At 54.7% G+C, this 69000-nt stretch overlaps 2 protein-coding genes, 2 non-coding genes and 2 pseudogenes across 4 annotated transcripts; 2 read left to right on the top strand and 4 right to left on the bottom strand.

The window, feature by feature from the left end:
• The window catches only part of LOC127025989 (scavenger receptor cysteine-rich type 1 protein M130-like), a 272619-nt pseudogene extending 264131 nt beyond the window's left edge, over positions 1–8488 (bottom strand).
• A 1073-nt stretch (positions 8489–9561) lies between these two features.
• On the bottom strand, positions 9562–11343 carry LOC127026018 (ribosomal protein S6 kinase alpha-3-like). Its single transcript, XM_050911136.1, has one exon. The coding sequence runs from the start codon at positions 11305–11307 to the stop codon at positions 9595–9597; it is 1713 nt and encodes a 570-aa protein (XP_050767093.1). The 5' UTR covers positions 11308–11343; the 3' UTR covers positions 9562–9594.
• Positions 11344–27658: 16315 nt separating this feature from the next.
• On the bottom strand, positions 27659–28732 carry LOC127026048 (olfactory receptor 14A16-like; annotated as a pseudogene).
• An 8007-nt stretch (positions 28733–36739) lies between these two features.
• Positions 36740–36812, top strand: TRNAF-GAA (transfer RNA phenylalanine (anticodon GAA)). The gene has a single exon. It is a non-coding gene; the product is annotated as a tRNA-Phe (tRNA).
• Positions 36813–39004: 2192 nt separating this feature from the next.
• On the top strand, positions 39005–39076 carry TRNAA-CGC (transfer RNA alanine (anticodon CGC)). The gene has a single exon. It is a non-coding gene; the product is annotated as a tRNA-Ala (tRNA).
• A 3138-nt stretch (positions 39077–42214) lies between these two features.
• LOC127025987 (antigen WC1.1-like) lies at positions 42215–47661 on the bottom strand. The gene is made up of 6 exons (XM_050911119.1): positions 47307–47661; positions 46906–47220; positions 46235–46549; positions 44427–44564; positions 43581–43676; positions 42215–42471 (listed from the first exon to the last, which is right to left on the bottom strand). Exons 1-6 carry the CDS (start codon positions 47659–47661, stop codon positions 42215–42217), a joined length of 1476 nt encoding a protein of 491 aa, XP_050767076.1.
• Positions 47662–69000: the final 21339 nt, after the last annotated feature.

Below are 69000 nucleotides of genomic sequence, written 5' to 3'. Positions count from 1 at the left end.
GGTGCTTGTGATGGGAGAGGTGGTTGCATAGGTGTTAGGGCAGGAGCATGCAGGTGGGTTGTGCAGGTGGTTGTGCTGTGACATGTGCCTGAGGAGGTGCAAGGGTAGGGGTAGGCCTGTGTTTTGTGCAGGTGCTTGTGATGTCGTAGGTGTTGGGTTGGGTTTGTGTGGCAGGGGTTTGTGTAGAGGGGTGGGGCTCGAGGGGTGGGTCCTGTGAGAAGCTGCTAGAAGCTTTCGCGGCTGCAGTTTGGAGCCGCCTGTGTGCAACGGGAGGCAATCATCCCGGTGGTAGGTGCTCTGGGATAGGATATTTCAGAAGGGGAAAGAGTGGTGGAAAAGGAAGGAAGGGGAGGTGCAGCGATGAGAGGAGTGGGATGTGAGAGAAAGAAGGCTGCAGAGGCCGAAGTGAGTGAAGAAGGAGAGGGAGGAGGTGCGGGGGAGCAGAGATTCCCCTGCAGGCCGTGGTGAGAGGGCAGGCTGTGTCCCTGCAGACCATGGAGGTTAATTGTTGATGATAGATTCCCCTGCAGGCCGTGGAGGACGCGAGGGTGGAGCCGGTGTGGGGACCCGAAGGCGACTGTGAGTGCGTGGGAAAGGCCACGCTGGAGCAGGTGTTGGAGGCCTGGAGTGCGTGGCAAGGTGTGGTGTTGGAGAAGGTCATGGAGGGCTGATCCCCGTGAGAGGGATCCCAGGGTGGAGCAGCGGAAGAGTGTGAGGAGCCCTCCCCCTGAGGAGAAAGGAGCGTCAGAGCCAACGTGGGATGAAGTGCCCGCAAGCCCCATTCACCGTTGCCCTGGGCCGCTGTGGGGAGAAGGTGGAGGTATGGTGAGCAAAGGTGAGGGTGGGAAGAAGGGAGGGGTGGGGGGAAGGTGTGTTTTTAAGATCTGGTTCTCTTTCTCCTTCTGCTAGTGTGATTTGATTGGTAGGAAATGAAATGGATGTCTTTTTTCCGCAAGTGGAGTGTGTTTTGCCTGTGAGCATAATTGGTGAGTGATCCGTCCGTGTCCTTGTGTGGACTCGCGAGCCTTTGGTTGTATTTTGTCGTCCGCATGCCGCCGTAGGGGAGGAGTGAGCAAGCAGGTGCATGGTGCTTTGTTGGTGGCTGGGCGTAAAGCACGCCGTTGCTGTTAGTGGGGGATATGGTGGAAGGAGGCAGTTGGCTTGTTGATGTGCTTGCGAGGTGAGATGGGCCTGAGTAGGTGGTAGGGCTGGAGCAGGAAGCTTTGATGTGCAGATGCTTTGGGTGTCGCAAGTGGTTGGGTAGTTGCTGTGTCAGGAGCAAGGTCGTGGCTTCTGGAGGTAGATGCGATGTCAGAGGTGGCTGAGGAGGTGCTAAGGCAGTGGCAGGCCCCGGCTTGTTGAGGTCCTTGTGATGTGTGTGGTGCCCAAGTAGGTGAATGGGAAGGAATGAAGAGCTTGTGCAGGTGCTTTTGAGGTCACTGTTTTGTGAGCATGTGAATGGGAATGAAAGGAGAGCTGACTTGTGCATGTGCTTATGGTGTCCGAGGTGGCTGAGGAGGTGTCAGGCCAGGGGCAGCCTCTGGCTTGTGCAGCTGTTTGTGAGGTTTTGCCAAAAAAGGCATTGGTTCACTCATCCCCATCTGTGTCTGCTGCTATGAGACCCCCCTCCACATTGCAGAGCAACTCCCATGTGCCTTGTCCAGCCTTTTACTGCAGACACAGTGAGTGAAGCTCTTCATTTTCTTCTTCATGTTGCCTGCAGCCCCCATCAGCTCCAGGTTGATGAGCTTTGGCTTTCCTAAAAACATGCCTGTATACTGAGGTCATATTTCTTAATTTCTCCTTCATAGCCTGTCCTTGCTTCCACATCCTGATCGTTGTGTTGTGCCTCCCATCTGTGACCCATCCCTGCACCAGTGCAGCCCCACTGCCCAACACATGCCCCCATGCTCCCCCTCGTCAGACACTGCACAGTGTCTGTCCCTTGGAGAAGTCAGTCTCCAATCCAACAGAGCTGTGTTTGTGCAAAGTGTTTTCATTGCAGTATCCAGCTCTTCTGTACTTAAGTGCTCTGTCAGGATGGCTGCTTAGTGTGCACTTCTAGTGACCTTCACTTTAATTGTCTTAACTGATTGCAGATCGTTTAGATGATTCCAGGGTGCCTGCTAGCTCTGATTAAAACAGGTTTCTTTCCACAAGTATTAAGTTTCTTCATCTCACTTCTTTGCATAAGTAAAATAAATATTTAGATGCATGCTGAGGTATCCTGAAGCATGGGATGGGATGGATTGAAGAGCTGAGGTAGCTCAGTTCTTACTGCCTTGGGGGACTTGGGGCCAGTTGTTGCTCTCTCCAGGTCCCTGACTTGTGATACTGGGCTCCAGCACTTGCCAGCATGGGTAACGTGCTGCGTAAAGAGAGTTAGCTGGGAAAAGGGCTCTGCTCATGTTGCACAGGGAACGCTCAGGACAGGAGCGGCTGAAGCAAAGGGAGCAGAAAGAAGGGATGGAACTTTAGCAAAGTGAGTGGTGCACATCCCCTGGGCTGGCCTCTCCGGGAGCCAGCACTCCAAGGCACAAGGGAAGACAGCAAGAGATGGGGCTTGCTGGGAACTTGTGACCCTCTGCTCCAAACCTGAAGAAGGGTGCTGGTTCCAGCTGGCAGCCGGCAGGGCACCAGCAGGAATCCTTGCCTCAAAGAGCAATTGCTCGCTGGGCCCACGAGTGCTTGCTGTCTGATGAGAGCTCAGGGATGTGTCCACTCCGCTACCCAGGTGGGGAAATGGAGGAACAGAGAAGGGCCAGGACCTACCTTGTGTCACGCAGAGGTGCAGTGGCAGGGCTTGAGTGCATCCCCCTCTTCCTGGGGTTTGGCTGCCTGGTTCAGGGTCGACTTAGGTATGGTGCAGGCATTGGGCTTTGAAGAGAGCTGTTGGAGGAGGTGCTGCTAAGCAGCTCGGTGGGGACTCCCCTGCCTTTGACTGGATTTGGCTTTTAAGCTGCAGGTCTCACCGGGTCTGTCCTACCAGCCTTACTAGGATATGTGGGACTGCATCCTTGTTGGTGAGGCCACCGCCTCTGCCTGTGTAGTTACCTCGCTCGGCTCCGGCTCCCCTTTCCTCATGGAGCAGCCACCCTTGCTGCTCCTGACACCGAGGAGGGTTTGGGAGAGAGCCAGCCTTCCTCACTCCTGCTTTAGCCACCAAGGCAAATCCTCTAGCAGCAAAGAGAGAACCCAGGAGTCCTGGATCCCAGTGCTTTTATCTGTGCACCTTACCTCATCCCATGAAACAGCCTGTGCCTTCACATCACAGGGTCAGCCACAGCGGAGCATACTGGGTGGGCAATCCTGGTGCTCCGAGGGACTGGGCTGAGCAGGCACTGCAGCATAGAGAAGTGCTAACCTGATGATGGTGGAGGTCCTTTCACAGTCAAAGTCTCCCTGGAGGAAGACAAGGGTTCCCAGACACTTAGCTCTAGCAGAGGGGGACAGGAGCAGGATGCTTGGATGGGTCTTGCTGGGAACTGCCTTGCACTGTGTCCTTGCATACGTGGTGGCACGGGGAGAGGCTGAATGTGGTCTGGAGAGTGTAGGCTGCTCTGCAGGTGTTTCTGGAAATCAGATGTCTGTGGCTTTTGCATCAGTTCAGAAAGCAGAGCAGAGCTTGTTGGCTTCTGAGAAGTCTCACAGAATTTCAGAACGGTTGAGGTTGGAAGGGACCTCCGGAGCCATCTGGTCCAACCCCCTTGCTCATGTAGGGACCCTAGAGTGCATAGGACCACGTCCAGGTGGCTTTTGAATATGCCCAAGGATGGAGACTCCACAACTTCTCAGGGCACCCTGTGCCAGGGCTCAGTCACCCCCACAGTGAGAAAGTGTTTCCTGATGTTCAAACGTAACCTTCGTGTTTCAGTTTGTGCCCGTTGCCTCTTGTCCTGTCATTGGGCACCGCTGAGAAGAGCCTGGCTCCATCTTCTTTACACCCTCTCTGTCCAGGTTGCTCTTTAGACAGAGCATACTTCTCCTTATAAGAAGTCTTTAACTTTGATTACTGCAAACACTCCAGTCCAAGGCACTCAGCAGGTGGCTATGGCAACCCCTGACATAAGTGGTCTAAAATAAACCAGGTAAAATAGTGAGGGGATAATAATACGGATTTAGTTCAAATAAACCATTAAGCGTGACTAATGGGTTTACATTTGAAAACTATTAATACACTGCATTTCTGGGCTATACATTAGTAATGGTTCGAGGCCCATTGTTCATCCCACTGCTGTAGGTGGTCTCCAAAGAATACTGTTAATAGATGACTCCTGCATTTGTTAACCCAGCACTCAGCAGGAGAAAAAAGTCTTGTAGCTCCACAAAATAGAACTGTTAAAGGGAGAAGAGAGAGGGGGGAGGGCTCAGGGAGGCAAGATTACCCCTGCAGAGAGAGCTACAGCCCCTTCTCAGAGGCTGACCTCACTAATTTAATAGGAGTCTCTCCTCAATATATTTTTTTTTCCCAGTCTGTCTCTATTGGACCCAAATCAAAACTAGCAATTAGCAGCTGGCTGATAAGTGCTGTGCATGCTCAGGATGGGACAGTCATTACCCAAGCAAAGCTTATGATTCAAATAAATAGTCTAACGTATTTCCTTAACGTGTGGTGAGGAGAAGCACAGCTGGGATTGTCTGTTCCTGAGGAGCTGGTCTCCTGCGATTACTCCTCCAGCACGACTGCTAGCCCGCTAGCGACGGGGAATTGCAAGAAAGCAGAACTGAAATTTGCTGGAGCTGCTCATGCTCTTTCTGGTGGGCAGTAAACCTTTAGACATCCTCATTTTCAGAATAGAGCCACAACAAAAATGGGAGACCGTGTTCCCTCTTACCCTCCTTTTCTCCATATAGGCTTCCTGTCTTCATCCTGCCCTTGAACAGAGCCTGTCCCTTCTCAGCTTTGCTTTGCCTTTGACTGCGGGTCACACAGAAGCAAATAGACCTGTCCTAACATCAGGGAAGAATTCATCCTTCAGACCTGGCAACTACCCCAAGGATTTTGGATCATAAATCCTGCAGCAATCCTTGCAGCTTATTTAGTTGGTTCACCCTGAAGCATCTAATACATAAAAGATTATGAGGTTAGTTTTTTTCCAAAGTACTGGCATTATGAAGCAGACATAGTAAACATAGAGTGGGGTAGGTCCCTTTTTTGGGCATCCTCCCTCGTTTCTAGGTCATTACAGAAAACCCAGAAGATCATAAGCAAAGGGGCTTTGTGGAGTTAGCTTTTCTTGTCAACAACAACAACTATATTTGAGTGTATTTACGCTGAGTAGCAAGATGGGTAGCTGTGCCTTGCACCAGCAGTAAAGCATTTACTCTACAGCCCCTGACCATGTCCCCTTTTCAATTCAAAAGTATTGTCTTTCTGACTAAGCTGCTCCGGTCTGAAAGAGAAGGAATGACTAGGAAGCAGTGACTGTGAATGTGCTGTTGTATTACCCGGCTAGACATTAGGTCTAGCCTACAACACCTTTCAGAGCGCGGACAAAAGTTGGCTATTAAGTCGAAAGTTGCCTAGACACTGGCTGTTCCTCAGGAAAAAAGTAGTTAAATAAAGAAATCTACAGTAAAAACACTAAAAGAAGAAAGTGGCTTTTGGTTGATAGAAAGATGGAAAAGAAACTCTGCGTGAGTGGAAGTGGATATGTATGGAAAGCAAAGCAATAGTCCAGATGACAAGAAGAATTGAAGCCAGTGAAATGGTCAAGGCAATAGGGGCTTCAAGAGGAATGGAGGGAAAGAACTTCATGAGAGGTTGTCGCAGGAAGACTAGACAGCAATATGTTTCAAAAGTCAATCTTCTTTAATGATATCAACATAGAACGGTCCAAGTGAACAGGAATGTTATGTTGTATTGAGATACAACAGCCAGATTGGACAGGAATATCAGGTCGTAAACACTGCGATAAACACAACTTAGTTACAGGTTCAGGGTGTCAGCTGGGAACTATCACTACACAAACTATAACCAAATGTAAGCTTAAAATGATGACTCAAAATGCGCACTCACTCACCGGTAAGGCGAGGCACTCAACCCGGGGAGTTTCCTTAGATGGCATCCCGATGGAAGGGGAGAGTCTCTGACTGCAGACCCGCTGCTCCGAGGAAGACTGGCTCAAAGGGCTCTTCCGGCGGGCTCCATTTATACCCGAAGTCGGATCGGGGCTCATGGTCATATATGGTCAGCGGTCTGGAAACTTCTCCTAGCTGAGGCATTTCATTGGTTGAGGTGTTCTGGCAGGCTGGGTGGTTGGGTACGTGACTTGGGGCACTCTGTCTACGTGACTCCAGTCATCACACGCAGCTGGCCAGCTCGACCCCAAACCGTGGCTTCTAGTTTTAAGTCTTTCCTTTCAGCAGTTGAGAAGTTTTGCTCTTTATCGGGGTGGTGCACCTGCCACACTCCACCCCGTGACCACAGTCACGATCCGACTGGTTTCTTTGGAGTGGTGGTACAGTCACCTCTTGCCTCCAAAGTTAAAAGGGAGCGCAGTTTCGGTGAGAATTGATGCTCATCATGAATCATCATTTCTTTGGCGATTTTACAATTCTAACGGAACATCTGCTATTTGGAGTAGTTCTAAAGGAGCATACGTAACAACGATACGAACTACGTTATCATATGTTTAACACAACTTAATACAATACAAATGGCAATAATTATGATTATAACCACTATCAAGGATTGTAAAAGACTGGTTAACCATCCCGACAGGGAAAACCCGAACACACTGGAAATCTTTCCCAACCAGTTGATGTTTAATGCGGCAGCAATTGCCTCTGAGTCCTTTGCTGCTTTCTTCATTTTGTCGATTTGGGTTCGGAGGGTATGGATACATTTGGGATATAAACGCAGCAGCCATCTACTCATCAATTTAGCACTCCATACTAAAGGTGTTCCTTTAGCAGCATCAGGTCTAATCCCGCTCGGTGGTGGGCGGTCATTTTGCTGGTGTGTTGTAATTGTTCATTCAAGAGTTCTAAGCTGTCAGATGTAGAATTGGCTCAAATAGATACTTGCATCAATAGGTCATAAATGGCTTGTGGGTTTTTGAGGGAGGCAGTCCCCATTCCGAACATGGCCTCCAGCCACTATCCCAGTCGCGTTTTTGCTCTTTGCCACGTTCCCTTCTTTAGCAGTTGTATCTCCCGGGGGCTGCGATCCCACCACTTAGGGGCTATAGGCCCTTCTCGGTAAATGGGACAAAGGGAAGGCAGGGCTACTGTGCAGGCCATCCCGGGAACAGTTGGGTGTAGCCGGGAATACAGACAGCCACTGGAGTATGCCGACTCTAGATCGGGAGGAGCGGGCACATCAGATGTTTGGCATATGCCTTGTGTGGGGGCATGAAGAGGACAGTCCCCATAAGCGTTACATTTTAGGGCAGTGGGCCACACATAGCTGGTATTACTACACAGACAGCCCTGTACCAAAGCTTCCTGAATGGGGCGGGGCATGTATCATCACAATAATGGCCTTTTATCTATGTTTTTACATTGCATTTCTGTTTGGCAGTCCCAAAGTGTTGTTTTTTTTTTTTTACTGGTGGTGCCCCATTCCTTTGCGCAATCCAGTCAGGTCCCCATGTGCAATTGAGGGGATGTTTTTCCCAGGCTCCCTTGAACCCTGGTTCTTGACAAGCGTTGGGGCAATTGCTACCATTACTCTCGGGGTGTTTAATACACCAGGTGGCGTTTAACAGTTCAGTATATTGCAGGGAATGATCATCTGTTTTCCATTGGTCATGATGTTCAGTAATTCCCCAGGGAACATTAAAGCATGGCATTGTACCATTAAAACTCCACCCCGTGGCGTTATTAGGGGGTAGGAAGAGGTAATTACACTTTGCCTTCCATATTGAATTGGCATTTAGTGCGCCAGGTGACCAGCTATAGATGGTATGAGTGTGACCTCCATCCTTTCCATCCGTTCCCCAGGCCCGGCTGGAATTATTGCACTGTTGCCATGGAGTTCAAGGGTTAGTGATATATTAGTGGTTTGCACAAAGATTGGTAGGGGCTCCTCTACTGACTTAGGGCTGGGCAGACAGGCTGTTATTGAAGTTAAGTTCACCATACATGCAAATCCCACTATCAGTTGAGCCACCACCTTGCTGTCCAGGTTCTTGTTGTCCATGCCCGCTGTTGTTACTGCCATCAGTGGGAGTGTCCGAATAGTTTGCTTTTCCATAGTCCTGCAAGAGGACACAAATTGCACCTCGGGCCTTGGACCGGGTCTCAGAAATTAGGAATTATCCATCGAGTACTTATGCGATGGCCTTTCCCTTTCCTATCTAAGGCCTCCCAGGCATGTAAGCCTCTGGGTTTCGCCAGGATGTGGGTACAGTGCCAACAGAGGGCAGTTTTACCATGACGGGTTGGCCTCTATGTTCTCAATGGGAACTGGCCCTTTTGCTTGTCCGGTTTGGGAGCGTCGCCCGTTAATGGTCCCGTAGGACAAAAATGAGGTAGGTACCATCGTTTGCCTGCCAGCATATCGAATCCAATATGTTTCCCTTATAAGGGCTCAGAGCCACCTCCACAAGTTTCGGTCTCTATCGGGGCGGGTGCACCTGCCACACAGGTTAACTAAACACTCTTCCACCCCTCCATCCAAAACAGAGGGCAAGTCTCTGAGACCGAGATAGAGATAGGGCAGGTACGTGCAGAGGCAAGAGAGGAAAAAAGCTTACTTAAGAATATAACTTTGGGTTCTTAAAACAGTTAGCAGCATACAGTGAAGAGAAAGTGCAATCAGAGAGCAGAACACCTTAGCCAAGCAGCACCTCCTGACCCTGCCCACCTTCCCCTTTAAGCAGGGTGTATGCTGCAGCCAGAGAAACAGTTGCAAAACTGCGGCTTCTGGCAACTTATTCCTGAAATGCACTAGTTTCTTTTGGAGAACTGCAATACTGGGATGGATTCCCCAGTGCTCAAAACTCAGTAGTGTCTATTTCAACCATGGGCTTAAAAGTATACATCATAGGCTGTAATTTGAAGAACTCAGTCCATAAAAACCATGATTAAACAACAAACAATAGACAAGCCAAAAAGGGGGGCAAAAAAGGAAGAAACCATACACACAGGGAGTCCAATGGCTAACCAATTTCTATCAAAATGTCCATCGCAAGTGAGTGGTGTATCGTGAGAGATCCACTGTTTACATTTCCAATACTATAAACAGTATCCTGTTTTTCATAACATGACATGCAGCATCCAAACCACAGAAATGTAGAAAAGGCACAGGCAAGGAGAAACACATCTTCATAGCATTACATTCAATAGCTGTTTAACGGTGAGCCTTCTTTTAGAGCTGTCCAACAATGCTGACTAATCCAGGTGACCTGTTTAATCAGACTTAATTGTCAAAAGGATTAACAATATCTAAGTAAAACAAGGCATGTATACATTAAAGAAAACAGCACGGAACTGTACTGCTTGTGAACTATTTACAAAAACATACAAGATGTTGGATGGCACAAAGTATATAGTGCTAATAGAAACTGTTTAAGCTAAGCGCTTAACATAAACTGTCCATCTCTACCTGTAACAAAGAATATTTTAGGGGATTAAAAAACCCATTCCTTATGAAAAATAATGCTCTGAGCAAGAGGAGAATGGCCGACTGGCTCCCAAAACTGGTGACTGATTACGAGTCAAAGCAGAGTAAGCTGCTGCTCTTGCACCCTTCACTACATGGGGAGCATCCTGCCTGTTTAGCTGGTATTGAGGCAACTGGTCACAGTGAACTATCCAGGGGTGACTGAGGACTTGGGCTGCAGTCAGTCTTTGATGTGGGTTAACATGAAGCATTTTTGAAAGAAGGTCCTTAGCTGTATCTGAAACGGTATTCCAATAACCACCGCTGAGAGACAACTTCCCGCTACCTATTCGGGCCAAAATCTCCTCTGGGGTATCATCAGGACCCGTTACAAAAGGAGGGTAGCCAGCAAGCATGGTATAAAGTAGAACACCAAGGCTCCATATGTCCCATGCAGCATCGTAACCTTGCCTCTGTAAAACCTCTGGTGCAGCAAAACTTGCTGTGTAACATGGACTCCTCAGAAGACCATTTTCTACTCGTAGTTGTTTTGCAAGGCCAAATTCACAAAGTCGAATGGATTCTGGATTACCAGATTCATCAACATAAAGAATATTGCTAGGCTTCAGCTCTCCATGAACAACCCCTTGCGCATGGAGGTACTCAACCGTTCTTGTTATTGTGAACAGAACGGCACTAGCTTCTCGTTCCGAGAAAAAAATTTGTCTATGAATTTTATCCAGCAGTTGCCCTCCTTTTGTAAGTTCTGTTACTATGTATGCGTATTTTCCATCATCATGCACATCTTTTAGGGTAATAATATTTGGATGGTGGCCATAGCGCAGTAGGATTTCAATCTCCTCTGTTGGATCTCTTCTACTCTTGTCTATAATCTTTACAGCATATTCCATGTTTAAAGCTTTATGAATACATCTCTTATAGACAGAGTAAGACCCAACTCTGATATCTTCCTTCACTTCGTATCTATCAGTAAACTGAATGCTGTTCCTGTGCAACTGCTGGACAACGGAATGCACTCCAACTGTCTGCACTGCCTGGCTTTCGTCATTTGATGCAATAGCTACAGAACTAAATCCCCGAACAAGTTGATGCGCATTAGCACTAGGTGGGAGACCAGGCAAATCTTCTGGAGTTTTTGCTGTAAACTCAGGGTCAAAATAAAACATATCTTCAGGTCTGCCAGTTGCAGGTTTAAAAGGGGGATCAACTTCTCTCCTGTACAATTTATTCCAATCTATTTTGGAAAAGAATGCATGCCTCTTAATTTCTTCAACTCCATCTAGGCCTGCTCCTAATCTGTTTGCTGGGTTTCTTTTGAAGAGCATTCGCAGAAGACTCTCTGCTTCCGGGCTCAAGAACTGGGGCATTCCAAGTTTGGCCTCGAGAATCAGTGTCATGGTTTCTTTTCTGTCTTTCCCTTGGAAAGGCAGAGTACCAGTGAGCATTTCAAACATTACAACACCAAAAGACCACCAGTCTGCGCTCCGTGTAAGGCCTCCGCTCTTAATGACTTCTGGCGCCATATATTCCACTGTTGCACAGAAAGAGAAGGCTTTTTTTTCATGATCAATTGACACCTCACTTAAGCCAAAATCTGCTAATTGGATATGTCCTTCCTCATCAAGAAGGATGTTTTCTGGTTTTAGGTCCCGGTATATTATTCCACCACTATGTACATGGTCTAAAGCAAGTGCTAATTCTGCCAGGTAAAATTTAACATCGTCTTCTGTGAACATCACCCTACGTTCTCCACATGCTCCAATTGCCTCTATTAAATTTCTTAGGGCTGTTTGGCAATGGGCTCTGTCTCGGCCATATTATAGTTCCAGTTCGGATTTACTGTCGGCCACGGATTTCTCCCTCCTCCCACCTGTCGTGCTAATTCTGCATCCTTAGTTAATACCTTCTCTCTTTCATCTGGGCAGAATGATTCTCGGAATAAGATTTGGGTGTCCCCCCGGTTAGGATTGTGTCCCGTGCAGAGATTTGACAGTAACTGCGCCCGTGTTTCTGCATCCTCCCTTAATCTTGGCATTGTACAGCCCCATAAGGCTAAATCATTTGGGTTCCACGATGGATTAGTATAAACCGTCGATGTGGGGCATGCATAGTCACCCCCTGGCCGTAAAGCGGCCAGATTAGTCAAAACATTTGAAACCATGGGGCAAAGTCCCACCCTTGCTACAGGAAGGTCTGAGGGGAGGTCGGTACAGGGACTGTAAGGTGGGGCAGGAGTCGGGGAGGGCCTTGTCTGGTCGTCGTTCGGGGCTGTAGCCTTACCTACGGCCAAAGTTACCTTACAGGTTAGTTTTTCCCTCAGCCCCTTTTGCCTCCCTGGATGTTGTCTCTCCCGCACCCATTCATCCCACACATACCAATAATCCATGTGTCCCGGGAACCGGTACTGAAGTTGGTCTCGCACAAAGGTCAGTCGATGTTGGTCAAAACTCCCTTGTGGTGGCCACTGATCTTCAATATCTCCATGGCGGGTGATGAATGGCCACCATTGTTGACATAGAACTACTGCGTCCTCCTTCAGTAGTGAATTTGCACCACAGATTTTTTTCCCAGTTTTGTAATATCTCTGCTAAGGGCGTCTCCCTCTCTACTCCAGTTACGTTACTCATGATTTAATCCGGGTGGGACTCAACCCCCCCTTTAAAATCTCTCAAAAACCCTCTAATCTGGGCAGGACTCGAACCCCCTTTTAATCAGACGTCTTCTGTTGATCAGACTGCGTACAAACTTGTGTGCGATTTATGCTGATCAGGCTATGCACCTCGGCGGGACTTGAACCCCCCCGAATTCTGTCCTTTTCCCTATATTGAATTTAGATTTAAGGGATTTAACACTCACCACTCGAGCGATTCGGTGCGTCCCGTGTCCAAAATCCTCGGGTGAACTCACCCTGTGCTGCCAGTCAGAGGTTTGGATCCAAGAGGTTCCGAGAGTGACCTAGGGTCCCATCTGGGGTGCCAAACTGTTAAGGGGGAAGCCGCTGCCCGAGCATTCACACACCAATCAAGGAGTCGCACACACACCACCCGAGACTTTAACTGCTAGGACCGGCGTCCCTTCGCAGCGGGCGACTCCAGTGAGCCGACGGGTGCCCCTTTCGACTCCTCACACACACACACTCACCCTCGGGCGCTTCTTCTTCCCTCAGGCTCCAGCCAAGGTTCCCCAAAGCAGACTCTCTAATCAAGGCCTTCAAAATAAAAGCCTAATTTACTCTATCTATGGTGCCCAAATTCAGACAGCTCAAGCTGGCTGTCTCTGGAGAGGGAACCTGAACACCACAATCCCTGGGCAATTATGCCCTTACAATCTAAATTCCCTCCCTCACACCATAGTCTGGCCCAATGGTAAGATCGAGTCTGGGGTCATCTTCTCTCTCATTGGGTGCTTTTTCTCGTCTCTCGGCTGGTTCTTCCTGCTGTGTTTTAGGCTACTTGTTACTATGTCTCCTTTTCCTGGGGCAAACTGGCTCTGGGGCTTTCCAAATCTTCTTACTCCTGCCATCAGATTATAGGTGAACATTAAGCAACAGCATTAAGCAAGTTATGAGTCCTGCTTTATCATGAAGGACTACTTTTAAGCAGCTAAACAAAGTCCTTAAAGCCCTACAAAACATATTAACAGCCTCTCTAATTTCTATACATTCCTGTGCTATTACAGCCTAACAGCCTTATGCCATTATTGCCACATGCTGTTTAGGTCTCGTTCGGGTGTGGTCTGCATGGTCCCTAGCTCTGCTTTGCCACCTTCCACAACACTCGATCACTGATTGCTGATAGAAATGGGAAGCTCTGGCAAGACTGAGAGAATGAGGGGAGCGTTATGTTGCTAAGCAAGCCCCGAGCCTCAGCGCTGGTGGGGCTGTGAAAGGGCTGCCAAGGGAAGGTGAGGGCCAGCAAGAGTTTTCAGTCCTGGCACCTTCCCTGTGGGAGCACGGCAGGAGCCCCACAAGGAACCGCACAAAGCTGGCAGGGAATGGCACGGGGCCGTGGCTGGAGCAGAGACTGTGCCTTCCACTTTACCTGAGAACAACATGGCCACTAGGAAGCCGAGTGCTGGAAACTACAGCTCCCAGCATGCCCTGGGAACCAACATGGCCACCCATCAGCCTCGTACCCCAGGACTACAGCCCTGGCATGCCACTGGGCGCTCCTTCCTCCTGTCTGACCCTGCGGGGACACCGTCCCCCCGGCTGGACCCCACTCCTCCACAGGCCCCATGGCCGCCTCCCGGGGCAGCCCCAGTCCCAGTCCCAGAGCCTTGGTGGAGCAGGGAGGAGGAGGAGGAGAGAGGGCAGAGGGGCAGAGAGGGGTGGGGTGGGGCGGAGAGTGGCAGGAGAGGACGGGAGCAGGAGAGAGGGACGGCGGGAAGAAAGCAGGAGCTGGTCAGGGAGTGGAGAAAGGAAACCCCTGGTGAGGAGCGGGCCCAGGGCCAGGGAGAAGGGGATGGAGGGGAAGGGGGCAGGGGGCAGCCAGGAACATGGTGATGAGCAGCAGGACAGAGGGAGAGAGAGGGCAGAGGAGGGCAGGAGGAAGGAGAGACAGAGGGAGCGACACGGGCAGGGTGAGGGAGTGGGGCACAGGGACAGATAGACGGAAAAGGCAGCAGGAGAGCGGAGTGACAGAGAAATGGGAGAGGGAGCAGGACAGAGGCACAGAGGGGAAAAGGCTGAGAGAGAGAAAGGGAGAGGCAGGGGACAGAGCGCAGGACAGAGAGCAAGAGAAGGGCGGGAAACAATCCGGAGGCTGAGAAACACAGAGAAGGATGCGGGTCAGGAGAGGGAGGCAGCGAAGGACAGAACAGCGATGGCCTCCAGGCTGGAGCCGGAGGAAGAGTGAAAAGGGCCGGGGAGCAGGCGAGAGGCCCAGAGAGAAAGAGAGAAGGCCCAGCCAGCCGACGGGTGTCCCTGTCACACAGCTGATTTGGGGTGGCAGGTCTCTTGTGCAGCTCTTTGGGAGTGGGGAAAGAAAAGCAAATTGCTCCTTTTCGATCTTTGTCCCCAGGGAGAGCCAGTGGAGACATGCTGTGCACTGGAGAGCATCCTGCAGGGAGGTGACAGATGTTTGCGGAGCGCTGCTGAAGCTGAGACCCACCTGACAGCAAAGGCACGCGCTGGCCACAGAGCATCCCAGGTGAGCTGATTGTCTTGGAGGCCAGCAAAGCAGCCTTCCTCTGCCCCTGGTTTTTGGTGAGAGATGGAGCAGCGCAGAGCTGTTTCTCAGGCATCCAGGCCTGACGAGAGTTTCCCTGTGCCCCCAGGAGAGATCCTGCTCCCAGGAAGCACCTCCCCATCAAGCAAAGGCCATATCCAGCCACCTGGCTCTGGGTACGGCTGCCCCAAGGGGTGTCTCAGGGAGGACGGGCTGATGTGCTTGGTGGCTCTGACACAGAAATGATGAGCTGAAGCCCCGTGGTGATGGCGGGCCAGTTGAAAGTCTCCAAGTGCCCCAGCCTTTCTCCCCGGGAGTGTTTAAGGCAGGCACTTTTTCCGGGGGTGACAGGTGATGTGAAGAGGGATGCTGTCCCATTCCCATTTCAGAGTTGTGACTTCTGAGAGCCGGGGCCACCTGAAGGCCCAGCCGGAGATCTCCAGGGAGTTTGGGTTCATTTTTTGGATATCTTAGGGCTACAGTGTGCTAGGGTTCTGGGATGCTAGGGTGACAGTGTGCAAGGGTTACAGAGTGGTAGGGTTCTGGGATGCCAGAGTTTAAGTGAGTCAGGATTAAAGCGTGCTATTATTCTGGAGAGGATCTGGGTTTGTTGGGCCTGGGTTCCTGGGGTTATGTTATTTTTGGCTTCTCTTGTGTTCTGGGTGGATTGCTTTTTTGGAGAGTCCTTTTTTAGCTTGTTTGCCTGTTTAGGGTTTGGAGAGGGGCCTTTGATTTGTGTATGTTGTGGCTTCGGGTTGGCTTTTTTTTTACAGTTCTGGTGGTTTATGTTGTGTTTTCTGTCTTGTAACTACCATTTGTGGTCTGGTGTGTGTGACCAGCTTGGCCAGTGTCACTTCTGCTGTGGTCCAACTCATTTCCAGTAAGTCGGTAGGTGGGTGGGTGGGTGGGTAGGTAGGGAGGTAGGTAGGTCTGGAGGACTTGCGGTCCATAGCGGATGACTGCTGGAGGAGTAATGGGCACTTCTGGGGTGTGGGAGGACTTCTGGCCCATAGGTAATGACTGTCGGAGGAGTAAGTGTGCTTCGTAATTTGTGTGGACTGCCAAATTCACGGTCATTTGTCCTGCTTTGAGGAAGAGCCGTGGGAAGACAGCAGCCACCTGGAAGGACAAGGGTTTCCCCGAGGGTACGTGGCTTTTTGGTTTTTGCTTTTGAGTAAGCAGCCTGCAAGGAGGCTGCTATCGTTAAGTTTAATGATGTTTTGTAAAGTCGTGGACTGAGTATCGCGTGACTTGAAACATCGCTGAAAACATGGTGCAGGATTGTCTGCGTGTTCTGGGTGCTTTGGTTTTGAACATCTGCTCGTGGGGTAACTTCATACTGTCCTTAGCTCCTATCTCAAGGCACGACATGTGCTTAAGGCAAGGTTCATCATCCACGATAGTGGACGTGAAGCCGTATTTCAAACGACTTCCTGATCATTTTTAATTTTTTGGGGCCAGGCTCTTCTCAGATCTGATTCATTCATGCTTGGTTTTGCGTCTTCACGTGGTTGGCAAAGAGCTCGTAGGAGGAGCAGGAGAAGGGTCAGCGCTGCCGTTTCCACGGCGGTCACTTGTGCTGGCGTTATCAAGGTTATCTTCGATGTGCCGTTTCTTTGCAGGAATCTCTTTTTAAGCCACTTGTCCATTTTGTGAGGGGTAGTGGACTCCCAAAGGGAGACCCTTTGTTCCTCATTAGTGCCTCGGGGGTTTCCCTGCCGTTTTTGTTTGCTTGCTTGCTTTTTCTTTGCTGTGCTGACTTTAAAGAACTTCTTTTAGCTCTTTGGGTTTCTGTCCTTAAAGGAAGCGTCTAGGATTTCTACCCAGGAGTGAAGTGTCCAGAAAGGAGTGTCCTGGTACACTGCTGTCAGCCTTCAGTCTAGTGAAATGGTGTCATGGCATATGTTGAGAGTCATGTAACTCAAATGCATTTGAAATATACAGGCTTTGCCCTTGCTCCAATCATGACTGATTGCTGATAGAAATGGGAAGCAGGTCCATGCCCTGTAGCTCCCCAGGACTCTTCTCAGGCATTTGCCAACGTGTTTTGTCCTGCTGTGGAGGGAGCTGAAGGCCTGGGCAGCAACCCCAGACTCCACCAGGGTAGATCCCCCAAGAGTTTGGTGCATGTTGGAGGCAGGTCCATGCCCGGTAGCTCTCTGGAACTCCTCCCAGGAATATCCAGGAGTCTTTTGGTTTCCTTTGGAGACGAGCGACTTCCCAGGTAGCAGCCCCAGAATCTTCTAAGGTAGCTACGCAAAGAGCATTGTGTATGTTGGGGGCAGGTGCATTCCTGTTTTTGCGTCAGGACTTTTCCCAGACATCTGCCAGAGTGTTTTGAGTTTCCTGACAGGCAGCTAAAGCCCCAGGTAGCAGCAGCACAATTTTCCTCTTCCGTTAGCTGAAGAGTTTTCTTTGTGTTGGAGGCAGGTCTATGCCCGGTAGCTCCTCAGGACTCCTCCGAGGAACGTCCAGAGTGTTTTGGCCTCCCCTGGAGACAGCTGAATTGCGCAGGTAGCCATCCCAGACTTTTGCAAGGTAGCTACGCAAGGTGTTTTGTGTGTGTTGGAGTCAGGTCCGTGCCCTGTATCTGTCTGGGACTCCTCCGAGGCATCTGCGGGAGCATTTGGGCTTTCTCTGGAGACAGGTGAATTCTAAAGTAGCAGCTGCAGACTCTTCCAAGGTAGCTAGTCGAGGAGTTTTGTCCATGTTGTAGGCAAGTCCATTCGTGTTAGCTCTCCAGGAATTTTCCCATTCATCTCCAGAAGTGTGTTGGTATTGTCAGGTGCTTGTGTTGTCCTATTTCCCTGCAGATGTGATAGGGAAGAAGGAGGAACCTGGCTTGTGCAGGTGCTTGTGAGGTCCTAGGTGCATGAGTGATAGGGCAGGAGCTGGCCCTGAGCTTGAGCAGCTGCTTTTGATGTCCCATGATGCCAAGTAGATGCTAGATTAGAAGCAGGCCCCTGCCCTGTGCAGCTGCTTACGTTTCAGTGAGTAGTTGATAGGGCAAGAGTATGTAACTGGTTGTGCAGGTGCTTGTGGTGTCACAGGTGGTTGAGTAGGTGTTAGGGCAGGAGCAGGCCCCTGGTTTGAGCTGCAGCATATGTTGTCAGTGGTGGAGCAGGAGGTGATAGGGCAGGAGTGCGCAGGTGGCTTGTGCAGGTGCTTGTGAGGTCAGTGTTGGCTGTGTAGCAGTTAGGGCAGGAAGCTGGAGGTGGCTTGTGGAGGTGTTTGTGATGTCCCTGGTGGTGAGTAGGTGATAGGGCAGGAGCAGGACCCTGCTTGTGCAGGTGCCTGCGATGTCAGTGCTGAGTGCTGAGGTGGTTGGGCAGAAGCAGGCCCAGGCTTGCAAAGGTGGTTTTGAGGTGAGTGTTTTGTGAGGATGTGAGTGGGACTGAAAGGAGAGGTGGCTTGTGGAGGTGCTTGTGTTGTGGTATTTCCGTGGAGATGTGCTAGGGCAGGAGGAGGCCCGTGGCTTGTGCGGGTGCTTGTGAGGTCGCAGGTGGTTGAGGAGGTGTGAGGCCAGGGGCCAGCCCCAGGCTTGTGCAGGTGCTTGTGAGGTGCTAGGTGCATGAGTAAGTGCTAGGGCAGGAGGTGGCTTGGGCTGAAGGAGGTGCTTGTGATGTCCCATGCTGGCAAGGAGATGGTAGTTTAGGAGCAGGCCCCTGCCCTGTGCAGCTGCTTGTGTTGTCATTGGTGGCAGAGTAGTTGCTAGGGCAAGAGGTTGCAGGTGGGTTGTGCAGGTGCTTGTGATGGGAGAGGTGGTTGAGTAGGTGTTAGGGCAGGAGCATGCAGGTGGGTTGTGCAGGTGGTTGTGCTGTGACATGTGCCTGAGGAGGTGCAAGGGTAGGGGTAGGCCTGTGTTTTGTGCAGGTGCTTGTGCTGTCGTAGGTGTTGTGTTGGGTTTGTGTGGCAGGGGTTTGTGTAGAGGGGTGGGGCTCGAGGGGTGGGTCCTGTGAGAAGCTGCTAGAAGCTTTCGCGGCTGCAGTTCGGAGCCGCCTGTGTGGAAGGGGGAGGCAATCAGCACCGGTGGTAGGTGCTCTGGGATAGGATATTTCAGAAGGGGAAGAGTGGTGGAAAAAGAAGGAAGGGGAGGTGCAGCGATGAGAGGAGTGGGATGTGAGAGAAAGAAGCCTGCGGAGCCTGAGGTGAGTGAAGAAGGAGAGGAGGAGGCGCGGGGGAGCAGAGATTGCCCTGCAGGCCGTGGTGAGAGGGCAGGCTGTGTCCCTGCAGACCATGGAGGTTAATGGTGGATGAGAGATTCCCCTGCAGGCCGTGGAGGACGCGAGGGTGGAGCAGGTGTGTGGGCCCGAAGGCGGCCGTGAGTGCGTGGGAAAGGCCACGCTGGAGCAGGTGTTGGAGGCCTGAGGAGTGCGTGGCAAGGAGTGGTGTTGGAGAAGGTGTGGAGGGCTGATCCCCGTGAGAGGGATCCCAGGGTGGAGCAGCGGAAGAGTGTGAGGAGCCCTCCCCCTGGGAGAAAGGAGCATGAGAGCCAACGTGGATGAAGTGCCCGCAAGCCCCATTCGCCGTTGCCCTGGGCCACTGTGGGGAGGAGGTGGAGGTATGGTGAGCAAAGGTGAGGGCGGGAAGAAGGGAGGGGTGGGGGGAAGGTGTGTTTTTAAGATCTGGTTCTCTTTCTCCTTCTGCTAGTGTGATTTGCTTGGTAGGAAATTAAATGGATGTGTTTTTTCCGCAAGTGGAGTGTGTTTTGCCTGTGAGCATAATTGTTGAGTGATCCGTCCATGTCCTTGTGTGGACTCGCGCGGCTTTGGTTGTATTTTGTCGTCCGCATGCCGCCGGAGGGGAGGAGTGAGCAAGCAGGTGCATGGTGCTTTGTTGGTGGCTGGGCCTAAAGCACGCCGTTGCTGTTAGTGGGGGATAGGGTGGAAGGAGGCAGTTGGCTTGTTGCTGTGCTTGCGAGGTGAGATGGGCCTGAGTAGGTGGTAGGGCTGGAGCAGGAAGCTTTGATGTGCAGGTGCTTTGGGTGTCGCAAGTGCTTGGGTAGTTGCTGTGTGAGGAGCAAGGTGGTGGCTTGTGGAGGTAGGTGCGATGTCAGAGGTGGCTGAGGAGGTGCTAAGGCAGTGGCAGGCCCCGGCTTGTCGAGGTCCTTGTGATGTGCGTGGTGCCTGAGTAGGTGAATGGGAAGGACTGAAGAGGTGGCTTTTAGAGGTGCTTGTGATGTGAATGCTTGCTGGGTAGCTGTTAGGGCAGGAGCGTGCAGGTGGGTTGTGCAGCTTGTTGTGATGTCCTAGGTGGGTGAGTAGGTGCTAAGGCAGGAGCAGGCCTTGGGTTGTGCAGCTGCTTGGCTGTGCCTTGGAGCTGAGCAGGTGTTAGGGCAGGAGCAGGCCCCTGGCTTGTGCAGCTGGTAGTGATGTGGTGTTGGCAAGTCATTGCTAGGGCAGGAGGCAGTCCCTGGTTTGTGCAGCGGCATATGTTGTCAGTGGTGGAGCAGGAGGTGATAGGGCAGGAGTGCGCAGGTGGCTTGTGCAGGTGCTTGTGAGGTCAGTGTTGGCTGTGTAGCAGTTAGGGCAGGAAGCTGGAGGTGGCTTGTGGAGGTGCTTGTGATGTCCCTGGTGGGTGAGTAGGTGATAGGGCAGGAGCAGGGCCCTGGCTTGTGCAGGTGCCTGCGATGTCAGTGCTGAGTGCTGAGGTGGTTGGGCAGAAGCAGGCCCCTGGCTTGCGAAGGTGTTTTGAGGTGAGTGTTTTGTGAGGATGTGAGTGGGACTGAAAGGAGAGGTGGCTTGTGGAGGTGCTTGTGTTGTGGTATTTCCGTGCAGATGTGCTAGGGCAGGAGGAGGCCCGTGGCTTGTGCAGGTGCTTGTGAGGTCGCAGGTGGATGAGTAAGTGATAGGGTAGAAGGAAGCACTTGGATTGTTCATGTGCTTGTGATGGAAGTGATGGCTGATGGTCGCTCAGTCCCCTGTGTGGGATGGGGGAGAGAATCGGAAGGGTAGAAGTGAGAAAACTCATGGGTTGAGATAAAGACAGTTTAACAGGTAAAGCAAAAGCCATGCACCCAAGTAAAGAAAAATAAGGGATTCATTCACTAGTTCCTCTTTTTCCTCTCCCAACTTCTTGTGCACCCCCAGCCTTCTCGCTGGTGGGGTGTGGTGAGAAGCAGAAGAGGCCTTGACTCTGTGTAAGCACTGCTCAGCAGTAACTAAAACATCCCTGTGTTATCAACACTGTTCCCAGCACAAATCCAAACCATAGCCCCGTACTAGCTACTATGAAGAAAACGAACTCTATCCCAGCCAAAAGCAGCACAGCACGCACACGTGGGTGTGTCCCAGTGTGCGGCTCCCCATTTGGGAGGAGTGGGGGAGAACTGGACAGTGTCCAGGGGAAGTCTGCCAAGGTGGGAGTTGGGGCCTCAAGCACATGACCTGTGTAGAGGGACTGAGGGACCTGGGCTTCTTTGGCCCGGTGGCATGGAGGCAGTATAGGAGTAGTCTGAGAGTGATTGAAGGATGGCTTAAGAGGTGATGGAGCTTTTCCTCGTAGTGGAAAAGAGCATGAGAAAGAAAGAATGCCACTAAGTGCAGCTTGGGAGGTTGAGACTGGATATGAGGAGAACGAAATGTCACTCCAAGGGCAGTGCTGTGGTCTAATCGGCCACCCTGAGGAAATCTGGAATAGTCCATGGCTTTGTGTTTGAAGGAACGTCCAGGGAGGACGGAGAGATGTCAGTAAGGGTAGTGAGATGCTCAGATGAGAGCAAGGTGGAGGAAGCAAGGTGGATGTCTACAGCCTGCAGGGAAAGAGGCCCAGGTGTGGGACACCATAGGACAGCCAGTGGTTATGCTGATCGAGGGCTCAGGCAAGGCTAAAAGCCGCCAAGAGAGCCGAGGTCTTTCTCCCCTTGGCTGTGGCTGTTATCTCAACCACCAGGGCCTACGAGGAGACACTTTAACCTTATGGCACCAGGACCTCATTCCCACTCGCCCCACCCAGGAGAGACCCATAAGCATTGTACCTTCCTGGTTTCGGCTCGGATAGAGTTAATTTTCTTCCTAGTAGCTGGTATAGTGCAGTGTTTTGGATTTAGTAGGAAAATAATGTTGATAACACACTGCTGTTTTTAGTTGTTGCTAAGTAGTGTTTATACTAAGTCAAGGATTTTTCAGCTTCTCATGCCCAGCCAGCAAGAAGGCTGGAGGGGCACAAGGAGTTGGGAGGGGACAAAGCCAGGGCAGCTGACCCAAACTGTCCAAAGGGCTATTCCATACCATATGACATCATGCCCAGTATATAAAGTGGGGGAGTTGGCTGGGAGGGGCAGATCGCGACTCAGGAACTAACTGGGCATCGGTCGGTGAGTGCTCAGCAATTGCATTGTGCCATCACTTGTTTTGTATAGTCTGATTCTTTTAGTATTATTATTGTCATATTATTATTATCATTATTTTTCATTCCTTTCTCTCCTATTAAACTGTCTTTATATTAACCCATGAGGGTTTTTTTTTTTTCCTATTCTCTCCCCCATCCCACTGGGTGTGGGGGAGTGAGCGAGCGGCTGCGTAGTGCTTAGTTGCCGGCTGGTGTTACACCACAACAGTACCATAGTCCTGCAATTGGCATTGCACATCCCTGCATTGCAGTGCCCCAGGAAGAGCCCTGAGCAACATGTGAGGGACAGGATCTCCCTTCCCAGGGGCTGGGGGTCAGGGCTTGGCCCTTTGCCTTCATGGAACACAGCCAGCTTTACTCAGAATCTGTTCCTTTACATTGCCTTTGTCTACTTGTCATCACTTTCTCCTGTTTTCTGCTCTAAGCAGCCCCTGGGGAGGCTTTGTCCGTAATGTCCCTCAGCGGGACCCATTAAGGCTCCAAGAAACTTTGGAGTTGGCATCTGACTTTGACTTCTTGAGAGGTTTCTTCAACTTCCTCTCAGTGTCTGAGGTTCATGGACTCGGCACCAAATACACCATGGGGCTCGTTAAAACACAAGAAGCCATGTCTCTTCCCATGATTTTCTGCAAGTGTTCAAGACCTGGGCAGCTAAGTGGAGAGGTTTCAGGAGTGCAGTTAAGAGACATAATCGTATGAACAGCTAGTAAAAAAAGAATTTCTCCTTTGAAGTCTTTCTTTTTTTACTTTTTTCCACTCACAGCAAAAGTGTTCACAACATTTTCCAGTTGATATTGATGCAGAAGATTTCCTAATGAAATAGGAAAAGCAGGCTCCTTGAGGTCAGGCACTGCATGGACAACATTCCTCCTCACCTCCCCAGCCCCACCCTTTCTCTCATGGGCCGCCTGGGACTCGCATCACTTCTCCTGACATCAGACTTCTCCACCCAAGTCTGCAGCTGGAGGTTACAGCCTCTTTTGCACCAACTCCCACCTGCTTTCCTTAGAGACCTGGCTGCACACAGGCACAGCAGGCTTTCTCTTCATTGCCACCAAACAGAAGGAAAGCATGGTAAAATTTAACAACCAACCAACCACACTCCTCAACTCTATGCTCCATTCAAGCTGCCTCCAGTGAGGTTCACCACCCACACGGGGTAACCTCACTGGAAATGTTTTAGACAGAGTGATAGGAAAGGATAGATATAAACAGAATGTAGGAGTTGGCTGAAGAGTCAATTAGACTGCTGAGAGACAAGGGCAGGCTTGTAACTCCCTGAAGCTCAAAGCAGCACCTGGGTGGTTGAGAGGGATCTGGCTGAGCAAGGAGTAAGGGGAGGGTGGAACAGGAGAGCAATGGAAAGGGCACAGGTCCAGATAGTCTGCTGAGAAGATGCCTTTAGTCTGGTCGTTTTATCAGGACAAGTGGAAAGATTTGGGAGATTAAATACACGGTATAATGGCCAGAGTCTCAGCAATGCAAGTACAAGGGAAGGTGCATATTTCTTCTCCTGCGATGAATATACTTCCTGGAAATTCCCATTTTGGCATGGTAGGAAAACTTTGTCATTTGAGTAAAAGTATTCAGTTATCTCAGCTGGTGAAAAGGTGCTCATGTGCTTTTTACAAGTTGCAAGCAGTTCTTCCTCTTTCCAGGCATGTCTGACCATGGACATGAAGTGCCACTTGCAGAGGCCCCAGTGTAGGCGAGGTGTTTGCCTGGGACTGGCCGCTGTCAGACAGGGCAGGAGGTCTCCTGCAGAAGACCAGAGCCCCTCGGAGGCTGCTGATAGAGGCCGGGCAGAGGGTCCCAGGGCACCTGAACTGGCACCAGGCGCCGGTGTCCCTGTGACTGGAGGCATCTGTGTCCCTGTAGCTGCATCCCAGATCCGTTTGGGAAATGGCTTTTCCTTCTAAAAAAAGAAAAGGTCACAAAATCCCCCAAAGACTGGTATATTAAATCAGAATGAACCAAAACAAGGAGGACAAGAACACAAAGAATTTCAAAAGATGAAAATGTATACTAAACTATTTCTGCCCTTTAGATCTTTTTCTTTACTTCTTCATTGTTTTGGTTATTTGTCAAAATTGTCTGACCATTTCTATCATAATCAGGCCTGCAGCATTAAAAGAGAGAGGTCTGTAGTCCAACCGTCTGTTCAAAGCAGGGTCAGGTATACATTCAGACCTGGTTGTTCAGGCTTAATCGAGTTGGGTCTTGAAAACCTGCAAGGACGGAGGACTGTGCCTTCTCCCAGGGTGACCAGTGCTTGTTCCAATGCATGGCTGGCCTTCTGGTGAAAAAGGTGAGGGCTCCCTTGCTGTGAGGTGCCCCTCAGCCATGCCTTCTCCAGGCTGAACAAGCCCAGGTTCATCAGCCTTTCCTCACAGGGAAAGTGATCCAGCCCCTGAGCATCTTCAGGGCCCTTCACTAAACCCGCTCCAGCTTGCCAACACCTTTCCAGCACTGGGGTTGCGGAAACTGGACCCAGTGTTCTGGATGTGGTCTAACAAGTTCCAGGTAGAGGGGGAGAGTCCCTTCCCTCCATCTCCTGGCCGTGCTCCTGGTCGTAGAGCCCAGGGCCCTGCTGGCCTCCCTTGCTGCCAGGGCACGCGGTGGCCTCCTGTCCAGCTCCCTGCCCACCAAGACCTTTCCCACAGAGCTGCTCCCCAGCCAGGCAGCCCCCAGCCTGTGCCATTGCCAGGGGGAGTCCCCTGCAGGGGCAGACACTGGCACTTGTCCTTGTGGGACTTCCTGAGGTTCCTGTCAATACGTGCTCTCCTCCTCCTTGAGCCCTTTCACTGAGCAGAGGCCTGGGAGACCTTTTTAGCAAAGACTAAGGCAAAGGCGGCATTGAGTGCCTCAGCCCCGTCTGTGTCTGCTGTTATGAACCCCTTCTCATCATTCAGCAGCCTGTGCCTTGTCCAGCCTTTTACTGCAAACACAGTGGCTGAAGCTCTTCATTTGGCTCTTGATGTCGCCTGCAGCCCCCATCAGCTCCAGGTGAGCTTTGCCTTTCCTAAACACAGACCTGCATGCTCAGGTCATCTTTCTAAATTCCTCCTTCATAGCCTGTCCTTGCTTCCACCTCCTGATCGTTGTGTTAGGGCTCCAACCTGTGACCCGTTCCTGCGCCAGCACAGCCCCACTGCCCAACACATGCTCCCACGGCCCCCCTCATCGGACACTGCACAGGACAGGGTGTGTTTGGGGTGGGGAAACGTCCCCACCAGAGTCCCCATAGCAGACCTCAGTGTCCATCCCCACCAGCCCTCCTTCTTTTGCAGCCCCCCAGTGCCTGGCCCCAGCCAAGCCCCAACCGTGTCCCACACAAGGGTTCACAGACAGCCTGCTCTGGGGTCTGCCAAGGTCTGGGTAAGAAGAGAGGCTGGGCAGGGCTGGCTCTTCCCCTGACACAGGCACTGAGACCAGCAGGAGGAAGGAGATGGCCACAGAGCAAAACCATCCATAAACTGGGATGAGGGGCCAGTGCTGGAAATATGCGATGGGAGAGGCTGGGGGGGTGACGAATGCCCTGGGGCACCTTGTCGGTGTGTCCATGCCACCAAGGGCACAGACCGGCCTCCTCTCTCCTGCAGCTGCATGTCTCGGCTCCCTTCCAGGAGTCTGGGCTCTGCACCACACACCCACTGGAGCGTGTCCTCACCCTGCATGGGCAAACATCGAAGCTAACATTGGTGTTGTCCTCTCCTGGGCGCTTTCCAGCCCCACCTAGCCTCTCCCCAGCTCTTCCCACCTCCCCTGCCTGCTCCCCAGCCCAGCCCCGCAGAGCAGCCCAGTGTGGGCTGGCCCCATGGCAGTGCCCACTGCACGGTGCTGCAGAGCTCTGGGCATTAACCCCCCAGCCCCAGCCCCTCTGAAGGGCACAGCAGCTGCTGGGGGGCAGGGAGGGGTGTCAGGCTCCCCATCAGCCCCAGGGATGGAGGTTCACCATGGCATGAGGAAATGGAGGTCAGTGAAAGTGGAGGACTCCTGGTCTCGGGTCCAGGAGATGCCCACCACACACTGACTGTGCCCCCTCAGTGTCAGCCCCTCTCCCCAGGCCAGCACAGGAGTCCTGGGCAGGTGACAGAGCAGCCGGCCCTGAGCTGGGGCCTGCAGAAAGAGGTTTCTCTTTTTCATTCATTCCTCCCTGCAGGCACACAAATGCTCCCTTGCTCTTCTCCAGGGTCCTCCCTGCTCCCCAGAGAGCCTTCCCCAGGTGAGCGTGTCCGTGCTGGCCTGGCCGGCCGTTCCTGGCTCCCTCCCCTGCTCCCTGCAGGGCCCCAAGCTTGCGGTGCTGCTCTGCAGAGCAAGGGGACTATGGTGCCCTGAGGTCACGGGGTGACCCTCCACTGGCCGTGCTGCTGGGGGAGGGAAGCAGACCCAGGCAGACGGGGTTCACTGCTGCTGAGGCCCTTTCCATCTTCCCTTGATGGCTCCAGGGCCAAGGAAGGGGCTAGGCAGGACCATGGGGTGTCTCCACTGGCACAAAAGGCAAGGGAGGTCTGCACTAGATCCAGCCCGTGGGATTTCCAAGAGGGTGTCCTGACCACTCTCCAGTCTTGTGTCCCTTTGCCTTCTGGCTCCTCACAGCCTCTCCTGGCATTGCAGGGCCCTCATTAGCCCATGGTGTCCTCAGGTTCACCTTTTCCTCCAGAAGACTCCACCTTGGACGGTCACTCATTTTATGAGGTGCCACTCACTGCCACCCACACTCACATACTGTCCCTGGAGATCCCCTGAGCAACCCTGGCAGCTCCCAATTCCTCTCCAGGACGGCATCTTCCATCAGCCCCACTGCAGGTGGGACAGTGCCCGGCAGATAAATCAAAGAGCAGTTGCTGTCTGCATGGACATGTGCAACCAAGAAGGGAGGTCTTTGTCCAGCCCTTGGTCCCTAACAGATCCCCCTGGGACTCGGAGCTTGTCCCCGTGGAGAACCCCAGAAGAGCAAAAGTCCTTCTGAGGGAGCAGCTCCTTGGGTGTATTCCTGACACAAGCTTTGGAAGAGGCCTCCAGCCTTCTGGCCCTGCCCTGAAGAGCCCCTTTGGTTATGGGGGTGCTTGCACGGAGGCCAGCTCTGACACAGTGGTTCCCATTGCCCGCTCCTGCCTGCAGCCACAGGGATGCCACTGTGGACACAACGGGACTGTCAGAAGTTACACAAGAGCCTAGGGGTAACACAAATGCAAGGGTACGGCGGGAGAGTGTGGAAGTGAGGCGAGAGCAGCACTGAAAAGGCCACGTCCTGCTGCTGTCCTTGGCCATGGCTCCAGGGAAGCTGCTGCCCCAACTCACAGGCAGCAGAGAGGCAGTGCCCGCCGAGGCGGAGAGGGGCAGCCCCGAGGGCCACTGGGGCTGCTCGTCCATGGGGCAGCTGGGCCCTTGGCTCCTGAATCCCTTCTGCCTGCTGGGGCTGGGCCCCAAGCTCCAGAGGAGATCAAAGAGATGAGAGGAGAGGCAAATGATTACGTTCTGGCTCTTTCTCTACGCAAAGAGCCTGGTTCCTGATGTACATTAGGTTTACCAGACAGAAAAAAAAGGTTCTAAGCTTAAGAAGAAGTTGTATGAATAATATATAATGACAACGAATATTCTCACAGGTTTAACAAACAAATACAAAAGAAAGAGAAGAACAAAAGATAGGCTGGGATTTTCCTGAATTGCTGGGAGTTAGAGGAGGATGGTGGGCACCTTATTAAAGCTGGAATAATGTGTATTCCTGTACTTTCCTCAGGGCATCCTTGATCTCCTTGTTCCTCATGCTGTAGATGAGGGGGTTCACTGCTGGAGGCACCACCGAGTACAGAAATGACACCACCAGGTCCAGGGATGGGGAGGAGATGGAAGGTGCCTTCAGGTAGGCGAACATTACAGTGCTGAGGAACAGGGAGACCCCGGCCAGGTGAGGGAGGCACGTGGAAAAGGCTTTGTGCTGTCCCTGCTCCGAGGGGATCCTCAGCACAGCCCTGAAGATCTGCACAGAGGACAGCACAATGAAAACAAAACATGCCAAAGAAAAACAGACACTAACCACGAGAAGTCCAACTTCCCTGAGGTAGGATTGTGAGCAGGAGAGCTTGAGGATCTGGGGGATTTCACAGAAGAACTGGTTAAGGGCATTGCCTTGGCAGAGTGGTAGTGAAAATGTATTGGCAGTGTGCAGCAGAGCATGGAGAAACCCACTGCCCCAGGCAGCTGCTGCCATGTGGACACAAGCTCTGCTGCCCAGGAGGGTCCCATAGTGCAGGGGTTTGCAGATGGCAACGTAGCGGTCATAGGCCATGATGGTGAGAAGATAAAACTCTGCTGACATCAAAAAGACAAAGAGAAAGACCTGTGCAGCACATCCCAAGTAGGAGATGGCCCTGGTGTCCCAGAGGGAATTGGCCATGGCTTTGGGGAGAGTGGTGGAGATGGAGCCCAGGTCAAGGAGGGAGAGGTTGAGGAGGAAGAAGTACATGGGGGTGTGGAGGCGGTGGTCGCAGGCTATGGCGGTGATGATGAGGCCGTTTCCCAGGAAGGCAGCCAGGTAGATGCCCAGGAAGAGCCAGAAGTGCAAGAGCTGCAGCTCCCGTGCGTCTGCAAACGCCAGGAGGAGGAATTCGGTTGTGGAGCTGCCATTGGACATTTGCTTCCTCTGGCATGGGGACCTGTCCAAGGAGGAAAAGGCAGTGAAGGGTTAGGACTGACTTCTCTGAGCAAAACTTACTCCGTTTCTCACAGAACCACCCCACCCCCCCAGCCTCTGTCCTTCCAGAGAGACCTTCCTGCAGCTCCCTGGCTGGAGCTCTGCTTTTTGGTGGCTGAGGGTGCAATGGGGAGCAAGGGATCCTGCTGTGGGCTCTGGAGGAGTCACTCCTGCTGTGCACCAACAGGCAGAGAGGAACCCGGAGCGATCGCTGTTTAAATCCCCTCATGAAATCAAAGAGATTTCAGCATTGCCCCTCCCAATTCACCCGCCTGCAGAGCAGAGCTGTGGGGGTTTGGTTGTCTGGCTTTTGCTCCTGTTGCCCTGTCCTACCGGAGGAGTGCTTTTTGAAGGCAGACAGCCTTGGCATTTCTGCTACGCTACGAGTGCTACACTGAGAGTCCTGGGATGCAAACGGGCAGACCCTTAGTGCAGAGAGAGGACAGCCAGCCTGTCCATCAGACTTTTTGTCAGCTGCCCTGGGCTTGCACCTCTTCCATCTGGAGGAGGATCACACCCAGCTGTTCCCTTGAAAGGAAACTGGATACTGCTGAGAGCAGAGGAATCCAGTTTAAACCTCCCCTCCCCAGGGAAGATCTAGGAGCTTTTTGATTCCTTGAAGCTGGGGTGTCTGGCAAAAAGAGTCAGCTTTATCCCCACCCCATGGACAGACAGCATTGCCCAGAGAGCCACAGGCTAGAAGGGGGCTTGGGCGTCCTGCTCCCATGGAGACATCTTCATGGCAGGAGCTGCAGGGCCAGTTGCTGAGCTGCAGCTGAGACCCCCATCCCCAGAGAGCCTGAAAACAAGAGCAGCAGCAGCGGGGGCAGGTGGAGAAAGAAGGAGAAATGCCCCAATGCTTCTGCCAAGGGAGGCAAGGCGAGGGAGGGAGAGATGGGCGCTCAGGAGAGTCTCCTCTGCTGGAGCTCGGGGCTGCAGAGGAGGCAGCTCCTGCCCTGGATCCCAGGGCCTTGAGGGCAGAGGCTCTGCTGGGTGGAAGAGGAGACCAGGGGGGCTTGGTAGGTAAAACACATGTTCACTGAAGGGCTAATAGGGCAGTGCCCAAATACCCGCCCCACCAGTCGTTGCTGTCAGCCGGTTTCTCTCCCTCCCTGCCGAGGCCTCTGGTGCCTGGAGCTGTCCCTGCCGGGAGCCCTTTCTCTTTCCCCTTATCTCCTCCCTGTCAGTGCTCACAGAGCCCATCCCACCCGCTGTGTGCTCAGCTCTGCCCTGAAGACCCCTCCTGGCAGCAGGACGCTGCCCAGGGGCATCTCTGTGTTGGCAAGTCAGGTCAGAGAAACTCTGAAGAGAGGAGGGAGCTTTCTGTTGGCCAATGAATGGGTGAAGGAACTTGATCCAGTTCCTCAAAGACCTACTGATCTGTCAGTGTCATGCCGTAGGAGTCTCCTTCTCTTGCCCAAACCTGACAGCCGCATTGCTGTTCCCCCCCAGCCACAGCAGGAAACCGAAAGCACAGACCCTGGAAAGCACCTTTCCTTCCAGGTAGCCCCTGCCTTGATGTGCTTCTTGAAAAGCTGCCTCTGCCAGTGTCGTGGGGGTGATGTGCAGCTGTGAGCAGCCCTGAGCCAGGCAGCACCCTCCTGACAGCAGAAGGACCCTGCCCTGATGGGGGTCTCTCCTTCCACCCACAGCTTCTCCCCACAGCGCCATGGGGAGCTCCCCGGGCAGGCTGAGCGCTGACCCTGGCAGGCGGCAGAGTCCCTGCCCCAGCACACAGCCCCCTGGGGTGCAGGGACCCTGCTCTGAAGGACAGCCCTGGGCACCCCTGGCTGCACACCCAGCTTCATAGCCCTGCAGCCGTCCCTGGGAGAAGGCAGCGGTCATGCCCTGTCCTCTGATGGTGCAGCAGGGATCCCTGCTCTGGAGCAGGTCCTCCTCCTCTATACAGGAATGAGATTCCTGTGGGCCATGCCAGCTTTACGAGATCCCTCCACAAACTGCAGCTGCATTGCCCTGCACCCAGAGACTTACTGTGTCAAGGGCCCCGAAGATTTCTCCTCCTTTGAGCTCTCAGCACTTGCCCCCTCCTGACTGCCTTTAAACCTTTCTCTGCCTCACTCCTCTCCCCTCGGTGCCTGCAGGCAGTGCCCTCAGCCCTGCTGCGCTTTGCAGAGGAGCTGCTCCTGGGCAGAGCTGTCTCTCTGCAGTGCTGCCCACTTGCCATGAGCTCCCTCCCTCCCAGGAGTCCGGCACAGCCTGGCAGCAGAGGAGCAGCCCAAGGCATTTTAATGACCCCTCCGGTGGGTTTGGTGCCGAGTCCATGAACCTCAGACACTGAGAGGAAGTTGAAGAAACTTCTCAAGAAGTCAAAGTCAGATGCCAACTCCAAAGTTTCTTGGAGCCTTAATGGGTCCCGCTGAGGGACATTACTGACAAAGCCTCCCCAGGGGCTGCTTAGAGCAGAAAACAGGAGAAAGTGATGACAAGTAGACAAAGGCAATGTAAAGGAACAGATTCTGAGTAAACTTTCACGTGTTCCTTGAAGGCAAAGGGCCAAGCCCTGACCCCCAGCCCCTGGGAAGGGAGATCCTTTTCCCTCACATGTTGCTCCTCCTGGGGCAGTGTGGTGTGGGGATGTGCAATGCCAAGAGCAGGACTACGGTACAATCCCTCCCAGGCTCCCAGGTGGGAAAGGAGAGGCAGTGAGACCCTAGCGCTGTAAGGAGAAGGTGCTTGATCATAGGCATCAGTGGCAGAGACAACAGCCAGAGCCAAGGGAAGAAAGAGCTGATCTGTGTTGGGGGCTTCTGAGACTTTCTTCATCCCTCTAGCATCTCCACCACAGGCTATCCGACGGTGTCCCACACCTGCACCTCTTTCTCTATAGGCTGTAGACATAGAATCATCGACTCATAGAATCATTTAGGTTGGAAAAGACCCTTAAGATCATTGAGTCCAACCGTAAACCTAACACTACCAAGTCCACCACTAAACCAGGTCCCTAAATGCCACGTCTACATGTCTTTTAAATACCTCCAGGGATGGTGACTCAACCACTTCCCTGGGCAGCCTGTTCCAATGCTTAATAGCCCTTTCGGTGAAGAAATTTTTCCTAATATCCAATCTAAAGCTCCCCTGGTGCACCTTGAGGCCATTTCCTCTTGTCCTATCACTTGCTGCTTGGGAGAAGAGACTGACCCCCACCTCGCTACAACCTCCTTTCAGGTAGTTGTAGAGAGCGATAAGGTCTCCCCTCAGCCTCCTTTTCTCCAGACTAGACAACCCCAGCTCCCTCAGCTGTTCCTCACAGGACTTGTTCTCTAGACCCTTCACCATCTTCATTGCCCTTCTTTGGACACAGTCCAGCACCTCAATGTCTTTCTTGTAGTGAGGACCCAAAACTGAACACAGTATTCGAGGTGCGGCCTCACCAGGGCCGAGTACAGGGGGACAGTCACTTCCCTAGTCCTGCTGGCCACACTATTTCTGATACAAGCCAGGATGCTATTGGTCTTCTTGGCCACCTGGGCACACTGCTGGCTCATCTTCAGCTGGCTGTCGACCAACAGCCCCAGGTCCTTTTCTGCTGGCAGCTTTCCAGCCACTCTTCCCCAAGCCTGTAGCGTTGCATGGGGTTGTTGTGACCCAAGTGCAGGACGCAGCACTTAGCCTGGCGGAACCTCATACAATTGGCCTCGGCCCCTCGATCCAGCCTGCCCAGATCCCTCTGTAGAGCCTTTCTAGCCTCAAGCAGATCAACACTCCCGCCCAGCTTAGTGTCATCTGCAAACTTACTGAGGGTGCACTCGACCCGCTCATCCACATCATTAATAAAGATATTAAACAGAACTGGCCCCAATACTGAGCCCTGGGGAGCACCTCTTGTGACCAGCCGCCAACACTGGATTGAACTCCTTTCACCACAATTCTTTGAAGCCCGGCCAGCTAGCCAGTTTGTTACGCAGCGAAGAGTGTACCCTTCCAAGCCATGAGCAGCCAGTTTCTCCAGGAGAATGCTGAGGGAAACGGTGTCAAAGGCTTTGCTAAAGTCTAGGTAGACAACATCCACAGCCTTTCCCTCATCCACTAAGCGGGTCACCTTGTCATAGAAGGAGATCAGGTTAGTCAAGCAGGACCTGCCTTTCATAAAGCCATGCTGACTGGGCCTGATCGCCTGGTTATCCTGTACGTGTCGTGTGATGGCACTCAAGGTGATCTGCTCCATAACCTTCCCTGGCATCGAGATCAGACTGAGAGGCCTGTAGTTCCCTGGATCCTCCTTCCAGTCCTTCTTGTTGATGGGCATCACATTTGCTAACCTCCAGTCAACTGGGACCTCACCAGTTAGCCAGGACTGCTGCTAAATGATGGAAAGTGGCTTGGTGAGCACTTTTACCAGCTCCCTCAGTACCCTTGGGTGGATCCCGTCCGGCCCCATAGACTTGTGTGTGTCTAAGTGGTTTAGCAGGTCGCTAACCTTTCCCCTTGGATTACGGGGGCTTCATTCTGCTCCCTGTCTTGCAGCTCAGGGGCCTGGGTACCCAGAGAACAACTGGTCTTACTATTAAAGACTGAAGCAAAGAAGGTTTGAAGGACCTCAACCTTTTCCTTATGCTTTGTCACTCTGTTTCCCCCTGCATCCAATAAAGGATGGAGATTCTCCTTAGCCCTCCTTTTGTTGCTAATGTATTTATAGAAACATTTTTTCATGTCTTTTATGGCAGTAGCCAGATTAAGTTCTAGTTGGGCTTTGGCCCTTCTAATTTTCTCCCTGCATAACCTCAGGACATCCTTGTAGTCCTCCTGAGTGGCCTGCCCCCTCTTCCAAAGGTCATAAACTCTCTTTTTTTCCCTGGAGTTCCAGCCAAAGCTCTCTGTTGAGCCAGGCCAGTCTTCTTCCCCGCTGGCTCGTCTTTCGGCACATGGGGATGGCCTGCTCCTGTGCCTTTAAGATTTCCTTCTTGAAGAATGTCCAGCCTTCCTGGACTCCTTTGCCCTTCAGGACTGCCTCCCAAGGGACTCTGTCAACCAGTCTCCTAAACAGGCCAAAGTCTGCCCTCCAGAAGTCCCAGGTAGCAGTTCTGCTGACCCCCCTCCTTACTTCTCCTTGAATCAAAAACTCTATCATTTTGTGATCGCTATGCCCAAGACGCCTCCAACCATCACATCACCCACAAGGCCTTCTCTGTTCACAAACAACAGGTCCAGTGGGGCGCCTTCCGTAGTTGGCTCCCTCACCAGCTGTGTCAGGAAGTTCTCTTCCACACACTGCAGGAACCACCGAGACTGTTTCCTCTCTGCTGCATTCCAGCAGACATCTGGTAAGTTGAACTCCCCCACAAGAACAAGGGCTAGCGCTTGTGAGACCTCTCCCAGCTGCTTGGAGAATATTTCGTCTGCCTCTTCATCCTGGTGGGTGGTCTACAACAGACTCCCACCATGATATCTGCCTTGTTGGCCTTCCCCCTGATTCTTACCCAGAAACACTCAACCCTGTCATTACCATCATCAAGCTCTAGACAGTCAAAACACTCCCTAACATACAGGGCTACCCCACCGCCTCTCCTTCCTTGCCTATCCCTTCTGAAGAGTTCATAGCCATCCATTGCAGCACTCCAGTTGTGCAAGTCATCCCACCATGGCATTTCTGTGATGGCACCTAGATCATAGTTTTCCTGCTGCACAATGGCTTCCAGCTCCTCCTGTTTGTTGCCCATGCTGCTTGCATTGATGTAGATGCACTTCAGTTGGGCTATCAATCCCGCCCCCTTTTTGGGGGGAGAAGCCATCATTCCTACATGACCATTCTCAGGCGCTTCCGTGGTTTCTAACACATCCATAACCCTTCCATCTTTACTGCCACATGGATCTCCATCCCCTACCTCCACTGAGATGGCAGACCAAAGGACCTCGCTAGCCCATTGTTCCATCAAACACTGGTGTGCTGCCCCAGGCTTATCTCTAGGGAGCCTGCTTTTATCCCTTTCCCCCTTCAACTCTAGTTTAAAGCTGTTCCAATGAGCCCTGCTACCTCCGTCTTTTTTTCTTTATGGAAGCAGTTTTGACGCAGGGTGTAGGCCGACTTAACCTCAGCGACACCTCCAAGCTAGATGAACCATCGTCCTTGTTATTGTTCGGTGCCACTTGCAGAGCCTCGTACCTATTGTGCAAGGGCATCTGGGAGGGTGGGGTCTCGTCAGAGAGGAGATGCGCCTGCTGTACTGGGCAGGAACTTGTCGCCGTTGCCCCCTACCCCTTAAGTCCCTGTGTTCAGGCAGGCGGAGAGAGGATAGGGAATCCTCCATCTCATGCGTCCTGTCTGCCTGTTGGGCCTGTCCCAGGGAAGGTAGGGTGCGATTCCAGTAGTCTGTCTCTCTCTCGCACTCCCTGATACTCTGCAACCTACTCACCTCCTCCCGGAGCTCTGTCACTAAGCGGAGTAGTTCCTCTAGCTGGGCGCACCTCCCGCAGGTGTGCTCACTGCTGCCGTCCAATGCTGGCAGAAGAGCAGGGCACACCCTGCAGCCTGATACCTGGGTGGCAGCATGTTCCCACCGGAGCTCTGTCTGGGAAGCTGCGTGAGTCGTGGTGGGTGCAGAGTTTAGAGAGGCCATGGCTTTCTGCCGGGTGGATACCATCGCTCCCTGGTCAAGCTGGCAGAGCTTCAGTGCCCTTCCTGCACGCCCTTCTGTGTGAACTCTCATGCAAACTGCCACGCCATGCGTTTGCTGACGTCCACACCCTGTTTGCCTGCCCTGTTCATGGTGCTCCTGGTCACTAGCGCTCCCTAAGGGCTTCTTTTATACATGTGAGGGAACTTGGCTGCCATTGCTCCTGGCCCCGCCCAGGTCTCGTCAGCTGCTGTTGTGCCAGCTGTAGGCTCCCAGGGGCTCTCTCGGCTCCCCCTGAGGTTCCCCCGGTCCAGGAAACCCCCCTGTGCACTGCGCTAGAGCACTCCACTGTGGATTGTGCCAGCACCGGAGCTTCTTGCCTCGGCAACTGAGGCAACATGAGTTAGCGGTGAGCCCCAGCAGCCAAGGTGGCCAACAGTGTCCTGGCTGTATGAACAGGAGCATGGGCAGGAGATGAGGGGGAGGGATTCTCCCCCTCCATTCAGTGCTCGCTAGACCACACGCACACTACTGCACTGAGTTGGGGGCCTCCTGCCCCCAGTACAGGAAAGACATTGATCAGCTGGAGCAAGTTCAGTGAAGGGGCACCAGTACAGTCAGGTGTGTGTGGGTGTGCAGGGGGCTGGAGAACTTTCCACCTGAGGAAAGGCTGAGGGAACACTGTTCAGTATGGAGACGAGAAGGCTTTGGGAAACCTCGTAGGAGCATTCCAGTACCTATGAGGCAATTAAGAAAATAGAGCCAGGCTCTTCATCGTGGTGCATGGTGGGAAGATGAGAGGCAAGGGACAAAAGTTGAAAGAATGTTCAGGCAGGAGATGAGGACCATGAGGACCATGAGGTCATAACCATGAGGTCACTTATGCACTGGAAGAGGTTGCCCTGAGAGGTTGTGCAGTCCCAATCCTTGGAGGTTTTCAAGTCTTCTTTCCCCCTAAATATCATCTCCAAACATTCGACAAAAGACTCTTGCTCATGCAAGAATGAAGCAAAAGCCTAAGGCACCAGCAAAAGCTCTGCCTCCCCTGGGCCCTCTCTTCCCTATGAGAGAGGTCTTCCACCAACCCCACACTTCTTCCACCCTCAGCCTTTGCAGCTGCATGTGCCTGGCCTGCCCACTTGCCTTCACCGCCATCACCTTTGTAATTGAGGCCTGATGCGTATCTTGGCACTCCTGCTGGAAGCTGGCACCCACCCTACACCTGGAGTCCACCTGGCCATGGAGGCAGGGAGAGGCCAGGTCCACTGTGCCCGGTGCTGGACATAGCTTTTTCCTGGGAATGTCCCCAAGGAGCTCTCCTCGTGTGTGCCAGCCTGTGGCCTGGCAGGGGTGGAATTGGGACAAGGGCTGCTGGGGCAGGGCTGAAGTAGCTCAGCTGGGAGAGCGTTAGACTGAAGATCTAAAGGTCCCTGGTTCAACCCCGGGCTTCAGCAATGATTTTCTCCCTTTGATTTTTGCAGAACCTATCTGCCTTCTTCCATCCTGCCCCAGCAGGATGCTCTCCCAGAGCAGAGCGTACTGCCCATGGGGGAGGCCACCGCCCCCAGTCCCAGGGAGAGGCACTCCCTGGCGCTGAGGCCTGAATGGCAGCATCCTCCCTCCAGAGGTCTGTCACAGCGAGACCTCTGATGTGCCAGGGACAGCTGACAAAGCCATGCTGAGGATGGTCCCTTGTGGTGCATTGGCTCCTGAGTTGTCCAGTCACAAGCTGTCCTGAGCAGAGTTTCTTGGCCCCCTTTGCCCCCCTGCTGCAATGGTTGATGAAACACAGATGTGCTCCTCTCTGGGCATCAGCAGGGAGACACGTAGCACAGGGGGACCCCTTGGGGGCCCCACATGAACATCCCTCTGCATTGGCTCCTCGCTGCTGCAGGGGCACAGGTCGGGACAGAAATGCCAGCTGTGGCTCCCCTGGGGTCTAGCATGGAAGGTCACCAACTCTCACACGGTGACTTCCAAACAGCCCCAGTTCAACCACTGGATGTCATTTTTACTCTCCAAATTTACCTCCCTCTGCATTTCCTGAGCATCACACATGCTTCTGTGTTCTCCATCTCTCAGCACCAAACCCAGGGCTCACAGCACAAGTGTCTCAGCTGTCCCCAGTTTCCATACCCAAATCTGCTCACCCACCAGACTGGAGTGTCCAGCTCAGCTGCAGCCCTTCACAGCCATCAGTCCCTGCCCAGAGGAAGAAAGACCTGCTCATGAGCTCCAACAAGCTGCTGGGCTCCCCTCTTGCAACCTCTTGCTGCTACAGAACCCTTCTTGCCCATCAGGAACACAGTGACAACTTTGACCCAGGACATCTCCCTCTGTCTTCAGTCTCAGCCTCTCCCCAGTCACCCAGTCAGGCCAAGGAATGGCACAGACTGGACTATAGTCCCACAGCAACATGCATGTTCTAACCCCGTGCAGTTCTGCTGCCTCATAGCCAACTCCCCAGGCATGCACCTCCAGGGAAGTTTGGCTTTTGTTGTGCCTGAGCGCAAGGGAGAGGAGGGGAGAGGGAGAGACCATCTGAACAAGCAAAGTTCCTGTCTTGCCAGCTTTGAGCGTGAGCTTGAAAATACTTGGCCACAGGGGTAGTGCCTGCAGGATTATCGTTGCTCCAAAAGAGTCCTTCTAGGTCTTTCTTGAGCAAGAATGGGAGAGTCATTGCCGAGGATGGCTTTGAGGACCATGTGTGCAAAGCAGAAGAAAGGAGCAGTCCATCCCCTTAGCTCCACTCAACCACTCCAGAAGTTCACGGTGACTGTGGTCTGGTTTTGATTCCCCAAACCCTCTCTGCCAGGCAGGGGCTCAGCAGGGAAAAATCTATGGCACTGGGAAAAATCTATGGCACTGGGCAACACAATTGCCCCAGCTGTACCACCATGGGGACACCGTCCCTGCGTGTGGTCAAACCATCGCCCTTTGAGTTAACAGCTGAACACGCTCAGCCACCCTGCCACAGAGACCCCAGCCAGGGCTGTCCCAGGGCACTGCTTTGCTGTCAGGACAGGCCTCAGTGCTGAAGGAGTGGGAAGGTCCCTGAGCCCAAGCCACATGCGCAGCCCCATGGAGGTGGAAGCCTGCCCTTCACCTCACCTCCAGGGATGGTGGGGGACAGAGGGGTGCAGGGAGAGGCCCAGTGCCTGGAGGAGGGGGATGTAAGATTTCTGCCCCCATGTCCCCTCCACCACATGCCCTGGGGTGCCATCAGAGGCTGGGGGCACCTCCCCTCAGGGAGGGCATTTCCCTCACCCTGTTGCACGGCTCCTGCTGTGGAGTTGGGGACAGATGTGGCCCAGAGGGGTGTTGCCCTGGGCGTCAGAGGAGGCTCAGGGTTGTTTTCCTCTCCATCAACCCACCCTGGAGTGGGCCAGAGCATGGGAGAAGTGCCTGAGCAAGAGCCTCCTCCTGCCCCGTTGCCCTGCAGAGACGTTGAAGGGGCTGCGCTCTGCAGTGCAGCACTGTGCCAAAATCAGACCCCAGCGGAGAGGCTGTCCTGACTTCCCCCATCTCAGAAGGGTTCAAGTGCTGTTTTCTGCAGAAGGTCCCTGGGCACCCAGGGGACAACAGGATTGTGCTTGTCATAGACACGTTATGGGAGGAGAGGGTCTCTCCTGCTGGCGAGTGTCAAGGGGATGTAGCTCAGTGGAAGAGCGCCCGCTTCGCATGAGGGAGGTCCTGGGTTCAATCCCCAGCATCTCCATGGGGTGTTTTTGCCCTGAATCCCCAGCCTCAGGCAGGTGCGGGTTAGAGCTTGGGGCACTGGTCCTCTCCAGACCCTGTGGGCCTGCCCTGCCCACTCAGGGCTTGGCTGTGAGGTGAGGAGGGCTATGTGCGCAGCCTCTGCTGAGCCCCCTCTTGGAGGAGAAGCAGGCAGCTGTGCTGGACCTGAGATCGGGTCACTGCCCTGCACCACAGACCCACCCCACCCACCACCCAGGGACAGTGCTTGGCAGCAGAGCGTGCCTGTGGGGAGATCTCAGGCAGGGGACAGAGGTCAGCAGCACACTAGGAATCCTTTCTGGCTGCAGTGAGAGATGTGGTGTGAGGGTGCTGGTCCAGCCCAGGTGTCCTTTGGGACCAAGGCCACACTGGCCTGGTGGCTTTCCAGGGGTAAGGGTCTGAGATTGTCCTGTCTCCAGGTGGAGATCCCATACCATGTGGGAAGCACCCCTCTGTGCCAGCAGGTAGGGGTGTCTGAGCTGGACGAGCCTGAGCGGGGCTGTGGGTCTCCCAGCTGGAGGAATGACATTTCTTACGCTGACCCTGTCTCCAGGTCCTTCTCCTTCCACCATCACCAGTGGCTTGAGCAGAGCCTCAGCTCAGGGAACCTGGAGCTGCTGAGGTCAGGCACAGCCCTGCTGAGGTGGGACTGGTAGGGCCGGTGCCCAGCTCTTGCTCCTGGGGTGTTTGGTGTCTCTGTCCACCCTGTGCTGATGGCATTGGGGAGGCACAGGCCTGTCCACCGCCATGCACAGGCAGTGAGGGCCAGGAGATGGTGCCTTGGCTGCTCCCTTGGCAATAACACCTGTAACCAAAATGGGGTATGAGACATGGACTTTCACTGCAGGGTGCCCAGCCCCCAGGAGCAGTGAGCCCAGCCTCAGAGAAATAAGGTTGCTCTCCCATGGACTTTAAACAGGCATGCTCTGCCCAGCGTCGGGGCAGCAGTGCTGAGAGTTGGGGTCTCACTGTGACCCCCCCTCAGGTAGGTCCTCGGGAGCTGCAGGAGAAACCACAGATCTGGGGCACAGTGACAATCCTGCTTTGCTGCAGAGAATGGACCCAGCCCGCAGGGCCAGACTGTTCAGGTCCCAAAATGCCATGAAACAGGTACTTTCTGCTCAGGTGTGCTGCCCCCTCAAGCACACACAGGCCTGTGGCTCATCTCCCCGAGGAGGAGGAGGCAAACCTCTGCCAGGTGCCAGAGTAAGGGAGAAATATTACACCTACGGGAGGGCAGAGCTGGCGGCGAGGTGGCACGGGACAGGCACTGGGCTCTTTGCCCTGGTCCCCACTTGGGACACCTTGACTCTGCTGGTCAGTGTCCATGCTGCCCATAGACCCCCACCATCCTGTGTTCAGAAGATAACACTCCCCCCTTCTTCTTTACTTCACTTCACCTTACTTCTCTGAGATGCAGGGCTGGAGCTTGCCCCAGTGGGAGTTTTCCAGGGGATGGAGGCTGTGTTTGCAGTGCCCACGTATGTCACCCATCATCGTGGGCGTCTGGCCCTGGGAACGCTGCTCTCCCATGGGGGCTGCCAGCAGGAAGGCTCCAGGGTATGGGGCAAAGGGGTGTGTGAGCCTGGGCTTCCCCCAGAACCCGCCAGCGTCACCCCAGGGGTGGTGGAGCTCCGGCAGGGAATGGGGCAATGCTGAAGTGGGAGAGGATGTTGGCGACAGCCGCTTCCTCCCCTCTTCTCCTCTAGGGCCAGATCCTGCTGTTTGCAGCAGTACTGAGCTGCAGGAACTCCCCACAGGGAACCCTGCCTGCCACAGACAGCAAATGCACCTTCCAGCCCACAGCAGAGGAGCCTTTTGGGGAAAAGGCAGAGGGGTGTGGAGACCCACCAGCGGGAGCAGGGAGGGCAGTTTGGGTGCCAGGTCCTGCCCAGGTGTCAAAGCCTTCTCCTCGACTGGCTCCTGCGTAAGAGCCTTCTCTGCGGGGCAGGGGCAGGTGAAAGCCCCGGCCAAGGGAGAGGGACCCTGGCTCAGCTCCCAGCAGCACCTGCTTTAGAGGAGGGACACAAAATCTCATCTGCCATGGAAACGTGCCCACATGAGCATCCTCCCAGATGAGCCCTTCTTCAGGCCAGGGGCTGGACCACGGCTTTTGGCTACAGCACACATCTCGTGGGGATCCTTTCTCCATCCCTCTGGCCCTCCAACAGCGCTGAGGGAAAGGTGCCCCAATCTCCCCTGCTCCCCTCCCTCCTGTACTTGCCCACAAGTACTGCCCCGACACAAACCCAAACTGACACCCCTGGCAAGGCAGCAGGAGGGCAGGGGTGGGGGCTGGAGGGGAGCAGGAGGAGGGGGTCCCAGGGCTGCCGTGGGGCCTTACAGCCCCTGCTCAGGAAGAAGGCAGCTCTGCGGCTGTGGCAGTAGTGCTCGGGGTCTGTGAGGGCCCAAGGCAGCAGGAGCAATGGAGATGGGTCCTGGCAGAGCATGAGGAGAGGGAATCCCAGCCCCACGTGTCCCTGAACATGGCTCTGCACCCTGTGCTGGGGCAGTGGGGAGCAGAGCTGCCTCCTGACCATTATGGGAGGTAATCTGTGGGCCTTGATCCCACCTGGGGCTGGCTGGGGTGTTCAGGGCACTGCAGCCACCTTAGCGCTCACTTCTGTGAGACAAAAGCCCAGGGCTTCCCCTGTCCTGGCAGCTCTGTCATGGCCTCTGCGCTGTGGGACCAGCGGGGCCCAGGCAGGGGGAAAGAGCAGCTGGAAACCCAAGGGTGAGGAAATGGGTGCTGCCGCTGAGGTGCATCACGGGACCTATCAGAGAGCCATTTGGACTCGAAAGTGCCTGTGGCCAGCAGGATGGAAATGTCTCTGTCAGCAGGATTATTCCCCAGGGACCATGGGCTCTCGCAGCCCCACAGCCTGACCCCGACCCTGAGCCCCTTCCGCACCGCCATGTCCTTCTTCTCTGCTCCCCCTGGTGAGCCTCAGGGAGACACCCGCCACCTGGGCAGGCAAGCACCAGCTGTGGGTCAAAGCCCTCAGAGACTTTTAATAAGAAGAAATCTGGAGGCACAGCAGAAAGAGGGGAATACAAATAGAGGAAACTCCAGGCGGTTTCTGCTGCCCATGGGTCAAGGGAGACAGTTCCCATGTGCTCACAGCTCTCCCAGCTGCACAGACCTCTCCTCCGTCCCGGCTGCACCCAGCTGCACAGCAGGGATGGGCTCTCCTGGCCTGGGGCTCAGGGACTGTTGTGCACAGAGCTCCACTGTCACAGCCTTTGTGTCCTCACGGGGATGTGCCAGAGACACCTCTTCAGCATCATCATAGCCCATGCTCGCCAGGGACAGGGACAAGGTGTCTCCTTCAGCTCTGGGGACCCCGACACTTGTCCGGGAGCGCAGGCTGGCCCCTGCAGGCAGCAAGGCAGGACATTGCAGTTCACCTCATGGGGTCTGTACATCATCTTCCTCCCAGCTCCTCACCACATTCAGCTCCTTCTCCCACCCCCAGTCCCTCCAAGGAAAACTCCTGGGGCAGGTTCCCCCTTCCCAGGAGGTTGGGGTCTCAGGACAGCAGCGACTCGGGTGCCACCAGGGATGGCACCCCAGGAACCAGCAGTGCTAAATTTCCCTCTCACCTCTGGGTGCATCCCTGGGCCCTGCTCCCTCCTCTGGCACCCTGGACATTTCCCACTCGCCCTGCTCAGGGGCAGCGTCCTCCCCAGGGTCAGAAACCTCCCTGGCATCATCATAGCCATGCGCTGGCTCACCTGCGGCCAGGACAAGAACATCTGAAAGGAGAGGGGAGCTGGTGACAGTGAGAAGATACGTCCTGCAGAGCAGAGGACGGGAGGAGGCGCAGGGACACAGGGCTGAGACACTGGTGTTGGCAGCGCCACAGGAGACCCCCATGTCCTCCCCATCTCTGACGCTGACACTCAGTGACACCTCTGTCCATCACATGTCTGCAGGGAGATCGAAGCCCTTCCTGCCTCCGTTACCTGCTGCTGATGCCAGACCATCCTCCTCCTCGCTGAGCCCAGGGGAGGGCTGCAGCTGGCTCAGGGACTCCTCTGAAGAAGAGCCTGGAGAGATGCACAGTGGGTGTTATGGAGCGAGCCCCACTGACCTGGCCCATGGTCAGCGCTGCTGGGGAAGGGGGACCCACAGAGCTGGGGCTGCATGGGGAGGAGGGCTGGGAATTTACCCTGCTCCCCTGGCACAAACCCTGTCTCAAAGGTGCTCCCAGAGGTGCCCTAGGACAGCCCCTTCCCTCCCTCCTTGGGTGTCACATGGGGTGCAGGGGCAGAAAGAGAGGGGCTGTCCAGCTGGGCGGTGAAAGGTGGTTGGGAGAAAGCTCCTCTCCTGGCCCAGGACCTGGATGCTCTCCCCACACACCACATGGCGCCAGTGCTGCAGGGACCACGGGCTGGGGGGCTTCAGGGGATCAGCTCTGGGTTAGGGCCAGGGGAAAGGGTCATCTCCTGCAGATGTACCTCCAGGGAGGACCCACACCCACCTGAGCGACCAAACCTCGCCTGCTTCTCCCACGCTGGGCTGTAACCGATCTCCTCGTACACGGCCTCGGGGAAGAGCTCCTGAGCTCTCCTGGAGCCTGGGGATAGAGGCAGGGCTGGCAGAGGGACAGGCAGAGAGCCAATGGGACCCCACTGTGCTCCCCCAAACCTCTTCCTTGGGCCAGCCCAGCACTGCTCCAACAGCACAGCCCCACTGCACTGTCCAGGCATGGCTGCCACATCCCCGGTGAGGGCAACATTGCTGTGCAGATCCTCTGGGGCAGCATCACCCTCACATCATCCTTTGGAGACAGCGCTCATGCCCTTCTGGCCCCTGGGTCATGCCCCCTTGTCTGACCCTGGAGCAGCTCCCATGTTTCCTCTCCACCTGGAGCTGCCCTCTCTCTGCCCCACGGGTCTATAGCAGGGCCCCTGCCCTTCTGGTGGGTGGGCAGGGCTGGGCAGAGGGACAGGCTGGGAGCCTGACACCATGGAAATGGACCCTCCTGCCCCACGCTCCTCCTAGCATCTCCATTGCCCCAGAGTGCCCTCCACCAATACCCAGAGCACTGCCAGCCTTGGCCATCTCCCCTCTGCTCACATCTCCCCGAGCCCCACTCTCCCCGTTTCTCTCCTTGCCTCTGGCCAGCTCCCCCCACCTCTGGGCTCTCTCCACCCCTTGCTGCTGGTGCCCCACGGCCAGGCACTCACTGGGGTGGTGTCTGGGACAGGTGGCAGCACACAGTCCCACCCCCTCAGCTCTGCCTGTGCCCCTCACTGACATCCCGCAGCACCCCACAGCCCTTCCAGGAGGTATCTTCCCCTGGCACCATTGTGGCAGGACCCACCTCTGCGCCCAGTCCTGGTGCTTAGCACTTGCCCGGCCAGGAGGGCCAGGAGCAGGCAGAGAAGGGCCCCCAGGATGATGCAGATGATGACGGGCACTGAGACTCTCCCGCTGCCAGTCAGACGGCCTCGAGTGGGATCTGCATGGGCAAGAACATGGAAGGGGCAGCACCAGGCCTGGGAGAGGTGGAGGCAGCATCAGTCCTGATCCCCATCACACAAGGCAGCAAGGGGTGGAGTGCCCCAGGGGTGAGTGATGGGCAAGCTTCTACCCTGCTGAGTAAATTACAACCTCCCTAACCCCCCACCCCAGTGCCTCCTCCTGGGAGTTTCACACCCCAGCAAGGAGCCCCTTCCATCCAGCTGTGGGTCACAGCCTGGCCCTGGGGATACCCAGCCCCAGGGGGAGGACAAGTTACCTGCTTGGGGTGGGAATGCTGCCGTCCTGGGTGTAGCTGCAGAAGAGGCAAAGGAGAGCTGGGCTGAGAGGGTGGTTGTGCGGGTCCCGGGGAGCCTCCTCCCCAACACACCTGTGTGTGTCTGGAGATGCCCCTGACACATCCCCCCCAAATTGCCCCTCCTGTAGTGCTAGAAAGGGAGGCCGGGACAGGGCCCAGCGCCTCTGCTCTGGGCGGCAGGCAGGAAGGCACAGGCAGCCCAGGGGATAGCCCTGGGGCTGCAGGGCCCCACAGGCAGTGGCGCAGGATGTCCAGATCCACCGAGGCTGCTCCGCACTTGACACCAGCCTCCTGCACTCCACAGGAATGTTCCTGCTCTCGGGAGGTCAGGGCCCAGCCAGGACCAAGTGGGTGTAAGGCTTTCCCCAGCTCCCTGCCAAGACCCGAGCAAGGGGTCCCAGCCCTGCCACTCACCTGAGCAGCGCACGGCAGCATCTTCCTTATGCCGACAAGCACCGCTGTCCCCAGGACGGGCCCAGCAGTCCTGCAGAGACAGCTCTGTCCCCCGGCACTCCACCTGCTCCAGCCAGATGGGGCCCATCCCCATCCCAAACGCAGCCTCATGCAGGGCAGACACCGCGGGGCCACAGCCCAGCTGCCTGCATGCCACCTCAGCATCCCACATGTCCCAGGAATCGTCGCACACCGTCCCCCAAGAGCCACGGTGCCAGACCTCCACTCTGCCTGAGCACCTGTCCTCGCCTCCCACTGCACGAATCTTCTCCCTGGCTGGAGAAGGCAAAGACTTCCCATGGCACTGAGACAGCAGGCAGAGCCCTGCCAGACAACAAGGGTACACAGGGGAGCAGCTCCCTACCTGTGCAGCTCGTGGAGTTGGGGCACGGGGCCAACGGGGTCGGGGCATTTCTGGGCGTCCCCCTGAAGAAGGAAACACTGTGGTGAAGGGGCTGGTTCAGGGGATGGTGCAGAAGAGAGCAGGGCTGAGCTCTGCTTGTGCCTCCCTGGGCCATCTTGGTCACGTCAGCAGCTGAACCCTGGTCATTCAGGGGACAGACGCAGGACTGTGGGGGGACCCTGACTGCTCAGCCCCAAAAGGCCCCTGGTTCAGAGAGCAGCAGGAGGGTGTCCATGGAGGGGAGGCTCTTCTGAACCCTGTCTGGTCTCTTCTGAGACCTCACCTGGAGATGCCTCTGCCTCCCGCAGGTGCTGCTGGCAGCCTGGGTGGCAACTGCTGCTGGACGTGGGTGGCTGTGGTCACGTTTGTGCCACCAGCAGCAGAAGGGTCTGACATGGCAAGGAAAAGCCTTTCCAAGCTCTTTCTCTGTGTTTGGCCGTGCCCACCAGGGAGCAGGAGCTGGGGTGACAGTGGTGCCCAGGTGGCTCCGAGTTACCATTGCAGGTGATGTGGGTCTCATCTCGCAGGTCTTCACATGACTGCGGGTTCCAGGGAGTGGAGGGACACTGCCAGAAGGAGCTGGTTTTCTCCCCACACTGCACGTTATCCAGCCAGGCAGGGCCAGACACCCTGCCGTAGGGCAGGCGTGTTTCCAGGGATCCTCCATCCCCGCAGCCCAGCTCCTGGCATGCCAGCGACACCGTGTCAAGAGTCATCGAGTTGGAGCAAATGCTCCCCCATGTCCCGTTGTAGAAAACCTGCAGGCGCCCAGAGCAGCCGTCGCTGTTCTCCAGCCTCAGGGCCACGAACTCTGCAAGGAAAGGCACCAAGGGGGAACAGGCTGGTGTGGGGCTGTGGGAGCCAGGACACCTCTGCACCCCCCAGGCCCTCAGGCGGGCAGGGGCAGGGCCAGCACGTCCCCCTTGCACCCAGGGGCAGAGAGAAGTCCCTGACGGACAGACACCTCTGCCCTTCCGCTAATCCTCGGGGACTGCTGAGCTCCCCAGGGACCCCCAGCGGGACTGAGGGTGCCCGTGCATGGGTGTCCACAGGACGGGCTTGGGCAGCAGCTCAGAGGCAGTCAGGAACAGCCTTGGCCATGCCCAGCTCTCCTTGTGTCCTGGCCTCCCCAGGAACCAGGCTCCCACCACATGTCCTGGCACACACCTGAGCAGATGACTCCCGCGTCCTCTTTGTGCCCGCAGTCGTGCTGCCCCCAGGGCCCGGCAGGGCAGTCCCAGAGAGCAGCTTCAGCCCCAGAGCAGTTCACGCCATCCAGCCAGATCTGGCCGGAGCCTTCCCCAAACCGAGCAGAGCCAGCCGCCTCCACCGCCCCTCCACAGCCCAGCTGGTGGCAAACGACGGCGGCATCAGACAGGTCCCAGCCATCGTCACACACAGTCCCCCAGGTGCCCTGGTAGTACAGCTCCACTCTCCCAGCACAGCGCCCGGTCCCGCTCACCAGCCGGACCCACCGGCTCCCTGTAGTGGGTAGAAAGCCCGGTTGCTGTCAGGGCCTGGCTGCCCACCCACCCCGTCACCTGGGGGGCCCATGCAGTGCTGCTCACCCCAGCAAATGACTCCCACGTCTTCCGCAACCCCTGCTGCCAGTGCACTCTCAGGCAGGGAGGTGTTGCAGAGGGCCAGGTTGGCCTCGTGCCCTGCGCACCGGACCCCTCGCAGCCCCACGGGGCCCGTCCCTCGCTCAGGCTTTGGGGGGTTGTAGGCTGTCCCTGCCTCTCCGCACCGCAGCTGCCGGCACACCACACTGGCCTCCTGCATGTCCCACTCGTCATCCAGAACTCTGCCCCACATCCCATGCTGGAAGATCTCCACTCGTCCGTCGCACCGGCTCCCTCCGCCCACCAGCCGCAGGGATGCAAAGCCGGCTGAGCCTGGGGACAACAGAGATACCACAGCCATCGGTGGCACCGGGGAGCAGGGCATCCTTCAGGGAGCAGGGCAAGGGGGGATTTTCTGACCAAAGAGGACATGATTGAGCCTTTTGCTGACAAGAAGCGAGGGCAAAGCCCGGGTCCTCTCTGCAGCTCACACCCAGGTCTGCTGCTGCTGGGAGCACCCAGGCAGCTCCTGCCTGGCTGGTGGGATGAGGCTCTGCAGGGCTCTCTGCGGGGATGCGATGTGGTTGTCTGCAGCCAGAGGGATGGAGCAGAGCCCTGCAGCCCTGTCCTGGGCTCGTCCCACAGTACGAGAACAGAGGAGCCCAGGCCTGGTGGTGGCGCTGGGGCTAAGGCACTGCCTGGGAGTAGATGCTTGCCTCCGTTCAGTGCTCAGCTCTCCCAAAGCAGAGCGGTCAGTCTGAGCAGGCAAAGCCCTCCAGATGGCTCCTGGGGATGCCAGGGTTTGTCCAGGGAGAACTTCAGCCTGGTACTGCCATGGGACCCCTGCTTTGGGTGGCCGTGTCACACACAAAGTGCAAATGGAGTTAATGCAGCATTTTTCCGGCACTCACCTGAGCAAATGACAGCAGCAGTGTTCCCGTGGGAGCATGGCGAGGCCCCAGGGTGATCACTGGGCACTGTGCCAGGTGGGCTTCAGTGCCGTCACAGTGGAAGGAGTCTCTCCAGACAGGGCCAGTCTCTCTCCCAAAATGCTCTCCTCCAGGAATGGCCTCAGCAAACCCACAGTTGAGTTGACGACAGAGAACGTGGGCATCCGAGAGATCCCAGCGGGAGGCACAGAGGGTCCCCCAGGTCCCCAGCACCTGGACCTCCACTCTCCCCGCACACGCTGTGCTGCCGTTCACCAGCCTGAACCCTGTGTACTCTGGGGACAGAGGAGGAGGAGAGAGGGTGGATTGGTGCTCTTGTACCCTCAGGAGCTGGGGGAGAGGCCAGAGGGACAGCATGCCTTTCTTCTCCTTCTCAACTATTTTCATGCTGCAGACAATGCCATCATCCCTCCTGTCCCCACACCCAGCCGAGCACATTCCTTGCTCTGTTCCCCGACCCCTGGCACAGCCCCCGTGTCCCTGAGTCCTTACGTGTGCAGGTGACAACAGCGCTGTTCACGTGGGTGCAGGGCTGCTCCCTGGAGGACCCTCTGAGGCAGGAGATGAGGAGGGATTCATTCCCCACAGACTGCAGCTCTCCTTCCCACATGGCACTGACCCCTTCTCCAAAGTGAGCTGCCTCAGCGACAGGCAGGGCTCTGCCGCACTGCAACTCCCTGCAGACCATGTCAGCAGCTTTGGCACCAAAGTGTGAAGCACAGACAGTTTTCCACTGGTCCCCGTCATGGATCTCCACACGTCCTGAGCAACGGCTCTTCCCTTCCACCAGACGGACAAATCCTGGGAAAAAACCAAAACACCTGGCAGCTCCCAGAGCCCTCTGGCAGCTACAAGACCACATCCTGCATCACCTCCAAGCAAGCTGTGACCAAACTGCCCATGGCACATCCCAGAGGAAGCTGTTGGGGGAGTGCTGGTGACACAAACACATCCAGGCCCCCCTGCACCCCTTCTCTACACCATCACAGCACTCGAGGGTATGTGTCTGTCGCAGACTCACAGCCACAGGTACTGCTCAGACAAACTGCTCCCACACAAAGTCCCCTGTGCTGCCCGGCATGGTTCCCCCAGCACCGCAGTGGTGGGAGCAGTTGGGGTCCAGGAGAAGTGGCCCAGATGATACTGACTGCTGCAGCCTGCTCAGCCCCTGCAGAGCTTCAGGCCAGGCAGGACCATCACCCTGAGGCAACCAGAAGTGCACCCTGATCCCAGGGGTGTTTCTGGAGGATTGGGAGGTTCTTTTTAGGTGGGAGATGTCTCAGAGCACAGAAATGGTGCAGCTGTTATCACGGCTGGTGCCTGTCCAGACCCCTCTGATGCTTGCCTGAGGGGGGATCTTCTGTCAGGGACACATCACTCTGCCCAGAGATGCACACAACCCAGATCAACGGCCGGACAGAGGGACCGGAGACTTGCATGCCCCCCTGGGCCCATGCCGGCTCCCAAGGAACAGCAGGCACAGATGAGGATCAGGATGTGCTGCCAAAGCCCCCGTGTCATGGGGCAGTGTGAGGAGCCGTGGGCAGGCAGGAGAGATTGGACAGTGGGTCAGCACTGCCTGCACGGGGTCGTGTCCCTGCGGGGCTCTCACAGCCCCAGGGATTTCCCACTGCCAGCCTGTGGCTGCGGTGATGCGGGAGGGAGCAGCCACGGCCAAGCAGCCACCAAGCCCTGAGGCCTCGCAGTGCTGGACCACACAGTCGAGCCCTGGGCACAGGCAGCAAAGGGCTTTGTGGCCACCCTGCTCCTTTGTCCAGGGCCCAGCACTCATCCTCTCTGAAAAGCCCCTTCAATTCAGTCGAGGTACTGTTGTCTGTGAGGGGGAATAACCCAGCGTGACCAGCCATCTCATGCCAGTCCTCCAAGATGTGGAGTGCCAAGCAAGTCCCACCTGGCGTTTCCAGCAAGGGGACCCTCAGCAATGCTGGCTGGGAACTGGCAGAATGGGTGGAGGTTGATGAAGCCCAATGGACACCCTGGGTCAGGGACGGAGGATTCATCTGCAGCCCAAGACACCGACTGAGGCGGGGCTGAGACAGTGTGGCAGACTTAGTTCACCTCGGGGGTAGGCTCCCCCTGGCCTTTCCCTGGGAATCGGTTATATCAGCAATGACAGTCCCAGCTTGGCAGTGTGCTTGGCCACACTGGACCCAGCTCCAGCATCTGCTTGTTGCTCCCTGAGGGCACAGGCAGGTCCCTTCCCCCGTCCCAGCCCCAAAGCTAGGCAACAGGCTGACCCCTTACCTGAACACGTCACTCCAGCATCCTCACCATGACCACAGTCATGTTCACCCCATCCTGCGTGTTCGCAGTCAGACAGGGCAGACTCGGTGCCATTACAGCCAACGTCATCCATCCAAATGGGGCCAGATCCTTGCCCAAAGTGTGCGTACTGGTGAGCTTCAACAGCAGACCCACAGTCCAGCTGCTTACAAACCACTGTGGCATCATCCATGCCCCAGTAGTCACCACACACGGTGCCCCACTGGCCCTGTTTTTTCACCTCCAGTCTCCCAGCACAGCGTTTGCCACCATCCGCCAGCCTCACCTCCACAGCACCTTCAAACACTGACACAGGACAGTCAGAACAGTGCCGAGCCCCAGCACTGGGGGTCTGGGGGAACCCCTGCCCGGGTGGAGTCAGAGGTGCCAGGGTGGGAGCCCACTCCCCTCCAGGCTGTCCCCTGGGCAGTGCAGGGCTCCCTTCTATCCCCACGGGCTGTGCAAGGCTGGGGGTGTGCAGTTGTGGCCCTGCTGGGTCATTTGTGGCCCCACAGCCTTTGGCACCTCCTTCTACCCCAACGGCCAGCTGCCACCTGCCCCTGGCCCATGCCCACCTAGGGCACCTGCTCCTCCCCACCCAGCACCCTGAGAAGAGACCTGCCCCCCCAGGGCTCCCCCAAGCACACACTGCTGCTTCTCCCCAGGGCCCCCAGCTGCCCTGGACCACAGCCTGCCCCGGGCTCCTCCCAGCTTATCCTCTGCCTTCAGGTCTTGCTGTGTCCCCTGCAGAACAACACAATGATCCCAGTGAGCCCTCCCAACCCATGCCCCCATCCTTGTCCTTGGGCATCAGCCCAGCCCTGCCCTTGTCTAGGATCCCCCAGGAAGGTCACCTCTCTGCCAGCCTGTGGGAACAGACACCCACTTCCCTTGTCCCCACACCCACAACCTGCCTCCCTCAGGCTGGAGCTCACCCAGTGTTCAACGCCCGTCCCTGAGTCCTTACGTGTGCAGGTGACAACAGCGCTGTTTGCGTGGGTGCAGGGCTGCTCCCTGGAGGACCCCCTGGGGCAGGAGATGAGGAGGGATTCATTCCCCACACACTGCAGCTCTCCGTCCCACATGGCACTGACCCCTTCTCCAAAGTGAGCTGCCTCAGTGACAGGCAGGGCTCTGCCACACTGCAACTCCCTGCAGACCACGTCAGCAGCTTTGGCACCAAAGTGTGAAGCACAGACAGTTTTCCACTGGTCCCCATCATGGATCTCCACACGTCCTGAGCAACGGCTCTTCCCTTCCACCAGACGGAAAAATCCTGGGAAAAAACCAAAACACCTGGCAGCTCCCAGAGCCCTCTGGCAGCTACAAGACCACATCCTGCATCACCTCCAAGCAAGCTGTGACCAAACTGCCCATGGCACATCCCAGAGGAAGCTGTTGGGGGAGTGCTGGTGACACAAACACATCCAGGCCCCCCTGCACCCCTTCTCTACACCATCACAGCACTCGAGGGTACGTGTCTGTCGCAGACTCACAGCCACAGGTACTGCTCAGACAAACTGCTCCCACAGAAGGTGCCCTGTGCTGCCCAGCATGGTGGTGAGCAGTTTGGGTCCAGGAACTGGCCCAGATGATACTGACTGCTGCAGCCTGCTCAGCCCCTGCAGAGCTTTGGGCCAGGCAGGAGCATCACCCTGGGCAGCCAGTAGTGCACTCTAATCCCAGGGGTGTTCCTGGAGCATTGGGAGGTTCCTTTTAGGTGGGAGATGTCACAGAGCACAGAAATGGTGCATGTATTGTGATGGCTGGTGCCTGTCCAGACCCCTCCAATACCTCTTTGGAGGGGATGTCCTCAGCCAGGGACACACTGCTGTGCCTGGAGGTGCACAGGTCCCAAGCCAATGGCCGGACAAAGGGCCCGGAGACTCGCATGCCTCCCTGGCCTCACACTGACTCAGAGGGTAACAGCAGGCACAGAAGAGAGTCAGTAAGTGCTGGCAAAGACCCTGTTCCATGGGGCAGTGTCGGGATCGATAGGCAGGCAGGAGAGGTTGGGCAGGTGGTCAGTGCTAGCTTCATGGAGCCATGCCCCTACAGGGCTGTCAAAGTCCCAGGGATGTCTCAGTGCCAGCCCGTGCATGCGGTGATGTGGAAGGAAGCAGCCAGAGTCAAGCAGCTGCAAAGTTCCTAAGCCTTGCAGTGCTGGACCACAGAGCCGAGCCCTGGGGACAGGCAGTGAAGAGCTGTGTGCCACCCTGCTTCTCTCCTCAGGGCCCAGTACTCATCCTCTCTGAAAAGCCCTTTTCATTCACTTGAAGTACTCATGCCTGTGAAGGGGAATGACCCAGGAGGACCAGTCATCTGATGCTGTTCCTCCAAGGTGTGGAGTGCCAAGCAAGTTCCCCTTGGTTACTCCAGCACAGGGACCCTCAGCATTGTTGGCTGGGAACTGGCAGAATGGGTGGAGATGAGTGGACACCCCGGGGCAGGGACGGAGGATTCATCTGCAGCCCAAGATACTGACTGAGGGGGACTAAGACACTGTGGCAAGGTTAGTTCACCCTGGGGTAGGGTCCATCTGGGCTTTCCCCAGGGACCGGGGACATCAGCAATGACAGTCCCAGCTCGGCACATTAGACCAGCGTCACTGAGTCCTGCTCTGGGATCCCCTTCTTGCTCCCTGAGGACACAGTCAAGGTCCCTTCCCCCATCCTGGCCCAAAGGTGGAGTACAGGCTGACTCCTTACCTGAACATGTCACTCCAGCATCGTGAGTGTGAGCACAGTTATGTTCACCCCATCCTGCGTGTTTGCAGTCAGACAGGGCAGACTCGGTGCCATTACAGCCAACATTATCCATCCAAATGGGGCCAGATCCTTGCCCAAAGTGTCCATACTGAGGAGCTCCAACAGCAGACCCACAGTCCAGCTGCTTACAAACCACTGCCGCATCGTCCATGCTCCAGTAGTCACCACACACAGTCCCCCACTGGCCCTGTTGTTTCACCTCCACTCTCCCAGCACAGTGACTGCTGCCATCCGCCAGCCTCACCTCCGCAGCACCTTTGAACACCAACATGGGGCGGGTCAGGAGAGCGCCAAGCCCCAGCACAGCAGGTCTGGGGGAAACCCCTTCCTGGGTTGAGTCAGAGGTACTGGGGTGGGAGCCCTCTCCCCTCTAGGCTGTCCCCAGTGCAGTGTGGAGGTCCCTTCTATCCCCATGGCCTGCGCAAGGCTGGGGGTGCCCAGTTCTAGCTCTGCTGGGTCCCCTGCTTTCCCACTGCACAAGGCACCTCTTCCCACACCAATGGCTACCTGCCCCCCACCCATACCCACCGGCACCTTGCCCAGCCCTGCACTGGGCACTCGCTCCTCCCCAGCCCAGCACCCCCTCAACAGCCCTGTGTACCCACGCCTGCAGCTTCCTGTGCAAACCACCTGCCCTACCACCATCCAAACCCACCCCCACAGCTTTCCGTGTTTGCAGGGAACACCAAGACAAATCTGAGGATCCCCCAACCCATCTCCTCTCCTCATCCCTGGTGTCAGTCCAATCCCTGCACTGGGCCAGGCCCTCCACGAAGGATGTCTCTCTACTGTAGATGTCCCGCTACCCTTCTCTCTGTGGGGTATACACTGCCCTCATAGGGTCAGGGTTCCCCTGGATTAAGGGGGCAGTGAGCAGCACACAAACCCTCGAGGCTACCCCAGAGGTTGGCAGTGCTCTGGGGATCTCTGGGGGCTGCCATCACCAGCTAGGCCACCACTGGCTCCAGAGGCACAGTGCTGGGCAACAGGGGGTACCCCACGAGAGGGTGTCTGTGAATGCAGCCAGCCACAGGCTGCCCTAAACACTGGAACCCTGGAAAAGGAGATACTCTCTCCCACCCACATGGGCACAGGGAAAGGCACAGGCTCCATGGACTTGAGCCCCTTCTGCCCCTCGTCTCAGTAGCACCTGCAAAGAAACCCCATTCCCAGGCGAATCCTGATGACCACCCTGGTAGCCCCTGGCCCTGGGCAGTCAGCACTTACCCCTGCACAGCTGTACCCAGAGCAGCAGCCACAGCATCTGAGGGGACAGGACTCCCTCTCGGCCCATCCTGAGTCTCCTGCCCTGCCAGCACATCCCTGCTGCGCCACACTCCCTGCCACAGCTCCTGTGGACTCATGGGGACAATGATGACGAGAGGGCAATATATCTCTGCAGATGCCAGCCCAGCTACAGGAGGAGCCAATCGAAGCAGCAGCACCTTTTTAGACATTATCGGGAGCTATCTCCCCTCCGACACAGCCCAGCCCTCCAATGAACTTCTCCAGCGCCATTCATGACCATATATGAGGGATGGCTCCACTGCAGGTGTCACGTCACTGTGGTGGTGGTGCGCCACAGAACAGGGCCGGCTGTAGTGGGGGAAAACGGATTTTTCACGCCTTGAACCCTGCTGTGTGGACCAGGAGCTCTGAGCATCTCCTATACCGGGCACATCCAACAGCCCAAGGTGCGAGTGTCCAGCCATCCCTGTGCCATGGGAACCACAGGGCTGGGACTGCACCAGGGGCTGTGTCAGGAAGGGAAGGAAACAGCCCCTGCCCCTGCTTCAGACCCCGCTGTGCTGGGAGCAGCAGCTGGGAAAGGGCCTTAGCTCAGGCCAGAGCCCCATCCCAGGAGTACTGGCTCAGCCGTTCCTCCCTGGAGAGCCCCATGGAAGGTGCTTCAAATGAGCTGGAGCTGGGACATGTCCCTGCAGACACGCAGCCCAGAGGCTCAGATGTATCCCTGCCTCTTGGCATGTCACCGAGGGGCCGTTATTCCCCATGGGTGGCTCGGGAGCTGCAGCCTGCAGGTGCACAAACCACAGCCCACGTGGCCTCGCAGTGCGCCCCGTGCTCCCCCCACAGCGCCCGGGCAGGAAGCCTGTGGTTTCCTCCTGGCACCGTGCCCAGGCACATCCCTGCGGTGCCCCCGAGCCACCCCCACCCCGACTGCTCCAGCCAGGGCTGCAGGGGCTGCTCCTTCGGCCTCGCAGACACGGGGTTGGGCAGCTCCCGTCCCACATCATGCCCTTCTGATGGGGCACACGGCTGCTCTGCACCGAGCCCCACATCCATGGGGTGTCATCCGTGACATTACCTCACACCCTCCTACGGCCGCTGCTGTGTGCTCACGGGTTATACTGATGGTGACCTCACACTCCTACTGCCATCGCTGTGTGCTCATGAGTTACACTGTCACACGTGTGTGTACAGTGTATGGACTGCTGCTGCTAACAGTGGTTCTTCCAAAACCCCATATTTGGTTGTGGTCTAAATATTGACTTGGTGACATCAGAAGCACCTACACAAGCTATGTGCCAGCTTCTGCCCTATCAGCTACTTAGGCACCAGCGACATGACAAGCTCACACACAGCTATGTGCATGCTCCTGGCCTATCTGCTACTCAGCCACAGGTGATGTCATAGCATCTACTGCTGATATTGGCCTGCTCCTGGCCTATCGGCTACTCAGGCAGCAGTGACCTCAAAACCACCTACACAAACTATAAGCCTGCTCCTGCCTTATCAGCTACTCAGGCACTAGTGACCTCACAGGATCTACACACCCATTTGCCATGTCCTTGCTGTTGAGGTACTCTGCCTCAGGTGACCTCACGAGCACCTATAAGGGCCATGCTCCTGATCAAGGCCTATCAGCTATTCAGCCAAGAGTGACATCACAAGTACATACCCAAGCCATGTGTCTCCCTCCTCCCTATCAGCTACTCAGGCACCAGTGACCTGACCACCACATATCCACCTACTTGCTATCTGCTTGCCTATGAGATATCAAGGCACAAGTGACCTCACAAGCTCCAACACAAGCCATGTGCTTGCTCTTGGCCTATCAGCTACTCAGGCATCAGCAATCTCACAACACTTCCACAGGCCATGTGCCAGCTCCCAGCCTATGATCTCCTCAGGCACCAGTGACCTCACAAGCACATACCAACCTATTTGCTCTGTGCTCGTGTGGTGGGGTGACCCCATGTGGCAGCCCCCACCCAGTCACTTGCTCACTCCCCACCAGCGGGATGGGGGAGGGAACTGGAAGGGCAAAAGCCAGGAAAAAAGTCTCATGGGTCAAGATAAAGACAGTTTAATAAGTGGAGAAGTAATCACTCACAGCAGGAGATTGATGCCAAGCCAGTCTCTGAGCAAAGAACACACACCCCCTCCCCAGTTTTACTGCTGACCATGACATCATATGGTGTGCAATATCCCTTTGGTCAGTTGGAGTCAGCTGTCCTGGCTTTGTCCCCTCCCAGCCTCTTGCCACCCCCAGCCTTCTCGCTGTGGGGGCAGAGTGAGAAAGAGAGAAGGCCTTGACACTGTGCAAGCACTGCTCAGTAACAGCTCCAATGTCAGTGTGTTCTCAACACTGTTTTGGCCACCAAGGGAACGCACAGCACCATAGTGGCTGCTAACAAGAAAATTAACTCCGTCCCAGCCACACCCAGTACAATCTCCACCCCTTCTTCCACACCAGTTGCATCCTGCTCAGGTCCTACAGTATTCAGTACAAATGTACATTACATCCACCACCCCTCACCCCCTTCCCCATCCTTTCACATGACATACACACAGCACACTGGCTTTGGCTGGTGTGGCTCAGGTGGACCTGGACAAGTGCCAGCACACTCCTGACTTCTCCCCTCGCTCACTCAGCCAGAGCTTTTTGAAACATTCCATCAGGTTATCAACCTAAGGACAAGGAAATCTAAATAGCAACACTCTGCACCGCACAGTGGTCTTGCAGGTAGCTGTGAGATCCCCCACGCCCATGGGGAAAGGGAGTTCCCCACTACCACCCTGCCTCTGTTTGGCACCTCGAAATCCACTTTGCAGTTCATGGGCTCACTGGCTGTTTCTTCTGGTTCACGTGGTCTTTTTTGAGATCCTCTTTGGGTCTTTTCCATATGGTCCCCATGCGCATATTCTTCTGAAGTTGGCATTTTGTCCTGGTTTTCCATGTTCATAGACAGGATTGCCTGTGTCATGCAGCACCAAGAAGAGCTCAGAGGCTGCCCCAGTAACCCTGCGTGGCCATCCTGCTGGTCTGGTCTGGGATGTTGGGGCCTCCTAGGCCACTTCCCAGGATTGGGCTCTTCTTTGTCTGTTAACACGATTTGTGTGGAGGGCCTTTGGTGGTCTCCTGGGAGGGGGTCGCAGCCCTCAGGCATGTTCCCACTGCCTTGAAGTTCCCCCCGCCACATGTCTGGGCTTCTTCTGCAGCCTGGTAAAGTGGGGGACCTCGACCCACCCTTGTAATTTTATTTCTATTCACATTTAAACTCTAATTCTTCATTCATTAGCTCTTATTAAAGAAGGCTTTCTCCATTCATACCTATGTGATAATGGCTATATATATTTAATTTTTCTGGCTTTATAAATGTTTTTATATAAATAAAAATAAATATATATATAAATGTATACATGTACATACGTGTATAGAGGCGTATATATATTTAAAATACCGTATATATTGATAAATAAATAAAAGTATATTTATACATATTTGTACACTCACACATATATTTCTAAAAATGTATATCTTGTAATACAGGTATATATTTTTATATCTGAGCACTTCCTTGTCCAAAGCAGGCAGGCAGCCAGTCACAGGGCTGCATGGGAACATGTGGGTATGATGGTGTCAAAAAATGGCTGCCACCCAACCACAATGCAGCATGAAAACATGTGGGGAATGAGGCAGTCAGAACCGGGGGCCTCCCTGTATGTAACGACAGGGGGCTTCCTTTGCTGATGTGCTTCTGGGTGCACGGGGAGGGGAGGCTCCTTTTGCCAGCCAGTCACAGGTCTTCCTGAGAACACATGGGTTTGACGCTGGCAAGCAATGGCCGTCAGCCAAGCACAGAGCAGTATGATGTTTAAGAACATGGCAGCCCACTCCCATAAAATGGCAGCCCCTGTTCATATAATGGCAGCCCCCCAAATGGCAGCCAAACCAAAATGGCAGCCCCTGGGTATGGAGGGGAAGGGCCTTCTGGGTCAGAGGTACTTCCGGGTAAAGCAGAAGGGGTGGCCGCTCCTTCCAGGCAATCCCCACAAGGCACGTGACCAGTAGAGGGGAGTGACTTACGGGGCAAATGGCCCCTCAGGCAGCTGGCAGCGGGTGGGCAGGGCATTGCTCACGTCTTACCTGCAGTACCGGTGGTGCCTGTGCTCCTGGCATGTTCCAGGGCAATGAACCAAATAAGCACAAGGAAGGCACGTGGTGAGGTAAAAATGCTTCTTTTGCGCCGTGGTCAGATAACGGGTCCCTGTGGTGTCAGAGCTTCAGTGTTTGTGCCTGAGCTAAGAACTTTCCCCGACTCCGTGCGCTTCAAGACGGCACAACCCTTCTCAACAAACCCACTACGGGACCCTCCTGGGTCTCGTGTGAAGATCTGCACTACTGTGCTGAGGATCCCCTCGGAGCAGGGATGGCACAAAGCCTTTTCCATGTGCCTCCTCACCTGGCTGTGGTCTCCCTGTTTCTCAGCACCTGAAGCCCCGCTCCATCTCCTGCCCATCCCTGAATCTGGTGCTGGCAGTGCTGCACTCGGTGGTGCCTCCAGCAGTGAACCCCCTCATCTACAGCATGAGGAACCAGGAGTTCAAGGATGCAATTAGGAAAGGGCTTACATGAAAGGTTTTGCGATAGTGATAAACTCCCCATCTCTCTCAACAAACGACTCCCAGGATATCCCATCCCAAATGGGTGCTTTGATGTATCATCGTTACTGTTACCAGTCTCATTAACATTAACTTTATCGTTATTGTTACTTGTGGTGATCATGTTCGCAGACAAATGTTTGGATTTGTCTCACTTGTCCAGAGGCATGAACCTGCTCTGTCTCACCTGGAGCCTGTGTAAGAGTGTGTCTAACACTGGGGCGGAGCTGACTCCCACACAGGCTCTCTGTAATAAACTGGGATCTCCCCAGTGCACTGGGGAGATTAGCAGCAGTGCTCCCCATCCAGCTGGAGCTGCTTCCCACCCTGACCAGCAAGGCCAGTGTGGAGTCACCCTGTGACCCCAGGCACCACAGCCAAATGGCTCTGCAGAGCAGCACCGCCAGCTCGGGGCCCTGCAGGGTTAATCGGGAGGGGGCCAGGAACAGCCAGGTAGATCAGCAGAGGGTTAGGGAGAGCTCAGAACAGAGATGACCTAGGCTGGAAATTGCCTCAGAGACAAAAATACCAGTGTTCACCTAATCCAAGACAATGCCCAGACTGTGGGTGCCCTAAAGCATGTTCATGGTGCAGAGGCAGAGGTCCTCACTGTCCTGGTGCTCCACCAGGCCTGGGTAGTGGATGAAGAAGGGCTGGTGCTCACAACTACCCATCTCTTAGTGCCATCGCCCCTCCTCAAGGGTGGCATCAAAAGGGAGGCTGGGACCCTGCGTCAGGGCTTGCATAGAATGAAACATGACTCAGCAGCCCTGCGAGTTTGCTGCTGTCCCTCAGTCTCTGTGCCCAGCACATGTCCTTGACACAGCCTCCTCCACCCCATGCGCTGTCCCTTACCCCAAAGTCACCCCCAGTCGTAGTTCCCCCTAGCAGCCATTTCCAGCCCTGGCCATTCACCATGGTGCAGCTGAGGGCTGATCTTTGAAATATGACCAGCCCCGTCCTCTTGCTGGGCTCAGTGTGTGCACTCGGGAAACACCCAGACCTGCATGGTCTCAGACGTGCCCAGAGCCTGGCAGACCCCAGAGCAGGGCTGTCTGCAAAGCCTCACGTGGGCCATGGCCAAGGCAGGGAAGGGGTCGGGTGCTGGGCGAGCAGTCAAAGCCAGACGGCCACAGGGGAACGGGGCACTGAGGTCTGTTGTGGGAAGTGTGCCAGGAGGATGTTTCCCCAGGCCTGAATGCACTCTGTCCTGAGTGGTGCCTGCAGGGCAGAGCTCTGGGGCCACCTGTGGGGATGCAGGGCTGGGCCAGCCCAGGGACAAGACAGGGATCTGAACAAAAGCCATGACCCTCCAAGAAGCTGATGGAAACCCCAAATTCCCCTCCATTCCAGGCAGGCAGGGCTGTCACCCCAGTCAGTGGGATTGCTCCGGGGACTCAAAAGACACCCTGGGGTGGGAGGTGCAGGGCAGCCAAGATTGACCCCAGCACTCCCAGCTGCCCCTCTGCAGCCAGAGCAGCTCTCCAGAGTTGGACGAGACTCGCTGCTGCTCTCTCCATGGTCAGAGCTCTCTTGGGGCTGCAGCCACTGGCACTGCCTGCTGGGAGCCCCAGACCTAGTTCTGAGCCCCAGAGCCCTCACCGCAGCTCTTAGTACTTCCCCTCCCATGCCAGCATCTTCTCTCAGGAGCACCACCAAGTGCATTACTCCCTGACCAGGTATGCAGAGGAGCTGCTGGAGGACTTCTCTGCTCACCCCTTCTGCCGCCAGCTCTGTCCCGGTGTCAGCCCACAGGCTCCGCCATAGTTCCTCGGTGTTAGGTGCTTGGCGTCTTGACATGGCCTTCGCTGAGCCTCTGCAGGGACCCCAGTGAGCGTCTCTGCTTGGAGCTGGCCACCACATGCTGGCTGCAGTCACAGGGGATCCTGTTGAGGCCACATTTGGAGAGTAGGTTGTGATTGTCCTTGGTCAGAGTAGGGGTGAGGATCTGACAGTCAGGAAGGGAAAGAGAGGACAAGAGACAATGAGGACAAGAAGCAGGAAGGGAAATTTCAAATGAGGTTTAACGGGAAGAAAAATCACCTTGATAGTTGATTAGTACTGGCTCTGGGGCCCAGAGGTTTTCAAAACTCAACTGGAGAAAGCACTGACCAATGCATTCTAGCTGACATGTTCTCCCTGCTCAGAGCAGATAAGTAGCACTAGACACCTCCATGGGTCCCTTCTGACCCTTCTTGGCGGTATGTCTGGAGATCGCCTAGTCGAGTCCCCACTGCTCAAGCAGGATCAGCTAGAGCGGGTTTCCCAGTACAGGATCCAGCTGGGGTTTGAATATTTCCATGGATGGAGACTCCACAACCTCTCTGGGCAACCTGTTCCAGTGATCAACCACCCTCCCAGTAGAGCACTGTTTTATTGTATTGAGATGGAGGTTATTGTGCTTCAGTTTCTACCCATTGTCTGTCACTGTGCAGCAGGGAGAAGATTGTGGCTCCCTCTTCTTCATTCCCTCCCATCAGGTACTGATACACATTGATAAGATCCCCATGAGCCTTCCCTTCTGCAGGCTAAAAAGTCCCAGCTCTCTCAGGCTCTCCTCCTGAAGGATGCTTGTGTGACTTCAGAATCTTTGTGGCCCTTTACTGGACTCGCTGCAGTAAGGCCATGTCTCTCTTGTAGTGGGCAGCCCAGCACTGGACACAGCACTCCAGATGGGCTTCCCCAGTGCTGACTAGAGGGGAAGGATCACCTCTCTCGACCTGCTGGCAAACCTCTCCTGAATGGAGCCCAGGGGGCTGTAGGCCTGCTTTGCCACACAGCCACACTGCTGGCTCATGGGCAGCTTGTTGCCCTCCAGGGCCCCCGGTCCTTCTCTCCAAACCTGCTTTCCAGCCAGTCAGCCCCCAGCCTGTACTGGTCTGTGGGGTTATTCCTGCCCAGGGGCAGGACTTTGTGTTTCCCTTGCTTGAACTTCATGAGGTTCCTCTCTGCCCAGTTCTCCAGCCTGCCCACGTCCTTCAGAGCAGCAGTGGCAACCAGATGGTGTGTCAGCCACTCCTCCTGTTGTGGTTTAACTCCAGTCAGCAACTAAGCACCACACAGCCGCTCACTCCCTCCCCCCCGCGTTGGGATGGGGGAGAGAATTGGAAGAGTAAAAGTGAGAAAACTCGTGGGCTGAGATAAAGACAGTTTAACAGGTAAAGGAAAAGCCACGCACGCAAGCAAAGCAAAACAAGGAATTCATTCACTACTTCGCACCTACAGACACACATTAAGAGCTGACACAATGAAGCTTCCATTCATGGGGACCTTGAGAAACTCTGGGATTTGGCCAACAGAAACCGCACCAGGTTTTACAAGGAGAAGTGGCCAGTCCTGCATCAGGGCAGAATAGCTCCGTGTATCAGGGCAAGCTTGGAGGTGACCGGCTGAGGAGTGATCCTGAGGAGAAGGCCATAGTTGCTCCAAGGGATGCTATAGGAGCCAGTAGAGCATATTGACCACGAATAAGGCCAGCCGCATACAGTCCTTAATTAGGAGGAGTGTGGCCACTCAGACCAGGGGAGTTACCTCTCCCCTTGACTCATCAGTGGTGTGGCCACATCTGGAATAATGTGTCCTGGTGTGGGGCTCCATGTTGTGCAGGAGTGGGAAGGAACTGGAGAAGGTTGAGAGGACGTCTGCCAAGACGGACTTAAGGGGCTGAATCACATGAGTTGTGAAATGGATTCCTGTGTAGAGGAAAGAGCATGAGAAAGGAAAAATTTGAGCGTCTGAGGCTGGGCATGAAGAAAAATGAGATGTCACTTGAAGGGGAGTGCCATGGTGCAACAGGTCACCAGGGCAGTAAGGGGGGTGTGTCTGTGATGAGCCAATGGCTTTGTGTTTCAAAGGCATCAGTACAGGTAGGAACATGCGAGGGTGAGAGCAAGGTGGGGAAGTTAGGATAGTGTGTCGACAGCCTGCAGGGAAAGAGGAGCAGGCATGGGACAGTGTAGGACATTCTGTGGTGGAGATGGCTGACAGCCACTAGCTGTACAAGAACTGATTTAGACAGAGAGATAGGAAGGGATAGCTATAAACACAATGAAGGAGCTGATTAAGGAGTTAATCTGACTTGTGAAAGATGGGGCAAGTTTCTGATTTCCTGAAGCTCAAAGCAGCAACCAGATACTTGGGAAGTATCTGAATGAACAAAAAGCAAGGCAAGGAGGAAATGTCTCTGCAGCACAAGACTCCTGGCCCAGGGGCTCCTCAGGCTCCTCCTGCTGCCCCTGCGACAGAACAGCCTGTCCCAAGCTGCTGCATGCAGAAAGAAGTTTCTCTTTGTAATTTCTTCCCACCGTAAGCACAGAGTTGCTTCTTTCTTCTTCTCCAGGGAATTCCCCATCCCCAGAGAGCCTTTCCCTGGGGCAGTGTGTCCATGCTGGCCTAGCCAGCCATTACTTCCCCTCCCTGTGCTCCCTGCAGGGCCCTGAGCTGGCTGTGCTGCTCTGCAGGGCAGGCGGGTAGTGGTGCCCAAAACACACAAGGAGACAATCCCAGGCAGATCCCTGCTGATCATTCAGGGATCACGTCCCGGGGCACTGGGCATGTACATGTGAAGGCTCAGCCCAGGCCTGTTCCCCAACACATGGCCCCATGTCCTCGACCCCTCAGCCCACGGAGAACTTGAGCACAGCAGTACAGCTTTGTAAGTGGAAGTTTCTGCAGCCTGCCCTTCACTTCACCTTTGGAAGAAGAGCCCAACCTCCAGACACCGGCCCTGAGGAAATACCCTTTTATTGCAGAGATGTGAGACAGGAGGCCAGCTGTACCGTAGTGCCAGACACACGCACAAAGGCCTCTGGGTCAGACAGGCTGGGTTCATGCCCCTGGAGAAGTGGTGTGGATGCAGACATTCCTGGATAAACTTGGTTATCACAGATAAAATGCCCAAAGCACAGGAGGTTCTTGAGGTACATTGGAAATCACTTGTGAAGAGACACGTGCAGCTTACTGCTGCTGACAGAAGAATAATTGAATCAGTTTCTTCAGGGTGTCTTTGAGCTCCTTGTTCCTCATGCTGTAGATGAGGGGGTTCACTGCTGGAGGTACCACCGAGTACAGCACTGCCAGCACCAGGTCCAGAGCTGGTGAAAAGATGGAGGGGCGCTTCAGGCAAGCAAACATGGCAGTGATCAAAACCAGGGAGACCACAGCCATGTGAGGAAGGCACATGGAAAAGGCTTTGTGCCGTCCGTGCTTAGACGGGATCCTCAGCACAGCCCTGAAGATCTGCACATAGGGCAGCACAATGAAAACAAGGCACCCTGAAGATAAAGAAAAACCAAAGAGAAGCAGCCCAGCTTTCCTGAGGTAGGAATGTGAGCAGGAGAGCTTGAGGATGTGGGGGATTTCACAGAAGAACTGATTCAGTGCATTGCCTTGGCAGATAGGTATTTGTCCTTGTTTCGGTTGGGACAGAGTTAACTCTCTTCTTAGTAGCTGGTACAGTGCTGTGTTTTGGATTTAGTGTGAGAATAATGTTGATAACACTCTGATGTATTAGTTGTCGCTAAGTAGCGCTTATCTTCAGCCAAGGACTTTTCAGTTTCCCATGCTCTGCCAGCAAGCAGGTGTGCAAGAAGCTGGGAGGGAGCATAGCCAGGGCAGCTGACCTGAACTAGCAAAGGGGTATTCCATACCATGGAACGTCATGCCCAGTATATAAACAGCGGGGAGTTGGCCAGGAGGCGCGGATCGCGGCTCTGGCATCGGTCAGCGGGTGGTGAGCAATTGCGTTGTGCGTCACTGGGGTTTTTTCCTCCCCCCCCTCCTTTTTTTTGTTATATTCCTTTTCATTACTACTATTATTAATTATTATTAATCATTATTATTGTTAGTATTATATTTTACTTTAGTTATTAAACTGTTCTTATCTCAACCCACGAGTTCTGCCTTCTTTCCCGATTCTCATCCCATCCCACCGGGAGCTGGGTGGGGGGACGTGGCGTGAGGGAGCGGCTGTGTGGTGCTTGGCTGCTGACTGGGGTTAAACCACGACATGAGTGTAAACAGGTTTCTAGTCAGTAGGCTTCTCTGACGGGGCCCTGCACTTGGTCACTAGCCTGTGTCCTGTGTTCTCATTAGAGCCTATTTCCAACTACCTCCGGCGCGGGTGCACTCTCTGTTCTTAGTGGGCATGTGTGAATGGCAGTGAACTTCAAGCTAGACTCACCGGTGAGTAGGTTACGAGGTCTGTGTTACAGCAAGTGGAGCAGGGCCGCAAACATCCTGGACTCCAATGCCTGGGTGCATGCACAGGGGAGACCAGGAGCATCTGAGTCCAGGTGCTGGATAGAATGAGTGCCTAAGGCACACCTGGGTCCTCTCCTAGAGAGACTGATGGGCTGGAGAAGGCTTACTGGCTTCCTCCTTCCCACTGGCAGCACAAGACTGACAGGGTCCTGCTCACCATAGGCCTCAACGCTGCAAGAGCTGAGGAACTTGCGGAGGAACTGCATGGTGCAACTTGGCAAAACGGGCTCTAAGTCCTTGCCAGGCCTGGCTCTCCAGACTGTACCTGCACAGGTTGATCAGGATACACTTCTGCAGCTGCCACCGGCATTGGGTGGGCACCAGTGAGGACCCTCAGCTCCCTTCAGTCAGGGGAGCAGTCTCTGGAAGCAAACTGTGTTGTAGAGGAAGAAGGTGGCCAAGGTGTCTGGGAGTCACTATCAGAACCCAAGTGTGAAAGGAAAAATGCTCTTGGTTTTGACAGAAAGAAAAGTTCATCTGGAGTCGAAGTGTGGGTCAGATCTTAACTCGATCTTAACTAGTTCCCTCAGCCGCTCCTCATAAGACTTGTGCTCTAGACCCTCCAGCAGCTTCATCGCTCTTCTTTGGACACACTCCGGCACCTCAATGTCTTTCTTGCAGTGAGAGGCCCAAAAATGAACACTGTATTCGAGATGCGGCCTCACCAGTGCCGAGTACAGGGGGACAGTCACTTCCCCAGTCCTGCTGGCCACACTATTTCTGATACAAGCCAGGATGCTATTGGCCTTCTTGGCCACCTGGGCACACTGCTGGCTCATCTTCAGCCGGCTGTCAACCAACAGCCCCAGGTCCTTTTCCACCAGGCAGCTTTCCAGCCACTCTTCCCCAAGCCTGTAGCATTGCATGGGGTTGTTGTGACCCACATGGAGGACCTAGCACTTTAGCCTGGTTGAATCTCATACAGTTGGCCTCAGCCCATCAATGCATCCCTCTGTAGAGCCTTTCTACCCTCAAGCAGATCAACACTCCCGCCCAGCTTGCTGTCATCTGCAAACTTACTGAGAGTGCACTTGATCCCCTCGTCCAGATCATTGACAAAGTTATTAAACATGACCGGACTCAATACTGAGCCCTGGGGAACAACCCTTGTGACCGGCTGCCAACACTGGATTGAACTCCATTCACCACAACTCTTTGAGCCCGGCCAGCCAGCCAGTTTGTTACCCAGCAAAGAGTACACCCGTCCAAGCCATGAGCAGCCAGTTTCTTCAGGAGAATGCTGAGGGACATGGTGTCAAAGGCTTTACTAAAGTCCAGGTAAACAACATCCACAGCCTTTCCCTCATCCACTAAGCGGGTCACCTTGTCATAGAAGGAGATCAGGTTAGTCAAGCAGGACCTGCCTTTCATAAACCCATGCTGACTGGGCCTGATCGCCTGGTTGTCCTGTACATGTCGTGTGATGGCACTCAAGATGATCTGCTCCATAACCTTCCCTGGCATCGAGGTCAGCCTGACAGACCTGTAGTTCCCCGGATCCTCCTTCTGGCTTTTCTTGTAGATGGGCATCTGTACTGGTTTTGGCTGGGATAGAGTTAAAATTCTTCATAGGAGCTTGTACAGGGCTATGTTTTGGATTTGTGCTGGGAACAGTGTTGATAACACAAGGATGTTTAGTTATTGCTGAGCAGTGCTTACACAGAGTCAAGGCCTTTTCTGCTTCTCACACTGCCCCACCAGCGAGTAGGCTGGAGGTGCACAAGAAGTTGGGAGGGGACGCAGCTGGGATAGCTGGCCCAATTGCTCAAAGGGATATTCCATACCATATGATGTCATGCTCAGCAATAAAACTAGGGGGAGGTTGGTGGGGGTGCTGCTGCTGGGGACTAGCTGGGCATCTGTCAGCTGGTAGCGAGCAATTGTTTTCATTTGCATAACTTTTTTTCTTGGGTTCTATTTTCTTCTCTCTTTGTTTTATTTTCCTCTTTTCCTTAGAATTCTTTTTAAAATTTCTTTTCAATTATTAAACTGTTTTTATCTCAATGCATAAGCTTCTTTCTCACTTTTACCCTTCCGATTCTCCTCTCATCCCAGAGCGGGGGAGTGAGCGAGCGGCCGTGTGGTGCTTAGTTGCTGGCCAGGGTTAACGCATGACACCTACCAATGGTTTGAGTGGAGAAACATTGCTCAGAGGATCTTCTCAATTTGTATTGGCATAGTTTATATCTCTACAACCTATGTGTTGTGATGTGTTTCGATTGCTGCATGGCCATTTGCAACCCCTCACACTACTCTGTCCTTACGAACTCCTGGTTGTGCTCCATGCTCATCTTTAGCTGCTGGGGAATGGCATCTCCATCCATGCTCAGCCCCACCGTCTTCTATGCCATTAGACCCTCTGTGCCCAATGTAGAGACTGCTTCTTCTGCAGCATCATCCTTTGCTGAGAGCAGCCAGCATGGGCACCAGCTCCTATGAAACATGAGCATTGCTCTCTCCTCTGCTGTGTTGCTGAGCTCCTTCACACTGTCTTCTGTGCTTTATGCCTACATTATATGCATCATCCTGAGGATAACCTCTGTGCAAAGCCACAATAAGGCCTTCTTCACCTGCATATCCTTTCACCTGCATATCCTATATTTCTTCACTCACTGTCGCAAATGCTAGCGGCATGTTTGACCTTGTGAAGCCTGAAGAGAAGTTGCTTTGTTGTAAGCTGTCTGCAAATGTGCAGGTTCCTCTAAGGAAGTGCATTCAGGAGAAGAATAGTTTTAGATAACGTAGGTGTCAGCCAACAGAGTCAGAAGACACAACCCTTTGAGTGTTTGAACTGACCCAGACAATGGAAACTGGGACTGCCACCTCTGATTCACTGATTCACTGTGCTCCTACTGCTGTAGGTGACTGAGCTTGAGCTTTTGCTCAAATACAGCCAGCGGCTTAGTCTCAGAAAGTTTTCCGGACGAACCCAGTGCAGAGATTCCCCTATGCCAGACTAGAGGCAAAGAACACGCCGGGCATTTGGGATCTAAGACTAGCCTGAGCCCCAAGCTAAAATGTCAATTCAAACATGGAGCGCTGCCCTATACTGAACTTCTCATTTGACTCCTTGTGTAAATGCTACCCATTGTGCCCTGGGACAGAGCCTGAGGGGACAACACAGTCTGTGGAGAAGCTTTGTTTCACTCCTTCAAACCCTCCCTCCCTCCCCTCCCTCTCCTCCCCTTGCATTTGGAATCATCCTGGGTCTGGAGCCATCTGCTCTGCTCCTATCTAGGTCTACAAACAAATGTAAAGATGAAGGGAAAAACATCAGTCTTTATTGCATAGATTCTTCTTGTGCTTCCTTCTGTTAGATAAGTATTTTGATGTTAAAAAATAATAATAAATCAGAGATTTGAGACTTGAATAGTGAGTTTCATCTACTTTGCTGCAGGTGCCTGTGAGAACTTGTTTTCTCAAGGCTCCCTCTGCAGTCAGTGGAGACAAGAGAAAACGCTAGAGGCTGGTCCTCCCAACCTATAACTGGCATGCAAAAGAAAGGTTACAAATCTCTTGCAGACACTCTTC

Source organism: Gymnogyps californianus, chromosome 26 (genome assembly GCF_018139145.2).
Source record: "Gymnogyps californianus isolate 813 chromosome 26, ASM1813914v2, whole genome shotgun sequence".
Classification (NCBI taxonomy): domain Eukaryota; kingdom Metazoa; phylum Chordata; class Aves; order Accipitriformes; family Cathartidae; genus Gymnogyps; species Gymnogyps californianus.
The sequence above is the reverse complement of the archived record's forward strand: the minus strand, read 5'-3'. Positions and strand labels throughout refer to the sequence as shown.

Coding starts and splice junctions, on each gene's coding strand:
- LOC127026018 (XM_050911136.1), bottom strand. CDS start 11,307: ATGTTCACAGAAGACGATGTTAAATTTTACCTGGCAGAATTAGCACTT.
- LOC127025987 (XM_050911119.1), bottom strand. CDS start 47,661: ATGGCTGTGGTATCTCTGTTGTCCCCAGGCTCAGCCGGCTTTGCATCC. Junction 43,677..44,426: donor CACCAGGACTGGGCGCAGAG/GTGGGTCCTGCC, acceptor CTCTATCCCCAG/GCTCCAGGAGAGCTCAGGAG. Junction 42,472..43,580: donor GGCGAGGTTTGGTCGCTCAG/GTGGGTGTGGGT, acceptor TGCTGCCTGCAG/GGGCCAGCCTGCGCTCCCGG.